The 54,855-nt window shown below is 45.3% G+C and overlaps 2 protein-coding genes across 8 annotated transcripts; both read right to left on the bottom strand.

The window, feature by feature from the left end:
• Positions 1–1,209: 1,209 nt before the first annotated feature.
• On the bottom strand, positions 1,210–20,165 carry LOC130377324 (phosphatidate phosphatase LPIN2-like). The gene is made up of 20 exons (XM_056584394.1): positions 19,676–20,165; positions 13,723–13,911; positions 11,969–12,064; positions 11,430–11,704; positions 11,021–11,134; positions 10,624–10,747; positions 10,156–10,492; positions 9,665–9,764; positions 9,230–9,417; positions 8,858–8,951; positions 8,631–8,700; positions 8,382–8,465; positions 8,001–8,080; positions 7,442–7,598; positions 7,080–7,228; positions 6,535–6,621; positions 6,060–6,212; positions 5,797–5,911; positions 5,335–5,438; positions 1,210–5,205 (listed from the first exon to the last, which is right to left on the bottom strand). The coding sequence occupies exons 2-20, from the start codon at positions 13,900–13,902 to the stop codon at positions 5,061–5,063; spliced, it is 2,652 nt and encodes an 883-aa protein (XP_056440369.1). The 5' UTR covers positions 13,903–13,911; positions 19,676–20,165; the 3' UTR covers positions 1,210–5,060.
• A 1,481-nt stretch (positions 20,166–21,646) lies between these two features.
• On the bottom strand, positions 21,647–51,622 carry myom1b (myomesin 1b). 7 transcript variants are annotated; one of them, XM_056584387.1, is made up of 41 exons: positions 51,435–51,622; positions 50,555–50,830; positions 48,731–48,859; positions 47,913–48,087; positions 46,859–47,016; positions 46,545–46,637; positions 45,047–45,135; positions 44,537–44,578; positions 41,737–41,751; positions 40,786–40,947; positions 40,234–40,395; positions 38,562–38,703; positions 37,258–37,457; positions 37,041–37,094; positions 36,609–36,733; positions 36,196–36,379; positions 35,689–35,863; positions 35,238–35,359; positions 33,981–33,998; positions 32,033–32,229; positions 31,595–31,721; positions 31,266–31,450; positions 31,065–31,179; positions 30,218–30,374; positions 29,990–30,096; positions 29,701–29,745; positions 29,242–29,378; positions 28,910–29,054; positions 28,293–28,352; positions 28,124–28,191; positions 27,343–27,456; positions 26,363–26,450; positions 26,179–26,217; positions 25,992–26,097; positions 25,528–25,691; positions 24,926–24,962; positions 24,782–24,804; positions 24,523–24,578; positions 23,905–24,120; positions 22,215–22,356; positions 21,647–21,985 (listed from the first exon to the last, which is right to left on the bottom strand). In XM_056584387.1, the coding sequence occupies exons 2-41, from the start codon at positions 50,791–50,793 to the stop codon at positions 21,759–21,761; spliced, it is 4,839 nt and encodes a 1,612-aa protein (XP_056440362.1). In that variant the 5' UTR covers positions 50,794–50,830; positions 51,435–51,622; the 3' UTR covers positions 21,647–21,758. The 7 variants fall into 7 exon arrangements, with proteins under 7 accessions (XP_056440362.1, XP_056440364.1, XP_056440363.1 ...); XM_056584389.1 differs by lacking the exon at positions 33,981–33,998 and having other exon boundaries at positions 21,649–21,985; positions 51,435–51,621; XM_056584388.1 differs by lacking the exon at positions 41,737–41,751 and having other exon boundaries at positions 21,649–21,985; positions 51,435–51,621.
• Positions 51,623–54,855: the final 3,233 nt, after the last annotated feature.

The raw sequence follows: 54,855 nt of genomic DNA, 5'->3' as shown, positions 1-54,855 counted from the left end.
CGTCATGACAAAAAACATAAGGGGTAACACTGTTGTTTTTCTTTGGTCGTCATGAAAAAAACCATATGGGGTAACACTGTTGTTTTTAATTGGTCGTCATGAAAAAAAACATAAGGGGTAACACTGTTGTTTTTTATTGGTCGTCATGAAAAAAAACATAAGGGGTAACACTGTCGTTATTTATTGGTCGTCATGAAAAAAAACATAAGGGAAATAATAGAAATACACACATACATTTTAATGTCATGTATATCCTCTTTATTGATGATTGATTATTGTGTATTGTCATTGCCTCAGTGGTGCAGTAGAGTGCCCTGTGCCTAACCCCCTGGAGACTAGGGTTCAAGTCCGGTTGATGTCCTCTGTTGGAACACTCTTATTTCTATTTCATGCAAATTATAAAGTCAAGTATAACCATTGTGATGATTTAATTCAGTGTCGTGATGGTGCATTGATAAGTTCAGAGGTTAACACTCTAATCAGCTCAGGTTCGGATCCTGGCAAAAACGTTGACTGGGGTACATCTGTTTGTTTTTATTGGTCAACATGGAAAAAACATGAGGTGTAACTCGGTCGTTTTTTATCGGCCATCATGAAATAAACATAAGGGGTAACACTGTCGATCTTTATCAAATAAAACATAGGAGGTAACACTGTTGTTTTTCCTTGGTCATCATGAAAAAAAACACAAGGGGTAACACTGTCGTTTTTATCAAATGAAACATGAGGGGTAACTGTCGTTTTTATCAAATGAAACATGAGAGGTAACACTTTCGTTTTTCATCGGTCGTCATGAATAAAAAAAAAGGGGTAACACTGTCGATATTTATCTATTAAAACATAGGGAGTAACACTGTCGTTTTTATCAAATGAAACATCAGTGGTGACACTGTCATTTTTCTTTGGTCGTCATAAAAAAACCATAAGGGGTAACACTGTCGTTTTTTATTGGTCGTCATGAAAAAAAACATAAGGGGTAACACTGTCGATATTCATCTATTAAAACATAGGGGGTAACACTGTCGTTTTTATCAAATGAAACATGAGGGGTGACACTGTCGTTTTCCTTGGGTCGTCATGAAAAAAAACATAAGGGGTAACACTGTTTTTTTTTTTATTGGTCGTCATGAAAAAAAACATAAGGGCTAACACTGTTCCTTTTTTTATTGGTCGTCATGAAATTTTTTTTTTTTTTAAAAATGTGTCCTTGTCAAATAAAATATAAGTGGTAACACTGTTGTTTTTCATCAGTCATCACGGGAAAAAAACATAAGGGGTAACACTGTTGTTTTTATCAAATGAAACATAAAGGGTAACACTGTCGTGTTTTATCTGTCGTCATGAAAAACCCATAAGGGGTAACACTGTCGAAATGTATCGAATAAAACATAGGGGGTAACATGCGCCATCACTGCAGCGTCCAGTGTCGTCAACATGAGAAGTAGCTATCCATGGTAACCTCATTTAAAAAAATGAAATAAATTATAGAAATAGAAAAGATAAATTTGGTTCAACATTGCTGTCACTTCCACCGTTTTATACACTCTTTCTGCGTTAACTGCATGCCATTTGATACTGAACTTGCAATGCTTCTTCTAGACTGGTAAGAAAACAGCTTTTAATGCTTACGTTCGCTTATAAAGGCAGCAACTCACTCACGGTGCAAATGTTTGCTTAATAAGACTTTGTTGATGCACTGTTAAGACTGGTCCTACAACAGGGGCAGACACCACATCTTTCTGGTAATGTGCTGCCCCCTATTTGTAGTGTTGAGGAATAACTTGCCCAAATCTTACACGTTGCACAGTTAGGGTGCACTCACACTAGGCCATCTGGCCGTGTGGCCGTTTTCACACCTAACCGTGCTCAACTGGCCCCATTGTTCTCCGGCCTGCACTCACACTAGGCCATCTGGCCGTGGCCGTTGGCCGTCGCAACTGTGGCCTAGCCACGGTAGGCTCTTGTACATACGTCATCACGTCGTAACACGTCATCACCAAGCGTCCGCTGCATGGAACTTCTGCCGTAGCAGCACACCTTTCCCAAGTGGCCAAATTGGCCCGGCCTGGCCAGACTGGCCACACTCACACTGGCAGATTTGAGCACGGTTAGGTGCTAAAACGGCCACGGCCAGATGGCCTAGTGTGAGTGCACCTAAGTGTATGGCGACAACATGACCGTAATGCTGCGTTCGAGTATTCTCTGCGAACCGACTCGGATCTCGGATCTGACGCCACGCCCACACTTCAAGCGTTTTTTTTTTCGCTCGGTCGTTGGAGGAAAACATGGACGCCACCCGGAAAGCTGTTATCGCGGTAGCATTGGCAGAGGACCAGGCGATCCAAGTAGGCTATAGGCCATAGTCAAGTCAAGTCAAGTTTATTTATATAGCACATTTGTTGACCAAAGTGCTGTACACAAATACAATATATTTGTGTACATAGGCAGAGATACGGACGCAGTAAGGTATTGCAGCAATACGAGTCATTGAAATTACCATTTAAACCACCAAAGAGGTCTAAGCACAATGAAAACAGTTCATACTTCAAGCCACAACGGGCGCAGCCATCTTGAATTCTGTCTCGGAATTTCGCTCGGTCACCACTGAGTTCAACCGAGATGGCGAGATCGCCGTCCGAGGAAAAGGGGCGTGTTTGTGCGTGTCGCTAGGCAACGTCCTCGGACCTCCGAGACGGATGGATATTAAAACGCACTTACTTTTAATGAAACACAATGATATCTGTTCTTTGTCACTAGAAGTCATAGCTGGTTCCATTCTTAGACTTACTACAAAAAATATGATTTATTCATTGAAATTTAACACATTTTGTATTCAATGATTGTCAAAAACCACATTATTTTTTATTAATAAAATAGATGTTTACAACAATTACAATCTATACATTTGAAATGATTTACTTCATAAAACCACACCTTTTAAATGTCATCTGTGTTTTTAAATCAAAAGCAAAACTAGATTATATCTACATGTAAAGGACTACATGCTCTTTAACACTTCTTGTGTTGGAGCTGCAAAGGCATTCAGAAGTGAAAAAATTACTACAACATGGGTTTGTAAAGAGGTGTGTTGTGGTCACACAAAGTTTAGCACTTTCATAGAAAGAATACGGACATTCATACTGTATCGATAGGAGCAACAACAGATCAAGACTTAATCAAACCTTGCAGAATACAACATCATTTTAGATCATCTTAATACGATCAACCATGTGCCTTGATTTAATTTGTGCTGAGACACAAGCGCATAAGACAAACTGTGTGTGTGTGTGTGTGTGTGTGTGTGTGTGTGTGTGTGTGTGTGTGTGTGTGTGTGTGTGTGTGTGTGTGTGTGTGTGTGTGTGTGTGTGTGTGTGTGTGTGTGTGTGTGTGTGTGTGTGTGTGAGCAGCAGAGTTGTGATAAAAAGTGCTTTCTTCTCATCAGAAGTTACAGACTGCAGTCTAAAATCCTCACCAGAAGGATCAGCCCGCTCATACTAACTTCACTCTCCTTTAGCTTACATACATCCTGAAGTTCTGGATACATACAAGCATACATATAAGTACTTGTAAGTATAAGTACTTACAAAGTGTTAAATATAGCATTACTTTACAGAAGGTCCTAAAGATGCAGTGTGTAGAATTATGTGGTATTTAGTGGACCAGACTTTCATATTCATGAGAATGTTTAAATTTGTGTTATTTTTTAGTTAGACGGCACTATTTATAGCTACATTGGGAAGGGGTCTTTTACGAGAGAGCCCACTATGTTGCACCACCACGATTTTGCATAGCCAAGAACGGAAAACATCTCTAGAGAGAATGTGTTCAATTAACAATCATAATCACTATCTAAGTTATAAGCTACGAAATATATATATACATAGAGAGAGAGAGAGAGAGAGAGAGAGAGAGAGAGAGAGAGAGAGAGAGAGAGAGAGAGAGAGAGAGAGAGAGAGAGAGAGACTAAATAACTAAACGCAATTTATAACTATCAAGGCACCTCATCACTTGACACTTGGCTACTCGATGCAGTCGTAGAGGATGACATCATTTCGGAGGTATTCTGGCCCCTTACAGCACAGGAGTTGTTGAAAGGGGGGGGGGGGTTATTCAATTGGTTGCCACCCAGTCAACCTCACCACAAGATGGCACAAAATCCGACACACTACATCTTTAAACAGCAGTTGGTTGTGAATATTGACTAGCAGGATGTCAATATAAACCAGTATATTGTGAATATTAACAAGCAGGTGGTGAATATATATACTAGCATGCTCTGATTATTAACGAGCAGTTTGTTATGTTTAAAAAAAACGAACAGCTTATTAATATAAACTAGCAGGTTGTGAACATTAACTAGAATGTTGTGAATGTTAACTAGCATGCTTGGAACATGGAATAGCAGGTTGTGAATATTAACTAGCAGTCTGTAAATATTAACTAGCTGGTTTTGAACATTAAGAAGCAGGTTTTGAATATAATATCTGAAAGCTCCAATGTTTGTTCTTCACAGTTGGTTACGTTGGTTTCTGTGCTACTGGAACCCTACCAGTATTAATCCGTCATATACAGACAGGAACAGGAATTACGCAAGCGAGAGTCCCATATTTGGATGTTCTGCATGGGACACAACCAGAGGGAATGGCTGAGCCTCACCCTATGTGAACCACTGTGTTGATCATAGTACCTTCCCCTCTAGGTCAGTAGCATAACAGGGTTTATCCAACAGTCATCAGAGGTGTGCTTTCTCAGGTGTTTCAGAACACTCTAGAAGGTTCTACCTGGAGATCCTGGTCCCATGACATTTGAGTTTATTTCACAGTTATCCTTTCTTCTATTTATCTTATGTTAACAGTGTTTTCTCACCAGGGCAATAGGAAATATAAATAACAGCCCTAAGTGTTGCCACTAGACTATAAATCGGTGCTAATAACTCTTTTATAAACTTGTTTTTCTTACATTATTTTTAAGACCATCAAACAAGACCATCAAACCATCAAACCTGGATGCGTTATGAAAACTAACCTCCCAGCATGCAGTGCAACATTTACTCTGGACAATCACAGTATGTCTTCCAGACACACCTCTGCGATTGGCTGTCTCCAGAAGCAGAAATAGCTGAATTCTGGGTAAGTAAAAGTGGCATTCTGCTCCCGGGTGCGTAACGGGAACAGGTGCTCCACTAACTCACTCAGCCGGCCGTACCTGCAAGTCCAGAGAGGTCAAAAGGTCAAAATGTTGCCGATTTAAAAGTTTCAAGTTAAGGTCTGTTTGCAGAACTCAGTGTCAGTGAGAGCTAATGTGATTAAGAAGCAGAAGGACTAAGTTACTCACGAGGTCTTGTTTCCCCTGGCCTGCTCCAGGATCAGCTCTCCTTTGGGGTTGACGGTGAAGATGCGACACACAGGAACGCCCACCTGCTTGTAGGCGAACACATCCTACATCCAAAACACACAGGAGAGAGAGGATGAGTATCTTTCTACTCTAGGACCCAGAACTCTCTAATGAAAGACAGGGGCAGGATAGTCTAGCAGATAGGGTTTGATAACTTTCAACAGCAATGGGTTCCATCCTCAATGTCCACCGTCTGTAGTCAACCTAGAGCAAGATGCCCCTAACCCCCAGCTAGTCCTTAATGACCTATCTCTGTACTGTCTAACCTGTACCTGCTCCTTAACGACCTGTCTCTGTACTGTCTAACCCCTACCTGCTCATTAATGACATGTATCTTAATTCATTCTCAGTTGTTCACTGAGGATGAAAGCGTAGTGGCCGTAATAGTAAACCGAGGCGTACGTTTTCTCTGTTGCCGAAGGCTGCGTAGAAGGGCTGCTGGCTGGCGGGGAACAGGTTCCTGATGTCCGTCAGACACTCGATCTTGAACTTCTCAGGCTTCTTCTCGATCACCTCCCTGTGGATCACACAGGACGAGGAGGAGGCTTGACCTAGGACCCGACCTCTGGTCTCCATGAATCAAACTGTGACGGTAAAGAGCTACTCTCATGTAGATGCTTGATGAGGCTCCAGTGTTGAGCTAGCACTCAGGGTTTGGGTCTCACCGGTGGAAGGCGGAGAAGAGGCTGCTGGGGGCCAGCATCAGGGGGCCCCTTGGCAGGATGGCCCCCCCGTCGTTCACCCACTGCAGATAGCCGCGCGTCATGTCCGCCATGCCGATGGCCCGCGCCGAGCAGTACAGGAACTTGTAGCCGTTCCTGAGGGCGAGGGTGAGACACGTTGTCACGGTGACGGTACATACAGATGTCCTTCCATAACCGTGAGCAGCAGCTATCAATCGTTACGACCAGAATGAATCGGAATCGATCCGACTAGATTTGAATAGATGATATTATATGAGATTGGAATAGAAATGAAAAAAACAACAGGTCGAATAAATCACATTACATTTAGAATACAACTAAATATAATCCATTTCATTCATTGTGAGTAAGAGGACAGTTAAATCTGACCAGGTGAAGGGAAGAGTAACATAAAGTGCAGGTAAAAGTCCAAGAGGGATCGGGAGGCGAGACTCACTCATGCACGAGGTGGTAAAGTTTAGCGATGCCGCGGTGCGTCCAGTCCTTCCCCAGCTGGGGCAGAATCTGACCAAACACATCGGACCTGGGGACAGGAAAGAACAGGGACAACATGAAAAACCCTCACTCCTGGATGGATTCATATGATCAATAGCATCAAAAGCTTCAGAAGAAACTTTGAAGAGTTGCTTGATACCAACAGAAGAGAAAAATTAGAAAAAGGCAAAAAGTTATGCTAAACAAGAAACAAAAATTGGTCCCTCTGTCATGATAAACAAACCCAAAGGCTCTCACGCCCAGATTCTATAACCCACAGAAGATTATTTAATACAATGGACAATTCTAGTACCAACAGGAAGATTTTAGAACCAACAGAAGATTCTAGAGCCTAAAGATTAGATAACAAAATGGACGATTATAGAACCAACAGAAGATTGTGGAACCAAAAGAAGATTCTAGAACAGACAGAAGATTCTAGAACCAAATTGATGCAGCAGTATATTATTGTAGAACAGAGGCTGGAGGTTCCATAAGGCTTGTTACTTGGTGATGGTGCCATCGATGTCTGAGATGATGACGTTGTCGTCCCAGTTCCAGAGGTAGATGGTGCCCTGGCAGCGACACGTTCCCTGGTACTGGGTGGTGATGCTGAAGGTCACGTCGTTAGGCCCCTCCCTCAGTTTCAGGCTGGCCTATCAGGACGCATCAAAGCATTTTCGATTTAAAGTTACTCGCCAGATAAGCCAAACAAGAGATTCTGCTGGGAAAAAGTTAAGAGAAGAGTGTGACAGAGTTACATTTGTTACAATACAAACCTAAAGAATATGGAAAACACTTTCTATATTTTGTACTCAAACACATATATTCCATGTTGTTGAATAACAAGATATCATCAAGTCTCCTACTATCTGTTGAGACGAAAGGCGGAGTGACTTCCTGTAGGAAAGACCAGGGGCGGGGCCTCCGGTCTGCACGCGCTCAGTGAGCGGTGTTGCTGTCTCTGGGGGAGGAGCCACAGAGTTCAGTTCCTTGGAGTCGTCTTCGCTGGAGCTCTCTTCCAGTCTGTGAACGAGGGAATGCAGTCAGATTCCCAATATCCCCAGTCTACCAGACCTGTTTTCACTGCCCAACCCCTGCTGTTAGCTACTATGTCTAACTTGGGATGAAATGATGACAGGAGAAATTGTTTGTCAAAACTCTTCATTGCCACAAGAGGACAGTGTTGGACAATGGTAGAATTGAGCTCATGGACCTAAAGCATAGGATTACATTAACCTTACAACTTTACTAACTTCCACTTTACTAAAACATAACAATCTCATGTAAACATAACCATTTAAAAAATGTTACCCAAAACATTTCACCTAAACCAAACCATTGTTAGCCATTTTTACCAAAACATAGCAATTCTTTACCAAAATGTACACATTAGTGATGCATTATGGGTAATAAGTGCTGACTCACTGTGCAGCAGGAGTCGGTAGCGGGGTGGAGGGGCTCTCCGGGTTCTGAGAGTCTAGACTGGACTGCTTGAACTCCACCGACTGCAGAGAGAAGAGTCTGTATCAGGGTCGCCCCGCTAAGAGACCCTGCTTCAACACCAGCTGTGCTGTTGAGCCACCACAAGCCATCTCGAAATCCACCTATTTGTGACTTCACAAATGGGAGTGTCAACCCAGATGTAGGATGGATGATTCAGCCTTCCAGTAAGTACGGTCCACCGAGTAGGAGGCTGGTAGAATGATCCATCTATCACACATCTGGGTGGACAGGGCGCATAGAGGGTTGATTGGGGTTTATCAACATCTAACGGGGCGCTCCACTGAGGTGTGGGGCGGGGTCTACCTGTTTGACGCTGCTCTTCCTCCAGAACCACCAGCGACCAGACTTCTTGGGCATCTTCTCCTTCACCCAGGCCTCCTCCGTAGCCTGGAGGTCACCAAATAACCCCGTTAACCCCCCACACACACTGACTACAGTGTGTGTGGGGTGCTTGGACTACATTCAAGATTTATCAAGGTTCTAACACCTCTATCTATTTCTAGAGCATACCTTGGGTAGATGCTAACACCTCTTTCTAGTTCTAGAACTTACCTTGGGCAGGTTCTGCTGGAACGCCTGCATGCAGAGGATCAACGGTGCAGCCAGAGTCCAGTTGTAGTATCTACGGAAACAAACGTTTGTGGATCACGTTTAGACTAAGATCCATTTCAATGATGATTTTTGTTCAATTATCACTATCTTTATGTGTGTGGAATATATCTATGTGGAACAGGGTGTGTGGCTTTTTCAACCCGAGTCCGTGAGAGTCAATTACTCACCGGTTTCCGATCTTCACCACGAGATTGGGATTGTCGACGATCGCCGGATTCTCCGAGAAATCCTGGTAAGAGATGATGTGCTCCAGAAACCTCTCTGGAATCAAATGATTATCCAATGAATGAGTGCAGCGGGTAATCTAAACCCCGTAATCAATTGAAGTTGAATTGTGCTTATAACATAAAACATGCATCGTTTCTCTTTATGTGATTAATTCATACTAAATCCACAATCAATGCTTAATTCATGTATAATGCTTGAAAGTTGTGTATCATTACTGGATGACAAGCATCAGTCATACATAATTGAAGTGTCATTGATGACGAAAGTACTAGAACTGCACGGGGCGATGGGGGGGGGGGGGGGGGGGGTACCTTTGGGGATCTCTGCGTCCTCGGCCACCCCCCCGCAGAGCGACAGGGTGACGTCAGGTAGGTCCAGCCCCCCCACCGAGTCTGACAGGCAGTCGGTCCCGCTGTCCGCTGCCCCACTCCCTACTGACTGGGGAGACTGGGAGCTGGAGCGCCGTCCCACCTCCTCCCAGTGCCTGGACGCCTGACCACTGCACATATAGATAGATATAAATATATACCTCCTCCCAGTGCCTGGATACATGACATCTATACATGCATATCTATAAATGTATATGGAGGAGGATGGAGGAGCATGTGGGGGTTAGACATCTAGCTCAAGGAGGCCTAAGAGAGACCGTGGACAATGGAGGTTTGAACCAAGGAACCATTCGGTTTCATCACCCCCACCCACTTCCCCATCCTAGCCCCGCCCCCCCTCTCTGCAGGGGGCTTTACCTCTTGGGGAAGTAGCGCGCGGCTACGTCGGGCTCCAGGGCAGTGAGGTCATCCAGGTAGATGTCCTCAGGTCCCTGGTGCTGGCTCCTCTTCCTCACATCTATACACAGCAGAGGAAGAGGATGGTTCTGCTGACACAGCATTGTGTGCATGTGTGCGTGTTTGAGTTTGAGTGAATGTTTTCACTTCCTTGTTAAACGTGTGAAAGGGAGTTCCCACTTCCCTTGTGGTTACTAACATCTGACAAGACTTTTTAAAACCATCGAACAACAGATATCCCCTAAAACTCAACATCCTCCTTTCTTCTTCTCTATCCATCACGTCTGTTCAATAGAGAAACTGCATCATGCATCATAACAACACTGCACAAATATTGGAATGACATAATAAAAATAACAGCTAAGGTTACCATGAGCGCTAGAGTTAGCATGGGCAGTAGAGTTAGCATGAGTATTAGCATTAGAGCTAGCATTAGCATGGGTCTTACATACCTCTCCTCTTGTCCTGCGAGTCGCTGGTTTTGCCGCAGGGTTCTGAATCGAGGCTGACGTTGATGCGTGCAGGCGGGCTGGACTTCCATTTGGCGGTGTGCTGCCCGGATGAGGCGGCGCCGTTGTCGTTGGACCGGCCCGGCTCCAGGTTGGCGGCCCGGGGCCGGGGTTTGATAAGACCGCAGGGGGAGCAGGGGGAGCAGAAGGAGGGCGAGTCCCGGGGGTCAAGGGACTCCACCTCCATGGCCTCCGAGCTGAGGATGACCCGGAAGTGTGTGCTCTGGGACGGGGTGATGGTCAGGTCCCTCCGTTCTGTCTCTCTCTCCTTCTTACTGACCTGGAAGGACAACAACATATCAAATATGTCAGCACAAGGCTTCCTTACCTGCACAAACGTTCAACACCGAAGCCAGACTTGAAGACGTATGATATTTCTGTTATTTGAATGGGTTCCATTCCATTCCTTACCCTGGTGCATTCTGGGAACTCTCCCCAGGACCACTGCATGTGTGCGTCGGCTCTGAGCATGCTCTCTGAGGACTTCACCGTAAGTTCAGAGTCACTTTTAGGTGAGGCGTCTTCAGACGGATCCCTGTTGAGGAGAGAGCGTCACTCCTTATTAAACTCTGAGAAAAAGGAACATGCAATGACTAACCTAAAAAACTCATCCTCTCTGCTGCCAAGGAATGTTGGGATGGACCATTAGATGCAGCCCATTGGCCAAAACATTTAGCAGACAAATGTTGGTCAATGGTATTCACTCAAGGGAGATTTCAACAATCCAAAGCAGAAAATTGAATAGGTAAAATAATCAAAACGACAACATGTTAGGAGGGGTTAGCTGCAGTTATAGAGGGAGCCTTGCCTGTTGGTTGGACCCCAGTCTCCGTCAGAGAAGGGGTAGCTGTCCCACTCCAGGCCATTCCATGAGGGGTGAGACTTGTGTCCCGCGGGGTCCTTCACCGACGCACAGGCCGGCCTGGGAACAGGGTCAAAACAGTAGCAGCACAGCATCAAAACACTAAAGTCACATTTTGGTTTTGTTTCTAAAAATGTACAATAGCATATATATATATATATATATACATGATGAGCAATAGAATAATAAAAAAGTGAGTGCACTGTTTAACTTTACTGACAAAGTAGATGCTCCTAGATGTTCCTTGATTTGAAGTGTTTCTTGTAATGTACAAATACTGAGTGCAGCTCAGCCGCACAGGACTCCTCTTGGTGTGTCTTGACAGTCCTGAGTTGTGGGTCAGGTGGAGGTTTACCTTCCGTTGTGGACGGTCTTCTCTTCCTCAGAGCTCCTGCCTCCCCCCGCCAGCTCCGCTCCCTCGGCACCCGGCTGGTCCTCGCGCCGCGGCTCGGCCTTATGCTTCCTCTTCCTCCTCTTCTTCTTCTTGTGATTGGTCTGGGCGGGGCCTGGCGACACCTGGTCGTCGGGGAGGGAGGGAGGCTGGGGGGGGCGGAGCTCCGCAGTTTCCCGCCACAACAGACTCTCCTCTGTCGGGATGGGCGATGTCACCAGGTGGGAGGGAACCGCCTCCTGATTGGGTGGGAGATCACGACAACTGAGGAGGGCTTTTAAGGAATAATTAAAAGGACATGTATTTTATGAAATCTGAAGTTTATACGATTTCTGTACTTTATCTTTCATAGTCATAAGTATTTTATTTCAGAACCAGCTGGAACTTCTTTGTTTCAAAGTAAGAGTCCTCAATATTTGTTAATGAACATCTGGCCTGCTAACCATCAATGACTTTGATAACATTCATCTTAATTTCTTTGCAGGTTCCTCTAGGATACTTACATTGCATTTCTCCGTTTCCTGGACGAAGAAGGCTTCTCCGTTGTCGCCTAGTTTCATGTGCAGGTCCACAGCTTCTCCATTGATCTCAATATCGATCTAGGAGGATCAGTTAGGTAGAGGTTGGTTGTACATCTGGAGATATCGAGCACAGCTAAGTTAAGGTTAAGATGGCTATGTCGTTCTTCAAACTAGCACTGAACAGCCATGGCTGTTTTGTCTTATTTTCTTATAACATCTTACCCAACCTTTGTTCCGCTTTGTGTTACTATAATACATCTTCCCATCCCACAGAAACATTATAATCCTAACTGTCCCAGGAAGGAGGGATCCCTCTTCTATGTTCCTTCTCACGGTTCAATCCTTCAGAAGACAAAAGGTATTTCATTTTTTTTGTTTTATTTTTTAGATTTATTATACAGGAAAGTATTAAAAGTAACAAAGTTACAATTTAAAACGGGCCTGTCTCAATAAAATAGCTGATTTCCAGCAGGTTCCTGTTCTGCAGCACATATAACATGTAACAGGGACAAGGCACATCACACGTCACATTTACATGCAACACATAACAGGGACATAGCACGTCAGACATCATTAGTACAATCATATAGACAGCAGACTGAGCACAGACAGTGATCTATATAAGTCAGTGTTTGCAAGTGTATGTGTTGAGGAGTAACAGTTTACCCCTCAACACATATGTTTGTTTCATGAGACGTGGCTTCTAGCAGGTGGGGCTGGTAGCTGCCTGGCTTCACAGGCTTGTCACCTCCTTGCTTAGCAAGGACTTGTTTCCACAGTGATGCGTAAATGTGTCCTAGTGTATTCGCTGAAGTGTTAACCTCAGCATGAAGGTCACAAAGTTCAAGGCTTGCATTCACAAACAAACACACACACACACACACACACACACACACACACACACACACACACACACACACACACACACACACACACACACACACACACACACACACACACACACACACACACACACACACACACTCTACATGTTTTTTGAAGTCCTTGTTGCTATTTTGATTGAATATGTTTATCACTGGTCCAATGGTCCAACCTTATAAAACAATCATATTTTACGACATGTGGTTATATTGACCCGCTGCCTCCCTTTGGCTGTACTTTAAACATAAGAAAGATATTAACAGTGTTATGAAGAGATAAGTTGAATCAGAGGGGAGTAGAGGCTGAGAATATGCCCACAGCCTCTCTAGTCTTACCCTGTCCATAAATAGACCATAGCTACAAGCTTCTGTTGTCACTATCAAGAAGGCCCCCATTAGCACTCTGTCTTCCCTAGTGCAACAGAGCGCAAATGATACAGAGCTTAGGTCTGGTCAGGAGTTCTTAATATACATGCGGTTCAAAACGTTTGCAATGGTAGCAACAACAAACCACTACTGCTTTACCTCATTCTCTGTGCTAGCACAAGTGCCAAGTAGAGAAAAATATAGATTGTTTCAAATGGAATCCATAAACAACAGAATTGTAAATGTATTCAGACCTATACAAAAAATATAATATGATAATTAGACTCCAACCTAAAAAACACTAACTTCTAGCTAAAACGTACTTAACCTAATAAGGTAACCATCTGCCAACTAACACCTAACCAGCCACATGCTTAAACATAGGTAACTAACGGCTAACGAACCATTAGCTAAAAATGTTCCTAACTGCCAACTAATGGGTAATTTAGCACTAGCTAACTGTAGGTAGGTCTTCATAGCCAAACCCACCACTTTCTCCCGGGAGCGGAGTACGCCCAGCTTCCCGAAGCGCACGTGGAATGGCGAGCACTGGAAGGTCCCGTCGGGCTGCTGGACCACGATCACGTCGATGGAGCCTGAGAGCGTGGCCTGGTTGATGCCCTTGTACAGTTCCTTCACCGTCACCAGAAGCTGGCCCACGTAGTTCATGGTTTACACCTAGAAGAACGGCCAGGAAACAACGGCAAAGGCAAGTTAGACCCAGTTGCTCACTATCGCTGGTTCCATCCTCGGTGCCTCCTCCACAAGGGTCCTTGAGAAAGGCATCGAGCAACCTTACCTTAGACTCAAAGGGCCCCTCTTTTACCATCAGGTGTGAGGTTGATTGGCAATTTCAAGCCATTTTAAACTCCAAATTTTGTGAAATCCCTAGCGGGAGTAGATGGATCAACCTACCGACTTTGTAGGTGGATCTATCTATCATACAGATGCATATAGGGCCCTATTTTAACGATCTGAAACGCAAGTGAGAAGCGCCAAGCGCAAGTAGCTTTGTGGGCGGTTCTATGGCGATGTTGCTATTTTACCGGCGCATAAATGACTCTTGCGCCCGGCGCAAATCTAAAAAGGGTTGGTCTGAAGTAGCCTAATTACCCATAGGTGTGGTTTGGGCGTAACGTGCAATAAACCAATGAGAGGGCCATCTCCCATCCCCTTTAAGACCCATTAGCGCATTTGAATCTGCCAAGTTGATATTTTGACAGCTCGTTTGCAGTCTCCGATGAGACAGATGCATGACCACATGAATTTCAAACTTCAAATGGCTTAGTTTATTCCCAAATAATATGACCTAATTCACATAGGAATAGCGTTTTCTTCCACAACTTCTTTTTAGCACTCACTCGCGGTAAAATAATGTTTTCTCACGATCAAATACTCATCAATCCTAAAAGTTATGGTCTTGTACACGATGTCTGTCAAGAAAATATGGGTTTGCTGTATGGTGTTTGCAGATGCATTGATTTCAAAGTACAACTTATTACCGCTGTATCAGCTGTTCTTTCCCAAATAATTTACCAAGAATGTGTGGTAGATGAGAGAAGCAAAGTGTATGCGCAAGCTGCACAAGCAACATTATGCATGCGCCCTTAAGATAGCATCTGAACAACGCGCCACTGACTTTAAACCAGGTATTTCCTGGTTTGTGGCGCAATTGTTTTCTGAAACTGCAAATTAGCACCAGGGAACGTTTTCGCTGAACCGCCCCTTGGGGCGCAAGATCATTCCCTAATTTACCGACGCGTGGCGGTGGAGGGAAAAGGACGCTCTGCGCCAGTTGCCAACTAGCAACGACACATGCATCAGTGTAGTAAGTAAATTGCGCCGGATGCAATTTACTTTCTAGGGTCCATTTTGAAGTGGTTTTAAAGGGCAAAACATCATCACACCTGGTGGTAAAATAGGTGCCCTTTAACTGGTTATGGCCTGGCATAAATATGTGATTCTGGGAAAGAGGTTGATCATCAGGTCGATGCATTTCTTTTCAGAGATGTTCTGCACAAAGAGAGTGGGTGCTCGAGTTTTTGAGTCCTATAGAGTTTCACTGAAGTGGACCACAGTATGTAAGTCGGAGACAGTCCTTGGTTAGAGATCCTGTTGTTGAAAATAGTGTCCCTGGCCTGAACACACTGGCTCTGCCCCATTTACCCAGGAACAAACAGGTCACAACTTCCAAACCAAACCAGACGATACTAGAATAGACCAGAACATATCAGACTAGGCCAGAACAGTCCAGAGCGAGCAGACAAAGGTCACACTCACATCATACCAGTAGTAGCTGTTTCTCAGAACAACATGCATTGCATTGTGCTTGTGATGAATGGTTGTTTGATTGTTCTGCGTGGCATTTCTAAGAGAGAAAGGATTCAGTATTAAACAATACACCCATTGGTGCACCTCACATTCAGGTCTTTTATACTGTACACATACTATCCCACGCTCCCAATGTTGGACTCGAGTTAAAGTTGTAATTCATGCGATAATGTGTCTTTCTGTACGGACTGAGTGAGATAAAGCCCTACCTAACCCAGGAAAAAATAGTCCCATGTAGGGGACCATGGGACTGCCTTCCAGGCCCACTGAGGGAAACAGCAGGTCTTAGAGGAGGTCCTACATTGGCTGACCATCCCCATGACGATAATACCAATGTTTGTTTTATAGAACAGAAGGAGCTTCGGTTAGTACTAGTAGTTTCATGGAACAGAGGAGTAGAGAGAACTGAAACCAAATGTGGTTTCTGATTGTAGACTCAAGTCTAGGGGAGATCGGAAGTTGAGGTTTGGTTCTTAAGTACGAGGTTCGATGTTTGCCTTTTCACATAAACTCAAACATTTCTAGTAAACTACTAAATATCCCCAAGACTTACTTCTCAACAGTAACTCAATCTGTAGCCCACATGAATCAAACCCGTGCCACTAAATCAATGAATTACCACAGGCTGATAGACAATGGCGGTTCTACACAGGGGCCTACAGGGGCCAGTGCCCCTGTAGACATGTCCCTGGCCCCCCCTGTGGCCCCCCCGGGCTGACCAAATAAAATAACTATGATTTTACTGATTTTACGGAACTAATGTGACGCATCGTTCTACACGGGTAAATTAGAGCCGCGCACCCAAACAACCCGCTGCTGTTGCTCGGTAAATGAGAGCTCAGCGACTACACTTGGAGAAAGGAGCCACGATTTCTCCTGTTGCAAGAGTCAAAGCTAAGCAAAACGATTTCATTTCGTAAGTGACTTGTTGTTCTTGCACATAACCGTGCTACTGTAGTTCCTCACACTGATGATCAAATTAAGTTTATACATTTCTGGTCTCGATATATTTAGAAATGTAATCATATCAAAGCAAACTCATCGAAGCACAAGCGAATATCCAAATGTTAGTATCCTTGATAGGTCTAGGCTACACAATGTTGTGATGTTAACCACGTATTTCCATCCGTTTTGGCTGCTGCATTGGGATAACAAATACATTTGAGTAAAGAGTAGTAGGCTATCTGCCCGTGTGAAATCGGGAGGGATGGTTATGCAACGAAATCTAATGCATGCCCCTACGTTTTGTTTTCTTCTAATAGCAGCTATCATTAAATGAGGAAAGAACCCTAGAACAGGGAAGTTTCCTTTGTGCTCTTTAGACTGTGCAAGATTGATATAACCCTTCCTTTAAGCTCAGCCTCTTGGGAACCCTGATTCTCCACACTAAAAAATAAATAGGAAATGGCACATTGTTTTGCACTTCGTTATAACCTGGAGATTTTTTTTCCACATTGACACACTGTATGTTGTACCCTGTACTATATTTTTTATTTGTCATTTTTTATGGCCCTACTTCTCTTGCACGCTTGTGCAAAATAAATGTTTATATGATTTTGATGATTTAGGGCATAAGCTCCATCAATTTAAGATAGTTTGACAGAAAAATACAGACTGGTGAAGTTATAAACTCTCGTACAAATTAAATGTTTGATGATTTTAAAGTAAAATAAGGTTTATAATCTTTCCATATAATTTTTTTTTGTGCCCCTCTGGTTAAACAATGGCCCCTCCATGGCCCCCCTGTGTCTAGAACCGCCACTGCTGATAGAGGTAACCTTCTTGACTGATGCTCCTCCCTGCTGTGTAGCACATTAACAGACCTCATTCTGTCATAAGAAGACCTACTTCTATGGGACCTCTGTTGTCAACCAGCCATCATATCAAAATATAATATAAGGATAAATATATGTATATCTCCATATCGCCCTGATGTGTGTATCTTGATCTAACTTTCTAGTAGTGGTTTGAGAGTGACGTCCCCGGCATCTAACACACAACAACTCCACCATCTAATCAATGCTTCTGATCAATTACAATTACAATTACAATTAGGACATTTAGCAGACGCTTTTATCCAAAGCGACTTACATCGGTGAATACACGCAATGACACACCGACGGCAGAGTCAAACATGCAAGGCGACAGCCAGCTCGTCAGGAGCAGTTAGGGTGTCTTGCTCAGGGAAGAGTTAGAACTAACTGTTCGAAAAAGCAGACTGACAGCCAGACATCTTCAGATCGGCAGCCGGGCTGTCTCTCTGGGACCCTGTTGAGCAACCCCACTGCAGGCTCGCTGGCTCGCTGGCTCGCTGGCTCAACCAGTTTGGACGGTTCAGCCTCAGCTGACAAAGCAGTGAATAAGGAGGTCCATTATCAAATATTTGTTGAACATGTTCAGATAATGCATCCAATACAATAGATCCCACTGAATAACTACATGGGAAATGTAGTGAATGTAGTGTTGTGTTTGTTTTTTAATAAGGATTTTAATTGTTGATAATGTGTCTATAAAGTGGACATGGTGAGGCTCCAAGTTGTCAGACACAAAACAGGAAGTCTTGGTTTGCCAGTGGGGTTTGACGTCCGACATTCGGCAATAGACCAACAGTAGGTCAGTGGGTGACTCACAGTGTGTGAACTCAGTGCCAGTCAGTATGAAAAAGCAAGTTTAAACACGGTGACCGGATAGTTGGTGGTAGCTGTTTACAAAGTCGTCTATGTCTGACCCCAATGCCGTTTAAACCCAGCATCAGATGACAGTTTATATACAAAAAGACAATCACAAGACCATCAAATCCGATTACCGTCTGTTTTGAGGACAGGATAAGTAAAACCATGAGTTGATGTATGCGTGACCGATATTATGTGCTCCTAAAATAATCAAAATAGAGTTTGGCATATAGAAAGCAAAAGTTGTTTTAGTATATTAATTAGGCCTTCCTTACCTTTAAATGTCTATATACTTCAATGTAATGACCCTATTTAGAGTAGACTGTTTAGAATGTTAGTTTGAACTCCCATGATTATCATGATAAATAACGTTTACAAATCACCCAGCCCATGAAGATTACATAAGATTACGCATTACACCAGATTTAGTAAAGAACACTCTTACACCAACTGAGCTCTGAAAAGGCTTCTGATAATCTTGTTGTGTTTTTGTTGCAATGCAACCCTTTATAATCTGTGTTGTAATGATTGGCCATTCTGCACTCTTTATCTCATGAGTAACATGATAATGTTGCTGTTATAATATAGCCGTAAAGTAAATTAAAGTAAGTAAATTAAATAAATTGCATGCATCGTCATGGAGGAAGGTACATTTAATAATGCGAGCACGGCAATCCGAAACTAGAAAATAACTATTCCACGTGAATGCTTGTATTACCCATTTTGCTGACAAATGTGTGCAGAAAACCACACTCATGATGACAGCTGCAAGACAAGAATCTGCGTGGACAGATAAGCCCGTCTCGCATGCTCGTGTTGTGTAGTGGCAGCCCGCAGGAGTCTGACAGGTAAACATCTCATCATGTGACGCCTGGACTTCACACCTTAAGCACCTTGAGACGGTTAATCCTGTTTACGGCTAATGTGTAAAGCCATGTTCCCCTTGGCAGCTATAGCTGTCCGGCCCGGCCCACTGGTTCTGGTAGGCTACAGGTTGACTGGCGTCCTCGGTGTTTTAAAACCCACCCCAGTCTCTATGGTCCAAGTTGTATGTCTGTCTTTCCGTCGTCTGTCAGTCTGGCTGTCTGTCTGTCCCGCCACCTTAGATCCTACTGGACCTCGATGGGACGGAGACATTTAAGCATACCGTTTGCTGCGACTAAAATATGATCAAATATTGATGAGCAATTTCTAAGTGAATATAAAACGAAATATTCATCAATCACACGCCTTGCCTGCTGCGTTTACATATGCACCGTCTCTATGTCTGACCCCCCTAGGTAAAAGAGAGTCAAGTCTGTCTGCGTCGCTTGGTGGACAGGTAGGCGACGCACCGGCAGCAAATACCGTGGGTCGCGATAATCTCACGATCGGATATCCTCCTCACCTCCTGTCATGCCGTGCTTCTATGAGCCCTACACTCTTGACGGTACACTTACCTTCTCAAGCGGAACCTCGTCCGCTGTAGTTGTTGTCTGTACTAGCTGTGAGCCAAGCATCACTCAGGTCTGGCTGTCACCGGCAGTAACATCGTCTCCAGGCATTTTTGATTTCACGACGGAACGCCTGGAACGGGATCCTCCGAATGGGCGTTATTGGCGAGAGGTAGAGATAGCGGGGCTTTCAGTAGAGCGGGTCTAGCCCCGAGAGCGAGAGAGAGGGATGGACTTCCGATAAGAATGTCCGTTTCCGTTAAGATTGTCGCATGTTTCTTAGTCAATGTTTCCAAGTTTCAATATGCATATAATTGTCTTTAATGTTGTTGTTGTTGTTGTTCTGGTCATTTCTTATTCGTCTCGCGCTGGTCCTCCTGGGGACTGTTAACTGGCGTGCACAGCTCATAGGAAGTAAGAGACCGGTAGACCGGTAAAACGCTATAAATCAGGTACCTCTCTCTACACCGGCAGGTTCAATTCAGCTCAGGGGCCGCTCTGCCGGACACGTGATCTGAAGCGCTCCACTGCGTAACTCTCGTGTTGTCATAATAAATATTACCAGAACCGCACATCAGCAGAAGTGACGGCCAGCAACAAGTGAAAGTAGAAACAACCCCGTTTCCAATTTAATGTAAGCGAAATCTTTCTGGAAAGCAGAATTAGCTGGGTTGTCTTTACAAACATTATTTAGACACACAACCATAGTGTGATGAAATTGTGTTTTTGTTCTTCATATCAAATATAGCCAGTAGGAATAAAAGGAATACACCCAATTGTTGTGTGAAAATTTGAACACGCTCATTTCAGTCCAGGAAGTGGACTGTGGAAACAAACCTAGCCGTGTCTAAGTAGAGCTCCTAAAATATTCATAAACCCCTCAGTACAAGAATCAAGGGCAGAGCAGCCCCATTGAGAACAGGGCCACCTCATTAGTAAACAACATCAAGCTTTCTTCAAACTGAAAAAGCTCAGGACTTCTTGGCCTCAATACCACTTGCCTAGTTTTAGATATTAAATTAAAACTCTAGTCGGTTAAGCAGGGTTTGAACTGTGTTCATGGGTTATTGTATCATAGTTTATGGATTATAAAAGTTGGGATATAGGTTAAACAACTGTAGGCTAGATGTGAACTTCTTCTTCCTCACCTGTTTTTTCACCCCCTGTTCTGTTCCAGTTGCATACTTAATCCTTGCTGGGAATTAATTCTGCCCTACTTCACAGCAACTATTTCCAGTTTGTTAAGTCACCGGAAACATGCGTCTCCAGGCCCACCTTGTCCCAATCAACACTCAGTGTGGCCCTGTCACGTCCTGACGTAGATCACTGTCCAGAAGAACGCCGTTACACCCTCTTTATTGAAGCAACTGAAACTATTAAACAGGCATCGAGGCAACCACACCCATACAAACACACCAGCAGGCCGGTTTAAAAACACAAGTTACATTATGGCTTGATGATACGTGATACCTGAACGCTAACATAGTTGACATGAGGTGATGCATGCGTTGCATTAGGGCAGATGTTTGAGCAATCGTTAATATTTAAAGTGTTAATGTGAACGAGTTTCCAGGGATCCCACTGATGTAATAATACAATAATACGTAATGTTACATCCACACGCGCACTTCAAGCCTTATGATATAATACTGGTTTTAATTAGTAACAGCATTAGTGGAGAGATGAAACAGACCCACCTGGTAGCCCACACAGCCTGACCTTAACCACAACCCTTCAAACAAACCTCTCTTACCTAATGAAACATAACCATCTCTACCCGTGATATCTAGCAATATACCTAACCCTCCATCTTACCATCCCAACCCTTCAACATGACCATTTCCAACAGCACACATAACCATAACAACCCCTGATCCTAGATGTAACCATTTATCATTACAAACTAACCAGCCTTCATGTTGTACCTGAACCAGTTCCACCTGTATACACATTTTCAACCGAAAATATTGCATGAAAAGCATCCCTGTTCAGGGACAATAAAGACGATTGAACCACGGAAACTGAAGACATGTGTAAACGCTGCCAACTGTGTGGTTTCAGTCTCTCCGTGACATTAGGCAACACCGTGTCACTGTGCCGTGGTTTCCTCGGGTGACCCGGAGGGCGAGGCAGCCTCATCGCAGAGCTCTGCGTCTGGGTGTTGCGGCGTCTCCGGCGTGGTCCCGGTTGCGGTCGGAGCGGGCGGTGTTTCAGCGGTGTCCTCCGTCACCGTTCTCCCCGTCTCCTTTACCTGCTCCACATTCTCTCTGCCGTCGACTTGTTTTCCGGGCGGAGGGGTCTTTGGTACTGGCGAGGCTACGGTGAGCGACGGTAATGGATATGAATAGAAACAACAGTTAATGGCCCACAGATTTAAGTGGCTTTTAGATTGAAGTTCTGTATCTCTAAAGTGTTTCCACATATCTCTTTACTAATTCCTCTATTCATTATTAATAGCGAGCAGGGTATTTTCCACGGTGTCCATTTCCTTCTCATGAGCCTCCTGATGTTCTGCCCTAGCCTGACCTCTGACCTATGACCTCACCGCTTGGCTTCTGCTTGGTTCCCGCTGTAGCGGGCGTCCTTTTCTTTGGCGGCGTCGTGTTTGGGCCCACCATCACGTTCCCGTCCTGGTCGGTCAGGTAGGAGGTCACGCCCAGGTCTACGGGCCCCTGCGTCACTTGCAGCTGAGGAGAAGGGGTTCTTCAAGTCAAAGACAAGGGCTGGTTCTGAAGCCTGAGGTCCCCGGGTCGGCCAGGTCGTATCCTCTCTATAGAGGAGCTATGGACTTACCGACTGGTGGCCCACTGGGGGAAGGCAACACCAATGATGAACCAATGTTCTTGTCAGTAAAGAAACTCTGGTTACAGTATGGAGATATGAGGAGTGGAGGAGCAGTTGTAACTATAAGAGGTGGAGGAGGTGTAAGCTATACGGAGAGACTAGGAGTTGGTGGAGGAAGAATGCAGTATGGAGATGTGAGGAGTGGGATGTGTAAACTCTACAGAGACTAGGAGTAGGAGAAAGAAAACAGTGGAGTTATGAGGAGTAGCAGGTCTAAACCCTAAACACTATGGAATGGGTATAAGAAGGAGCAGGAGGAGGTGTAAACTCTATAGACTCTGAGGAGGAAGAATACACTGGAGTAATGAGGAGCAGGTCAAAACCCTTCAGAGGAGAAGGAGGTTTGAACTGTGCAGGCTGTGACAAAGTGAAGGATGAAGATAATAGCACAGAGAGAATAGGAGACGGAGGAGGTGGAGCTGGTGGTGGAGTGAAGAAGGAAGACTTAGCAACAGAGAGGAGGAGTTGTAAACTCCATGACAAGACTAGGAGGGTGAGGAGGACTAAGGGAGGAGATGGGGAAGTGTATAGGGAGGGCGGAGGAGTAATGAGGGATCCAAACACAGTGAGGCGAGAGAGGAGGAGGAGGTGCAGAAACATGCTCTTTTATTAGGTGGAGAACAGGGGAACACAGGAAGTGATACGAAATCACAACAGTGCGGTCACAGTGAGGTGAGTTGGGTACATTGGATGTTTGACAAAACGACGAAAAACCACTTAACAACGGGATCTTGTGGACAGTGAAGAGAGTTATTGAGCGTGCCGTTGATGTCACAATGATGTCATATTTGAACCGTACTTTAAAGATTCGACTTTCATAAATAATGTAAAGGAAAGGGGGAGGGGACATATTCACAAAGGCTAAATGACAGGGAAGATGATGAGACGAAGAGAGGAAACAAACATGTACAAACAGGAAGTAGAAACTTCAAAACTAACACCCAGTCCACCGTCGGGTTATAATTCTGCTTCCTCTCTCTTCTCTGCCTCAGCATTTTCTAGTAATAATAACAACCTTGTTCTTCCTCTGGATAATTAGTTATGCTTCCTTCACTGCAGCAAATTCAAACAAATACATTCACCATCCAAAGGTCACACAAATAAAAACTACAACTGTTATTATTTATCTTTGGCATGCTTTCTTATTCTGTAAGATATGAATCAAACTAACTGGTATAAGACTAATCTTGCACCAAATGAGATTTCCGGATCGTGTATCAACACAAAGATAGCGAGCCTCTGTTATCTAACCCCAGAATCTGCATAACACATCCTCAACAGCCTAGTTTCCCTGTTTCTTTCTCGTCTGTTTCTCGCTATCTTCTATACAGATTCCCTTCAGACGTCTACTTCTTGCCGCCCAGCTCCTCCGGGTGATTGAAGACACTTACGGTGAATTCCCCGCTCTCCGTCCCGAACTTGTTCTTCACCAGGATGCTGTACTTGCCCGAGTCATCCGAGTTCACCTTCGTGATGATGAAGCTGGCGAACTTCCCTGACTCAAACTTGAGGAGTAAGTGGTCGTCGGACACGATCTCCCGTTCGTTCTTCAGCCAGGTCACCTCGGGCACGGGGTCACCGGAGATGTTGCAGGTCAGGTTCAGATCCTGAGAGAGAGAGAGAGAGAGGGTAGGAGGATTGAGGAAGAAAATATACCTACTGAGATAACACACGGTGGTCGGATAGTGCAGAGGAGATGGGTTTCGGAGGAAGCGGTGAAGTTTAGAACAGAGTAGGTTTACAGAAGAGTTTAATAAATATCTGCGTAGAGTTCACAGAATAGTTATAGAATAGAGAAGATTTGCATTGAGGCGCCTGTCTGTTGTCATGATTTAATTGGTCAGCCTGTGTTACAGTTACGTGATGAAGCGTGCCTGTCTGTTGTGATGATTTGACTGGTCAGTGTGTGTTAGAGTTACTTTATGAAGCGTGCCTGTCTGTTGTGATGATTTGACTGGTCAGTGTGTGTTAGAGTTATGGGATGAGGCAGGCCTGTCTTGGTGACCTACCTTCCCCTCCTGGATGGTGACCACATCAGGCAGACCTCCTTTCACCCGGGCCCTGTCTGGAAGAAACACATAGGAACTAGGAACACACACCCACGAGGAACACAACTCCACTAGGAACACATATTCACTAGGGACACATTTTTACTAGGAACACATGTTTACTGTGTTTACATGGGAAAGAACATGAGCACCAATATCCACAGAACTATAGGACGGTTCGGGTCAGGTTGAATCTGAAAGGATTGATGAACAGACTTACTTCTTTCAGCGATAGCAGCAGCCCTGAGGAGAAAAAAAGGTGGAAGAAGTGATTAATGACAAAATGACTTCATGTCATAGTTAATGTCCTGCTGAATGCTAAACAAATGACATCATCATTACGATCAAATCAAACAACACTTACTTCAGCCTTTTGAATTCTGCGACGGCATCGTCGAACGCTGGAAGACAAAACAGAGAATATGTGAGCAAGCGGTCACTGGGATCCAGTCCAGATTCGGGGACCAGTATTCAAGATGCCTGAAGAGTTATTTTGTCCCATGAACCAATTTTTTGGTGTGAACAATCTTGGCGTCCCCAACATTTCTAAATTAATGCTGCCCAACCATTTAAACCGTTTAAAATTATTTTGAAACGTTTCATTAAATATCTATCGCTTATAACTCGCTTATAACCGTAAAGTACAAGCACAGACTCTAGAACCAGCCCAGACTCTAGAACCAGCCCAGACTCTAGAACCAGCACAGACTCTAGAACCAGCACAGACTCTAGAACCAGCACAGACTCTAGAACCAGCACAGACTCTAGAACCAGCACAGACTCTAGAACCAGCACAGACTCTAGAACCAGCCCAGACTCTAGAACCAGCACAGACTCTAGAACCAGCAGACTCTAGAACCAGCACAGACTCTAGAACCAGCACAGACTCTAGAACCAGCACAGACTCTAGAACCAGCACAGACTCTAGAACCAGCACAGCCTCAAGCGCGTCTGGGGGCAGCTGACCTTGTCCGGACAGCTCCACGGTGCGGCGCAGGCCTCCCTTGCCGTCGTTGAACTCGATAGCGTACTTCCCCGTGTCCTTCTCCGTGGGCTCCTTGATCTGCAGCCACAGCTGCTCGCCCACCACTCCGCTCTTAATGCGGTCCGAGAAGGAGATGGCCGAGTCTCTGTCAGAGGACACACAGAGCAGGAGTGGAGTCGGGATTGAACCAGGAATAACCTCGGACCAGCGGGCCTACTATGTTATAGCAGAACTTCTCGGGTTGTGTGTGTGTGTGTGTGTGTGTGGGGGGGGGGGGTTCAGCCTTATTCCTGGTCGAGCTGTTATTCCTGATAGAACTTTGCGTCTGAACTCCATACTGATAGGTGTCTAGGGGTTAGGGTGTTCGACGGCTCCCAGCGAAACGGTTGGTATTGGAAACAGCTTTGGAGCTACATGGATCCACCAAATGGCTTAAAGGACTCACTTGTAGTGCCATGTGACTTGGAGCAGGTCGTTGTAATAGCTGACGAAGGTGTAGAGGCGGATGCCCTCGTCTGTGCTCGTGATCTTCAGGGCAGTGGAGGAGTTAGCTGGAAAAACACAGCCGAGAGGTGAGTTCATACGAGAAAACTAAAGGGACACACAATTTTATGGCAAAAAATGGTTCTTACCAATTACACTGAACACTTCATTCATCATATCCCTGAAGCCTGTAAAAGAGACAGTTTAAATTGAATACATTATACAAATGAATACAATTTTAGACATGATTTAGACATGTGTTCGCCGCCTTTTGATGGCGTCAAACTCACAAAAGTGCTCTGGTGTTATTCTTTATTGCAGAGGTGTATATACCTTGATCCGTCAGATTCAACGTAGACGTGTCCTTCCCTCTGTCGTCCTTAAGAACGATGTTGTACACACCGGCGTCCTTCTTGGAGATCTGGTGGAAGAGGTGACAACATGAGCTCCTCACAAGGACGTGAGATTCAGGCCTAAAACACAGGACCAGTTTACAGGAAAGCCGGGCTTGTCCCTTCCTGCTGTGGATGCTGCAGGACTCAGATAAAGGACGTGGATGCAAAAAAGCCAACAAACAGAACAAACAGAACAAACAGAACCAACAGACAGATGAACTGGTGGATGAACAGATGAACACAAAACCAATGCCAACTTTAAGTTGTCTCCAGGTAACGTCGTCGACTGTGTCGACTGTGTCCGCTGTACCAGCGACTGCACGGGCGCCGCGCTGAAACAGCACACAGGTGAGAGGTTTATATATGCTACCGCTAGTAGCATTAGCCTGACGCTCTCTCATCAGATAGCTAGCAGGAAACTCAATGCCATGTTTACCATGGGATTTTTCTAGGGCTAAGGAGGCATTCCCTTATAAGCACATCTTATCTTACCGGGCCTTGTTGAACGAGTGTGAATGTATATCGAGACTACATAGAACAACACAATGGCCATGTAGACACATACCGAAACAACGGGATGAAGATAAAGACAGTGATTGACACCAAATTAAAAACAAATGCCTTTATAATGAGTACCTTAGTAGAGCAGTCGTAGAAGGATAGAAACGAGGTCAGAACAGTAGCATAGTACTGTATCAAATATGCTGACCTTTGCATATTTTGTACTTTTTAACAACCTGATCTGAACATGTTTTAAACATATCTCTATCACAAGGGTTAGGATTTATGCATAGGTAAATATATAAGTGTCTTCCGTCTACCGTAGGCAGACAAAGATATCTACCTACGGTATCTTTGTACGGTTCCTCCCATGGATATCAGGGCTGCATGGTAACTGGTGTCCCCTGGTTTCCTTACCTGAGCGATCTCCAGCTTCAGCACTCCCTCTGTGAAGCTGAGCTGCTGGTCAGACTTGATCTCTTGGCCGTCCTTCTGCCACAACGCCACTGTGTCCTTCTTGATGTTCCCCACCTTCAAGAGCACAAAGCAGGGAATCCTTTATGATATGAACACAGACCTAGGTGAAGGTGTGTCAATCACTACCAACTTAAACCTTTTAAAGGGCCCATATTTTATCACCAGGTGTGATGTTGTTTAGACCTTATTCACCTATCGGCCAAATTTGTTAGTGTGCTTTGTGGGGAAACCATGAATGTGTCATGAAAAATGCCCTCTCCATGCTACCTAGGTGAGGAAAAAATATGGATAAATAACAACGTTTATTTTGTTTTTAGAAGGTTTACCCACCCAACTACACACACCCGCTAGATGAATAATATTAATATCTTCAATGTCCCTGATGTTCCAATTGTCGTATGCTCGACAGCAAGCTGAATTAACAACCGAATCATCTTTTCAGCGATTGTATTGAAGTGTTTTAACGATACTTCAACAAAGTCATCAGACATTCAACTGCGATTGTCTGAAGGTTGTAATTGGTCAGACCATCAACAGTCGAAATTGCCTTTAATGACGCAAAAGCAGCTAAGCTCTCCCAATCGGCCCTGATTCAACATTGCTCCTTTATCGTTGAACGGCTGGTGCTCAAAGCTTGAGGTCAAGGAAAAGGTTTTGGAATGCAGCCCTGATGGTAAAATAGTGGACCTTCAACCCTACGCCATTTGAGCCTCCTCCTTACCTTACACTTGAGGATCACACAGCATTCTGGAGTCACCTCGAATCCAAGGTACTCCACAAAGTGAGGACCTGTGAGAACCCCAGAGAAACTTTAAAACATCCATCTACTAGATGTAATAAACTGATATATTGTCATCGGTAGTGTACACATGTAATAAAGTAATATTTACCTTGTTTCCTGACCCACTCCTTCATCTGGAACTCAGACTCCTTCTGGAGAGCCTTGAACACTAAACAAGTCAAAAACAACTTTAGCATTTAGCGTAGGATGAGATGTTTACACAACAGATCTAACTCTCTTCCTTATCTAGTGTTGTAGTTTATCCACCTAGTGAGGCACCAAGTTTGTTTTATTTTAGTTACTTGTGGCGGAAAAGTCTGACCATTGCTTTAATTGGTCTCGGATTTGCCTTCCGAGTATCCTGTTCGTTGGCTGGTCGGATATGGAAAAATAACGTAAATTGTCAAACTTGGGAATGTTACCCAGAAGCAGAGTTTATGTTGCAGACCGCACCTATGAAGCAGAACTCTCTTAAATTACCAGATTGCGAGCATGTCCGGCCCTTTTAATAATGTGCTGTACTTTGACACCCACATTTCCAATCGGGGTTAAATAAAGTACAATCTTATTTTAATCTTCTAACATGCCAAGTTCCCCTGACAACCATGGCAGTGTTCTTCAACAGATTCCAGCCCAGAAGAGAGGATAATGTCAACATACTGTCTCATAGTGAGGAACACTTCCAGGTAACTCTCAGGTCCTCCCCCCAGCAGGGGGCAGACATACCATCTCCTATCAGCACCAGACTGGACTGGTTGGTGGCCTTGCCGTCCTGCAGCTGGAAGGTGAAGGTCCCCTCATCCTTCGGCGTCAGGGACTCCATGATCATCTCGATCACGCCCGTGTTCTTGTCAAAGTTCATCTTGTACTTCTGCAAGATGGGGAAGCATAGACAATACATAGCCAATGATACATACTCAATGATGCACACTCAATGATGTACACTTAATTAGGCAAATATCATGGGGTTGCAATGAACTCAAGTTGCCACGAAGAACAAACGTTACTATGAATACAATTGGTGGTAGTACTGTTGACTGTCTGCGTTGTACACTGACCTCTCCTGCAGACAGACTGTTGTCATTGAACACATAATCCACTTTTCCATTGGCGGATATCTTCTCTGCCTGCAGCCAGAAACGAACACGTCCCTTCTCCTGTAGCTCCACCGCCAACTCCGACTTCAGGGGAATAACTGAACGAAAAAAACAGAAAACAATACCTGAGGACAGGTCGGACGAACTCTCTAAGCTCAGACTAAAGGAAGCAGAATAATCAAGAGTGTTTCGACACAGTGCCAATAAGTCTTAGCTCCCATGTCTGCAGATAACCTGTAGGCATCCTGGAGCATGATGCCTCCTCACCCATACCTGCTACCCAAAAACCTTTATCTGAACTCACTGTAACTTAGGTCACTTTGTGTTAAAGCATCTGATCAATGACTAAACAATAATATAGTATTGTGAAACGTCCAATGAAGTATCTTTGAAGACAGGGGCCATGCAATGGACACTCACTGGGGAACTTGTGGTCGTGGCTGGTCTCCAGAAGCTTCTTGAGCTCTGTAGGGCAGGAAGAAGAACATAATTAATGATGTGTCAAAGTAAAAGCTCAGGAAGAAATCGAACATGCACTACAATTGTTGTTTCAGGTTTAAACTGCTGCCAATTTCCTCAATCAATTGATTGAGCTCTATTGAGGTATGTTAAATAATTGATTGGGACATTAGTTGATTAAAATATCAGGTCAGTTGATTTGTTAATTGATTGGATAATTTGTTAATTGACTGTAGTCCTCTGTGCTCACCTTCTGCTGTTAGGTCGTAGCTGGCAGAGGCTCCGTCAGTGTGCGTGACAGAACAGGAGTATATACCAATGTCTTCCTCTCCAGGGGCGAGGAAAGAGGCTTTGGCCCTGCAGGTAAGGAGGGAGTAGGGAGAAAGGAGGAACAGGCTCAGGATCGCGGAGAACGTGCACATATTGAGATGTTATAGTACCACACATCACGGAACCGGAAGTTCAGAAACAGCCTCACTTGCTTCCCTTGGTTTCTACGGCGATGCGTTCGGTGTCTGAGATCTCCTCGTAGTTCTTGGACCAGACAAATTTAGATTCGGCGCTCATCGCAGAGCACTCGAAGTTCAGGGAGATGACGCCATCGTCGTCAACATCCACCATGATCTCCTTGGTACCTGAAGCACAGACACGTAACCTCAAACATTCATAACTCCTGAGTTCATGTTTTACACCTTCTGCTCAGGACTGCTCTACCTATTGTCATGACGAGTGTGAATACGACCATATTACAAATAGTACATATTACTATAACTGCTCCCACTACCTCTATTACAACAGATGTTACCACTATTAAAATAAGAGTATCGTACTTTTACTGCTATAGTACTACTATAAGTAGTACTGCTAATACTACTGATACTTGGGTAAGACTGGTTTCTATCTGGTAAGTCTGGGACAGGGTTAGTTCCTCCCTGGTGTGGTACCAGGCTTAGTATCTACCTGGTTTGGTACCAGGGTTAGTACCTACCTGGTCTTGTACCAGGGTTAATTCTTACCTGGTTTAGTACCAGGGTTAAGTTCCTATCTGTTTTGGTACCAGGGTTAGTTCCTACCTGGTGGGATACAAGGTTAAATTCCTACCTGGTGGGATACCAGGTTAAGTTCCCACCTGGTTTGGTACCAGGTTAAGTTCCCACCTGGTTTGGTACCAGGTAAAGTTCCTACCTGGTTTGGTACCAGGGTTAGTTCCTACCTGGTGTGATACCAGGTTAAGTTCCTACCTTGTGTGGTACCAGGGTTAGTATCTACCTGGTTGGGTACAAGGGTTAGTAACCACCTGGTCTGGTACCAGGGTTACTACCTACCTGCTTTGGTCTCGGCCAGGGTGGGCTCGGTAACCTCAGAAGCGTTTCCTACACCAGCGTTGTTCTGAGCTCGCACACGGAACACGTATTTCTCCCCTTCCTGCAGGTTCTCGATCTGCACATCAGAACACGCATCATGTTATAGGCTCCATTCCGAGGCCCCGGTGGCTGATGGGTATTTGCTCGAGGATGTCGACTCACCTTGATGAACTTGCTGTCGGTTGCCTTCTTGTTGATGCCTCGCCACGCCTCCTCAGACGCCCCCGCCTCCTTGATGTCCACGTAGAAGCCGTTGACCGCGTCGCGACCCTGATAAACCGGCGGCTTCCATAGCAACACCAGGGAGCTGCTGCGTACCTCGGTCACCTGGAGATCGTGAGGGGGTCCTGGGAACCAGTCGGGAGGAAGCTCAAGGTCAGACCCTACACTGAATTACTCGAAAAAAATGGCCAGCTGTTTTATTCTTGATGAAAACCATTCCTCATCTACTGAGAGATGGGAGAACGTTTGGGTAGCATAGAACTCCTCACCTGGCACAGCAATGGTCCACTCCTCACATAGGAAGGTGTTGCTAGGCAATGAGGGGATGCCGACCCCAGCCATGTTGGCCGCACGCACCTGGAACTGGTACTTCTTGTTTTCCTTCAGGTCGCACACCTGCAGAGGAAAGACAGCAGACCCTTCACAATAAAGGTTCTTCCCAAGCTCCATGTATAGATAAACATGGGTTGGTATGTCTGGTATGCTGGTTCCTATACCTACTCTGCACTCAGTCCAGATGTCTCTCAGCAACTAGGTTGCTCTGCACTATAACTTGCTTTGGGTAAAAGCCTCAGCTAAATGACTAAATGTTAAACAATCCTATTGCTTGAGAAAGGATCGACAAGTTCTAATTTCTCAAGGGAGGGGACCTTTACTTTGAAGTGGGGTGTTTTCTGAGCGGATGATTGGTTGAGACCGGGACTCACCCTGTAGGCTCTGTCGCTGACCGACTGAATGTTGGCCTCGTGCCACTGGCCCTCCAAGCCGTCAATGACCTCGCGATAGTCCACAAAGTAGCCGGTGATATCTGAACCGCCCACAAAGGCGGGCTGCTTCCACCCCAGCACCATGGAGTCCCGGACACACTCCAGGACGCTGATGCCAAACGGGGGCGCAGGGGAGGCTGAGGGGGGGGGACATCACATGACAGCATGTCAAACCCGAGTGTTACTGGTGTGGCCGATCAGTAGAAACTGAAGCTTTGGAATTGAACTGTCGTCCCTATGTTGTTTCTAGTTTGGGAGCAGGGTCCCTTAGTGGTCTGGGTGGGATACTGGATACTGGGTTTGAACACCAATGTCCATAGTTTATCTGTATCTTTGAGGTGCTCTTTTAAGATATCACTGTAAGACACCTTGGATAACCTTGGTGACATTGAGGGAACTAATGATGGAGGAGCAAGACCTCCCAGAAACTAACAGCACATCAAACATTACACATATTTATACACATGGATGATGATGAGATGCATGATTAGATAGGACTTGCACTCTATTCTAACCAACCAGATCATTCCAGATCAGTCCGGTTGGTCTGTTCTTATATAGTAGCGTTTTTAAGCTTCAGTTTCAAGCTCCAATTTCAAAGCACATGTATCCACAGCCAAAATCATACCACATATATTACTGCAGAATAATGGCATAATACCTCATTAAAGGTAATCAAATTACTCTTTAATTTATAGTCATTAAATGTGATATCACATTTGAGTAATTTAAATCTATTTTATATGTCCAACAAAAAAGTATATTGCTACATATATATATATTAAAAGTGTGTTATTTTAGTAGATTAATATATTGTATATAGTGTATGCATTGGTTAGCTATATCTTTTTTATATGAATGATTTATCACTAGTGTCCAGTTCTAGTTGTGATTGGTTGAGCCATTCTTCCAGGGAAAGGCAGTGATTGGCTAGTTCCTGTAATGACATAGACCTACTTGCTATGGCATCACCACTATGTTATTGTGTGACCACCCATAGGGGGCGATTTTCTACACAGGAACCAGCCCTTAGTGGGAAAGTGACTAAAGGTTTAATTTGCTGTGACAGAGGGCTATCTACTATGCGGTGGTGTTTAACCTCAGTTAGCTTCACAGTGACTTACCTTTGGGAGAACCTTCTCACCTGAAGATACTTTTAGACATATTATTATTCAGCATTTTGTGATTGAGAATTCTTTCTTAAAATGGTTCAATGAGAAGCAACCTTTTCTGCAATTGTCTAAAGAAATGACAGAAAATTTTACTAAAAACACCTTGGTTCGAGGGGGGGGAGGGGGATAAAAGAAGAAACGTTTTTTGTGTGTGTGCTGTGTGGGATGTCTCTCCATCTCTGACCAGTCCTCACCTGTCGAGTCTCTCCTGGGTCTTTGTGCCGTGGCGTCTACAGAGAACTTACGCTTTTCTAACGGCTCTCTGCTGCCCCCTATGGCCTCTTCCTCACCATTGCAGGCTGGGGCTAGGGGCGGGGTTATGAGCGCCGTTATTGGCGGCGTTATGGGCGCCGTTATTGGAGCCGTTATGGGCGCCGTTATGGGCGCCGCTAGGGGCGTGTTTGAGACCACGTCTGATACTGAACCTGATCCCGACTCCAGTTCGGGGGCCCAAGAGACGCTGCCTCGCTTTGCGCCTTTGTTTGGACTCTTAGTGGCGGGATATTGGGACTCAACTGAGTTAGCATTAGCCTTAGCATTAGCTGCGACGCTCGCCTCGGCTTTAGCCGTGGGCGTGGGCGTGTCAGTCAGAGCGTTGCCCCTTAGCATGGTAGTGTCAGCGGGGGGCTGGACAGTGTCATGCGTGTCCGTCCAGCGTGGCCCGTGCTGGGTTAGTCCGCCCCTGTTCCCTCCCGGCCCCATTTCCGGCAACACACCGTGAGGAATGCCGCCCCCTACAGGAGTTAGCGGAGAAGAGCAGAAGAGCCGATTTTAGTTGAGCACAGGGTCCGTTCTGACCCCACACATTTGAACAGACACGGAAACAGAACAGACAGGAAGATATTGACAGAAACAGAAACAGGCAGATAGAACAGACAGAACATACTCTTGGCTACAAAACCTTTGTCTCTATATTAACATTAACAACAATATTAACAACATTTACGTTTAGATACAGTATTTGTTGTCTTCATCTGACTGACAGTTGGTCAATGAAGACAAGATGGCCGACAGGTGACATCTGTGAGTTAGGAGGAGGAGGAGGACGGTAGCGTGTTAGGTAACATACGCGTGCACGTGAGCTATGGCAGGGATGTGGAATATGTGCACAGGCCTTGTGTGGCTTTGTGTGCCTCGTAATTAGGAGATACATATTTTGTCATCACGGGAAAAAAGGCCAATACATTTTCCCTCAATAATGTCATACGCTTCTCCGTATAAATCAATGAATTTGTCGGATTTAGAAATGAATCAAGTAGCCTTCAAATAAATGATGCCGAAAAGTGTCCATATGTGTTTATCTTTTCTTAAATAATGTTGTGTTGCGGAACAAGAAACAATACTACAGCAAGAGGAGACAGGGTTTGAGACACCATGCAGATGCTGGTTGCGGTGGGGGTGATGGGAGTGTGTGTGTGCAGGGTGAGTGGAGGGTACCTGTAGCACCAGGTCAGGGGGTGGTCGACACATGTCGTGCCCAGGAGAGGTGGAGGAAAGTGGGGTGGAGGAGAGGGAGGTGGATGGTGGATACAAAGGTGGGTGGGAGGGGATGGGTATTGAGGTGGTTGTAACCATGGGAACGAGAGACGGCCTGGTTTGCAACACCTGCTGAGTTGGATCTCGATGACCCAATTTAGAGGACGTGTACAAGACTCGAGCAGCGGTGGGGTTGGGGGTGGAGCGGGGGGGTGGAGGGAGCATGTGACCGGGCCTCGCAGTGTGATTGGATGACGCAGTGGAATCATGGGAAACAGAGTAGGTGATGTAGACGCAGATGGGAAGAGGAACACATACTAGCCTCTCTTCTAGCTCTACATGAAATCCATCTAATTAACAGTCCTCATCTACTTAGTATTCACTGATAATGTATGCACTGCATGACAACAAGATGAATCCTCAAACATCCTGGACAGTGATTGGTCTATGAAGTAAAAAAAAATGAAAGAAGGGAGGGCCTTATCTCTTCCACCCACCAATAGCGGCCTTGACCAGGACTGGCTCAGACTCCTGAGAGCTCACGCTAATACCAGCAGCGTTCACCGCTCTCACTTTGAACACGTAGGTCTCGCCGGTCACCAGGCCATGGCACACGAACCTGGAGAAAAAATGAAAGCATGGTGAGGAGCCAACAGAAACCTGGAGAGGGGGCAAAGGGGAGGAGCCAGCAGGAACCCGGAGACAGAGAGGGAAATCAAGGGGAGGAGCCAAAAGGAAACTGGAGAGAAAGAGGCAAAACAAGGGGAGGAGCCAACAGGAACCTGGAGAGAGAAAGCGAAAACAAGAGGAGGAGCTAATAGGAACCTGGAGAGAGAGAAACAAAGTTGAGGATCCTGGAGAGAGCGGGAAAACATAGTGAGGTACCCGTGGAAGGACACAATGAAAACAAGATGATGAACCTGGAGAGATAGCAAACATGTAGTTTACCTGGACCCTGGTACAGGCTTGTTGTTGCAGGGTCCCCAGGTGTCGCTGCCCACCACGCTGGTCTCTATGTAGTAGCCCACCAGGTCCTTGGCATGGCGGGACTTCTCCCAGGAGACCACCACCGATGTGTCTGTGTTCCTGGTCGCCACCACACGCTCTGGGGCTGCTGGGACATCTGGAGACCACCACGGACACGGTCAGCTGACTTTAGACTAAAAACAGCCTTCAAACTACGGTCGGTACACTTACATGACTTAAATGATCTTAATCAGTCACAAATCAGTAATCTTACTTTAAGAGATGACCGTAGTCTGATCATTCCTTAATTCAATGTATGTGTGTATGTGTGTGTGTGTGTGTGTGTGTGTGTTCATGCGTGTATGTGTGCTTATGATTGTATGTCTATAAGTGTGTTTGTGTGTGTGTGTGTGTGTGCAGTGTGCAGTGTGTGTGTGTGTGTGTGTGCAGTGTGCAGTGTGTGTGTGTATATTGTGTGAGTACCCTCACCCAGCTTGTCTCCCACGGTGGTGGCCTCGGTGGGGGGGGACGGCTCCCCCACCCCGGCTGAGTTGCAGCAGCGAACCCTGAAGCTGTAGGACTTCCCCTCGGCCAGGTCGAACAGCGCGAAGCGGGGGGACTTCACCGGGATCTCTGTGTTCACCCTCTGCCAGCTGTCAGTACCGGACACACACTGAGACACACACACACACACACACACACACACACACACACACACACACACACACACACACACACACACACACACACACACACACACACACACACACACACACACACACACACACACACACACAAAGGCTTTAGAAGGGCATGCAAACCAGAACCCAGAGGGTTCTGGTTTAGCAGGTAAGTAAGTAAGAAGGTTGTGCAGGTAAGTAAGTAAGAAGGTTGTGGCTCACCTTCTCCACGTAGTACATGATTCCCTCGTGACCTCTCTCTCCAGGGGGCTTCCAGCTCAGGACCACGTAGTTCTTGGTCGCCTCGGTCACCTCCAGCTCAAGGGGTTTCCCGGGAACCACGCCCTCTGATAGGGGGTCATAGGTCAGAGGATTATTGGCCAACATTGAACACAAGGAGGATGATGTTAGCATGATGCTAGTGCAATGTAAGGTGAGGGCGGGGCAATATTTCAGGAACATTGTTGTATCGTCTTTCAATCAAGTTATCGTTATATAATGAAAATAATAAATTAGGAGTCATTAGTCAGAAGGAAAGCTCTCTGGACATTTATCAATATTGTGTAAACTCCCCAATGGTTATCGTGATAATATTTTTTCCCATATCCCAGACCAGCTGGATTCCGCTGTGATGCTAACAGGACGCTAGGCTACCTGCTGGCTCCTCCTCCGTCACGATGATCTGACCAGTCACGGGGGCCGAGGTTCCTACGATAACCACAAACACAGGATGTCATCACTTGTTCACACGATCGAGAGCTAATGATGCATGCAAACCTGCTATAATACTGACATTAACTTATTTACAGTATCCAAATGTCCCTGCATCGATATCTTCATATCCTCCGGACCCCTCATCACGTGTTCCTACCTCTCATGCGGGTGCGGTCGGCGGCGTCCACGGCGGCCACGGGTTCAGAGGTGCGTGACGGGTGGCTCATGCCGCTCTTGTTGACGGCCCGCACGCGGAAGGCGTAGGACCGCCCCTCCACCAGCCCGGTGACGGGGAGGCGGGCGAACTTGACGGGGGTGTCGTTGCACTGGATCCAGTGGTTGGTTCCAACCTCACACCTGGAGAGCGACCAACAGGTACATGGTCAGACCCAGAAAACGGTCACGTTGCTATGGTGATAGAACACCCTGGATTCCTAATACAGTCGAGGACCGCAGGGCGTGCTCTGTAGGTTGGTTTAGATTTCATCCGTAACACGTTAAGTATCACGGATAGCCCTAAAGGGCTGTCTCACCTCTCCATTGTATTGAATTTGTTGTATGCATTAAACTAGCCAGTTAAATAGTATTTATTATGAAATCTAATTCTCAGTTTGTCTGTTCGTACCCTCAGGCCCCTCAGTGCCTTCCAGTGGCAAGTGGGGCCTAAACTGTTCCAGACAAATGTCTTATGGATTCCAGTTGGTAGGTGTCAGTGAGTGATGAACTGTCCAGACAAAGGCCTTGTGTATTCCAGATGGTAGGTGTAAGTGAGTGATGACCTGTAGCCATGGGGTCACAGCTGTTGTTTTGAGTCCGTAAATCCTCCCCTAAGATACAATTTCTTAAAACAAACACAGGATATGTCTCTCAGGTTCCAGGATGGTTGGATTAAAATAACTTTTTTTGCCTGATTTGGGCAGTTCTTGTGAGGGCAGGCAATGTCCATTCATATATAAAACATTGCTATCTCCAACTTACTAGCTCAAGATAATGACTTACCCGTCTGCATGCAAATGAGCGGCTCACTTGTACACTAACGAGCGACTCACCTGTATCACGCTAACGAGCGACTAACTTGTACGCTAACGAGAGACTCACCTGTATCACGCTAACGAGCGACTAACTTGTACGCTAACGAGAGACTCACCTGTATCACGCTAACGAGCGACTCACTTGTACGCTAACGAGCGACTAACTTGTACGCTAACGAGAGACTCACCTGTATCACGCTAACGAGCGACTAACTTGTACGCTAACGAGAGACTCACCTGTATCACGCTAACGAGCGACTCACTTGTACGCTAACGAGAGACTCACCTGTATCACGCTAACAAGCGACTAACTTGTACGCTAACGAGAGACTCACCTGTATCACGCTAACGAGCGACTAACTTGTACGCTAACGAGCGACTCACTTGTACACTTACAAGCAACTCCCCTGTATGCTAATGAGCGACTCACCTGTCCACAAAGTATCCCAGGATGGAGTTCCCTCCGTCCACCGCCGGCTGCTTCCAGGAGACAATGACGTAATCTTTGTTGGCGTCCAGACAGCGCACGTCCAGGGGGGCCCCAGGGGCCCCTTCCACCTCCGCATCCGCATCTGGCCGGTCGTATACAAAGTATTGTTAAGTAATGTACGGGATAATGTACAGCGAGCCGGCCTTTATTAAAAAACACACCCTGAAAGGGTGAAGCAGGACCCCGACAAGAAGCGGAGGTGTCCTGAAATACCCTGAAGGTACATAGTCCTGGTAATTACATGGCTACTTACTAAAATATACAGTTGGAAATAGCCCCCATAGCAACGGCCAGTTATTCATAGAAGCGCCCTGCTATGAAGAAATAACAGACTGTAGAATGCCCTAATTGACTCATCGGAATTGAGTTTTAAAAAAGGCTGTGTAACCAAATGTAATATTACTTCAATACTGCAAAATACGCAGCACCCCTCAGCATCCCAATCTATCAGGCAGCATAAGGGTTAAATTAAACTACTGTATTATGGTTTTGTATTGTATATTCAATACAGGACAGCATTATTACACTGCTGCACTGCTATTTTAAAACACTTGAAGCTAAGTAGTTAAAACACTGGCTATTTCAAAACAATAGCTGGCTGATTTAAACAACCAATTAAAAAAGGACAACTTTACAACGTTTGCTAACTACTTTAAAACATTGTCTAGTTTAAAAGGCCAGCTGACTCATGGCTAAACTATGCCCATAGGTGATGGAGACTATATTGAGCTACAGTATCTCCACTCTAATCAGAGATACGAGTGGAATCCTGCTTTGTTTACCGCAAGGCCCCGGCTGAGCCCTCTGGGAATAGCCCCATCTCTTTCTACACCACTTCTACTGGCTGACCCTAAACTCTGCAGCAGGGGCAGGGGCTTTGTGTCGCTCCAACCTTCAATACTATTCACACAACACATGGTCCATGTGCCTGGTCCAAAGCAGTAACATATCAGGTCATCAGCATACAATAGCAGCAGTAGGCCGGAAGACAGACGACAGAGGGACGGTTGCATCAACCATATTAATGTCAACCTGTGGCAGCTGAGTGTGGCTTTCCAAAGACTTTGTTGGCATCCATTTTAAGGCCCTCGCCCATTCAAACATGTTCGCATTTATTATTATAGTTATCTGGTGGCACAGGAGGTGTTTGGTTGACACTGGGTGTTTGATCAAAGTCACCAAGTATTTATCGGGGGAATGAAAAACTTTGGCCAACACTATATTTAACAATGCACATATTTAACACATATTTAACAATGGACAATTCCGGAGATACAATACATAAAGATGTTTGGGACATATCTGTAAGAGTAGGTCAAATTTTCCATTTGACAGCACAATGTGGCTTCGTACGATTCATTCAGTCATTTTTCAGATACTGGAGAGTTAATTAACAAGTTACTGAACAGTCATATCTTTCAACCTGTCTTTATCTTGTGACACCGGGTCTGAGAGGAATCCATCATCCCAAATGGGTCATGAGACGACAGATGGTTGCTTCTCTTTAGCGTAAATCAATACTGAATGCCTTGTTCCCCGCCAGTGTCTGCTGCTCCGAGTGGGGGAGGGCATGACGGGGGATTCGTTTTTGGAGGCGGCCGCGACTGCTCACCTCTGACAAAGACGTAGGCAGAGTAGGTCTCGTATCCGGACTTGGTGGTGACGCGGAGGGTGTACAGGCCCTCGTCCTCCTTGTTGAGGTGCGTGAGGGTCAGGGTGGCGCGGTCGCCGCTCCAGTGCATCTGATGCCACTTGCTGGGCGCCAGCAGCACGTCTGGCCGCCGGGACGGAGATCAACGGGATGTCAGCAGACTCAATGACAACGTGATGACGTAAACACACTCAATGTCAATATAACGATGTCATCAATGTGATGATGTCAGCTAATTCAATCAACAATATGTGGATGTCATCGGTTATAATGACGCCAAATGCAATGAGACTATCAATATGATCACTTGTTTATGGAAATTGTTTGACTAGTTTGATCTAATGTAACAGTAACAGGAACCAGCAACCCCAAGAATAAGAGGCCAAGCCAAATGACCGCAGGGCCGCAGGTCACAGTGCTCTTACATTGGGAGTGCTTTGTCAGGACTACAGCCGGTCCCTTTGTTACGCTCCTAACCTAAGCACCCATGGGCAAGGCGTGCAGCCTCCTCACCGTCGCGGTACCACTCCACGCCGGGCTGGTAGCGCTCCAGGTTGGGGTGGATGATGACCGTGCAGCCCAGGCTCATTGTCTCGCCCTCCCGGCCGAAGGAGACGCCAAACGTGTCCACGATGTGGGTCTTGAAGGTGATGCCGTACTCAGACACCTGGCCCACTGGGGGGACGGAGATGTTTGGATCAGTGGAGGCATGGGGAGGAGGTGGAGGGACGCATGCATGCTTTTGGATCGTTAAAGGGGAGGAGTCACACTCTGGAACACTGCTTCATCCGCGTGTTGTGAAACGCAGACTGCCACATGAACTCTGTTTTTGCGAGAAAATAAATCACAGAGATGTTGGACCGTTGACGTCAGTGGTCGACCTTTTCTCGTTCCCGTTTTCACGGAAAGGGAGCTGATGTGGCAGACCGCAGAGACAACAGTACTCGTGTGATGGTCCCCCTTTAAACAGCAAACGCTTTAGCGTCTTTAGCTTGTGAACGGGCTGTCTAGCTTAATGGACAACAGGGTAAGTTCTAGTGATTTATCACACTAACCAATAATCAATTATCACACTTTCACTTTCATTAGTTCTTTAATGAAAACCATTATCGCCGGAGACAGACCCTAGAGACTGAGAGATGGGCAAAGGAGGGAAGTGGTGAACGAGAACAACACAGATGTGTGTTGCACTGAGGGTAGGAGAGGGACAGCTGACACACACACATCACACCCAAACCCCAACAGGAGAAATCCTTTCTCCCATACAGCCAAACATGAAAATGAAGACGACATGAAGTGAAGGAATCAGAAAGTACTCTAGTAGAGGAGAGACCGAGGTAGGTAACAGAGACTCAAGGTATGATGATGATGAAGATGATGATGATTGTGAGCATGCGGTGCCACACATGCAGTGACTGCACCAACAACATCTAACTAGGAGAGGAGACCTCGGGGTCTCGTTACCTCGTGGATAGGACCCTGGGTCGCCCGCCGCAACAAGAGGAACAGAACTGGTGTTAGAGCAGAAGCACAAGTAGACCCTCACCCAACACTGTCATACAAACACCTAACACCATCCCACCATCAAACCACCACAAAACACCATCACACCACCACCAGCACCACCACCATCACACTAGAACACCATAATCACCACACAAACACCCTCACACCACCACCTCCACCACCACCATCACACTAGAACACAATAATCACCACACAAACACCTACACACCACCACCCAACACCAACACACCACCACCACCACCACCAACACACCACTACCACCACCATCACACCACCACCACCACCATCACACCACCACCCAACACCAGCATACCACCATCACCACACTATAACACCATAATCACCACACCCCACCATCATACCACCACCCAACACCAGCACACCACCATCACCACACTATAATCACCACACCACCACCAACACACCACCAGCCAACACCAGCACACTACCACCATCACATCACAATCATCACACTAACACACCACCACCCCCAAACACCACGTTCACACTATAGCACCATCACCCTCAACACCCCACTCACACCATCACTACACCATCAACACCACACCACCACACTCACACCATTACTCCACCATCAACACCATCACACCATGACCCGCACATCATCAACACTACTACCTCCACCTCCACCATCAACGCCCCCAACACACCATCACAACATTACCCTTACACCACCATTATCACATCATAATCACACCCACCACTCTATCAAAAACACCATCATATCACTCATACCTCCATCAACACCAACACCAACACCCCCTAAATCTTCACCAACATAATATAAATCCCCACCAACGTATGCATCACCACCGTCATCTGCACCACCAGACTATCAACAGCGCCAACATCTGCGTCACATCACTACCCCTCAACACCATAACTTCACCATTACCACAATCACATCACTACCCCTCAACACCATAACATACCACAATCACATCACTACCCCTCAACACCATAACATTACCACAATCACATCACTACCCCTCAACACCATAACATTACCACAATCACAATCACTACCCCTCAACACCATAACATTACCACAATCACAATCACATCACTACCCCTCAACACCATAACTTCACCATTACCACAATCACATCACTACCCCTCAAACACCATAACATTACCACAATCACATCACTACCCCTCAACACCATAACATTACCACAATCACATCACTACCCCTCAACACCATAACATTACCACAATCACAATCACTACCCCTCAACACCATAACATTACCACAATCACAATCACATCACTACCCCTCAACACCATAACTTCACCATTACCACAATCACATCACTACCCCTCAACACCATAACATTACCACAATCACATCACTACCCCTCAACACCATAACATAACCACAATCACATCACTACCCCTCAACACCATAACATTACCACAATCACAATCACTACCCCTCAACACCATAACATTACCATTACCACAATCACATCACTACCCCTCAACACCATAACATTACCATTACCACAATCACATCACTACCCCTCAACACCATAACATTACCATTACCACAATCACATCACTACCCCTCAACACCATAACTTCACCATTACCACAATCACATCACTACCCCTCAACACCATAACTTCACCATTACCACAATCACATCACTACCCCTCAACACCATAACATTACCACAAACACAATCACATCACTACCCCTCAACACCATAACTTCACCATTACCACAATCACATCACTACCCCTCAACACCATAACATTACCACAATCACATCACTACCCCTCAACACCATAACATTACCACAATCACATCACTACCCCTCAACACCATAACTTCACCATTACCACAATCACTACCCCTCAACACCATAACATTACCATTACCACAATCAGCATCACTACCCTCAACACCATAACATTACCACAATCACATCACTACCCCTCAACACCATAACTTCACCATTACCACAATCACAATCACTACCCCTCACACCATAACTTCACCATTACCACAATCACATCACTACCCCTCAACACCATAACATTACCACAAACACAATCACAATCACTACCCCTCAACACCATAACTTCACCATTACCACAATCACATCACTACCCCTCAACACCATAACATTACCACAATCACATCACTACCCCTCAACACCATAACATTACCACAATCACATCACTACCCCTCAACACCATAACTTCACCATTACCACAATCACTACCCCTCAACACCATAACATTACCATTACCACAATCACATCACTACCCCTCAACACCATAACATTACCACAATCACATCACTACCCCTCAACACCATAACTTCACCATTACCACAATCACATCATTATCACCATCTCCACCACAAACTCCTTCATCATCCCCACCCCACCAACCCAAACCAAACACACATCCCATCTCCATCACGACAATAATAGCCCCACCAACCTGACCACACCACCAGCACCACCAACACTACCAGCACCCTCACACACTCCCAAAAATCTACACCTTCACCACCATCCCGAGTAGTCCAACATGGATGTATTTATGAGTCATCCATGGCCCACAGAGGGTCCAGGCATTAAAGTGCTAGTATGTGTAAAAATAACAGATAAAAAAAAACAATCGATAAACAATGCATGTTAAAACACATTACAAAATAGACCTTTCAGATTTATGTTTAATACACATTTCATATTTCCTCTTACGTCTGGGTGAAGGTGCTGACGTGTCCATTTCTCCTTTAAATCCTGAAATAAAGGAAAATAATTTGGTTATCAATTAATAATTAATTTTAAAAAAGTTAGTCGTTATGACACTCACTGACATACAAAAGCAATGTTTTCAATTACTTTCTCCGATATTTAGCACTCTTGATATTGGCAACTGCTTCAGTACAATGTGACTGTATTATAATTTTACACTTTAGCAACCCTTTGAAACATAATTACAGATAAACGTAACTTCGTTTTGTATTTATTCATAAAATACACATTTTAATTCCATTTGTATAGCATTTTATATTAAGATGGTGCACTACTACACTTTCTTAGAAGCTACTCCAATTTTGATTGCATGCAATCGTTAAATTGCGCTAAATGCTTGGATGAAATGTCTAAATTATAAGCATAAAAGCCACTGCTAAATGACTCAATGTGTACTGAACGTGTCTATGTGCTAGCTAGCCATCTAGCTGTACATCTTGTGGTGAAACGTACTCTTGACCACAACCGAGGCGTAAGCTGACTGCTCCCCCTTTGCGTTCATGGCAGACACGTGGTACTGCGCCGTGTCGTCGAAATCACATCTGGAAGAACAACATGCGCCATGTTTAAACTTTAACTGAACTTTAGTTTGAACACTACCTGTAGCTAAGGGGTCAGATCTCATTACAAATAAGGTGGGGACTACAGACATGGCATTTTTTATTTTCTGGAGGGCAATTCAGTAATATCACCAATGTATATCATATGATCCGCTCAGACATGGCATTAAGAAATTAATGGTTTCTTAAAATATTAATGAAGCGCTTTGAGGTCTTCACTATACATATTTATCTCTATAACAGTGCCACACATCCACAAATACAGCACTATTAATTCTATGTAAATTACGCTTAGAGGTCGAATGCACCAATCATATTTCCAACTGTTCAGACCACTGAGCAGGATACATAGGAGGGACCTAAAACAAAACCTTTAAAACGTGTATGTGCAAATTAATTCGAAGGTGGGGTCGTTTCTATCAAATATATCTTGACCAATTATTGAATTATCAACTCAGAAATTAATCTATGCCCATGCCTGTAACTCAACACTAAATATCCACTATGTTTATATAAGAAAATATGTACTTTATTAATCGCAGATGGGAAATTCGGGAATGCTGAACTCAACTAAACCTGTAACTGTAACGTCCACCATGTCCAAACCGAATCAGCAACTGAGACACGCGTCTCCCACCCCCCATCCTCCTCTACCCCCTCCCCCCTATGAACCGGTAAACCGAACCAGCTATGCCCCCCCCCCCCCCCCCCCCCCCCCCCCCACCCCCCCCCCCCCTCCCGGTAGAACGTTCCATTACCCTGGGTCAGGAATACCAGGAGATTAAATAGACAGCCCTCATGATGTCATGAGTGCCAGGTGCTGAAGGTCTCTTCACATTAAAAGCCCCCCTGGCGTCTACCACCAGCTCATTATGTGTGTGTGTTTGAGTTAGCAGCAGCATCAGAAGCCCAGTGAGACCCTCAGCTCGGGTCGGAGATCTAAAATAACCCGCAGGGGCGACTGGCTGAGGCCAGCGGACTCCTGCGCTGCATTCTAGACTATTCCTGTTGTTATCTGGGGTGTCCGATTGAGCCGGGCCAAGAACAGAGCCGTCCCTGGGGTGTTGGTTCTCAACAGCCCGGGTCTGGGAGGGAGTACCTCTCACACTCTGTTGACACATGCACACTAAACACACTGTGTTGAATGCAAACACACACGTGTTCATGTTTATCATAGTGTGTGTTCATTATGCTAACGTATAATTTAAACAAAAGCCATGTTTTTTTGACTTTTTTTCAATCATGAAATAGTTCTCATGATCAAAACTATCCGAACAAACATGAAAATTAGGAGCTACTCTAAAGTCCAGGAAAAGACATCATAATTCAAACTCAGATGATTCTGATCATCTGATCATCTATTGGGTCTAAGGTGGACTAGGAAGACCTACCTGTCAATCTCCAGGGAGTGGACACTGTAGCTGCTCTCTATCTTATATTTGCCCGGGTGGGCAATGGGGTCGATGGTCACATTGTTTTTGTACCTTGTAGTGGAAAGCAGAGGAAGGCAGACAGGCAGACAGACAGATAGCCGACAGGACAAAGAGAGGAATTGAAGTATACTACTAAAAGCTTGGCCAAAGAAAACATAAGGACAATGAAAGGTGGGTAAAGGACAGAAAGCAAGGAGCACTGAAAGAAGATGGATTCAAGTGTGTGTGTGTGTTTGTGTTGGTACGTGTGCACGTGTGTGGGGCAGACCTACCACACCACATGTGGGTTTGGCCATCCGCTTAGGGTGCAGTGTAGGCGTACACTCTGGTTCTCCCACACCGTGTGTGAGCGTGGTTTGATCACAAACTCCGGCGCGTGCATCAGGCTGTCCTTGTTCATTCTCTTGCTGTGTTCCTCGTTTTCATAGATCTGTCGGCATCGCAGACACCTCCCGTTAGCATCTCGGTTAGCATCAGCATCCCCCGTTAGCATTAGCCAAACCATTGGAATTTACATTCAGAATTAGCGTTAGCATAACCTCACATAAACAGATGCTATCATGTGCTTCATGCACAAGCAAATGACCAGGCCATAAAAAAAATATCCCCCGTTTAGTTTATTTAAAAATAACAGTGAACGATTTACGATACTTGATGGATAACCAGATACTGGGCACGTGGGTGTGTGGGTTATGTTCTGAGTCCCGGGCGCTCATCTGACAAGGTACTGGGGTGGACTGGGGCCAGGGGTGAGGACTGAGGGGGAATGGATCACTGGTGGCCTGGGGACTGTGGTCAGGAGTTTGGACTAGGGGCAGGGTCTTATAAGATTTTCCTGTGATTCCCAGAAACAGGATATGGTGTGGTATGTCTCGCCCTGTATGGTGGATTACTTGGCATAGTGGAGACAGCATCTTAGTATAACTAGGTTTTTATAAGCCTTGGTGGTGAACCTAACTCATGGTGGTGGATCTGTTAAAGATAAATACTCCCTCAGAAGCAGTTAAGCTAACCCCTTGTCATATCGACTTTCATGTTCTTGGCTCTGAGAACCAAACCCTAGAGTATCCAAATCTAACCGGCTTCGTCTAATGGTATATGGTTGGACTGCACACTCACACACAACTTTAATTTTTCATGGATTCTAAAACAAATAGGTTGTAAATGTTGAACAAACCACAAAAATGTGTATTCAATAAACAACATTATTATCTCTCTATTTACGTGAAAACCTTCTAGGTGGAACTCCACCATGAAATCACGGTGTTGTGATGTCATCACAGTGTTGTGATGTCATCACCGGGTTGCGATGTCACCACCACTGACCGTTTTGCTGAGGGAGATGCGTTCAGCTGATTCGCGTATGGTCACCTTCCTGGAGCTGACCTCTGACCTCTCCATCTCCAGCCCGCTCGTGAAATGATCCTGACCCCACATGGAGGCAGACGTCGCCTTCAAGCGTGAATCTTCTACACCCGAATAACCACCAGCAAACTCCAGACTAGGAGGTCCAGTAGGAGGGGGAGCAGAGAGGAGAGCATGGGCAGGGGGTATGATACAGTATGACTATTAACTGTTATACCGCTATTTAGATCCAGGAGACGCCTTCTACTTTTTAGATATGTCCTTAAGGACCAGGTTGGGTTAGAGGGCACTTTGCTCAAGAATGCCTACAATTAGTCTGTGGACATTGTGGTTAAGACATATAACTGTTTGGCATGGGGGTCAAACCACTAGATTATCCTACTTTATATTAGGACATGGTTTGGAGACAGGCAAAAGTGCCATTAATAGTCGCGGTGATGGACCGGCCACACACGGTGGTGGCATTTCAAGCTGCCGATTCGCCATAACATTGCTGTTGACGCGCAGTTTGTACACTCTGCTTTCGGAGCTTCAATACTGCAGAGGTGCGGACACGTGACAAATATGAACATATGAATGACATATGAACCGTGCAGCCACTATAAATGAGGTTTAAGAGGCTGAGGTTTGGAGGCACCCTTTGCATCACTGTCCAGGTGCCATGTTAAGAGAAGTTGCATGTATGCTGGGTATTACCAGCACATTCCCCCCCAAATTCTACGGATCTGCCCAGATCTTACACACATGGTGGGAGATGTTTGAAGCTGTTGTTTTGATACCTGCCCCTGAAGATCGGCACTACGTAGCCGATGATGTGGTGTTCCCTGTCCACCGCAAGATGTGTGGCCTTGGCTCTCTTGGTCAGCTGGCTGCTCTGCTCCAACCCAGTGTAGGAAGACGCTGTGAGGCTGAGGTGCACAGAACACCTGTCAGTCTGTCTGTCAGTCTGTCTGTGGTTCAATCAGAGGCAGGTGGCCTACTGGACCAACCAGACAAGGTAAGTATCTTTTTGGAGATGAGGGAGGTTAGGCCAGGATTAGATGAAGTGTGGGTTTAGGTTTATGGAGTCACCAGGTGAAGGGAGTTGTTTTTTTAGTTGTGGACGCATGTTAGATATATTCGAGTACAGTGGAAATTTTGTCTGCAACACAGGAAAGATTTGCCTTTCCGATTCTACCCTACTTTGATTGAGATGCCACTGCCAGCAACATATCTCCTACTGCAGACTACATAACCTGATGCATTAAAGCAGCAGATAGAGTGACACCAAACGTTCCTCCTGCTCCGCTCAGTTCATTCAAGCAACCTTTCCAGATTTTTACATTTGACTGAAGAAGTTCTGTCCAACCCTCCAAATCCCGGTGTGGTTCTCTGTTTGCACACGCATGTTTGCACATGTGTGTCATTTGAGAGAGCTGGGTGCAGCTTGGTTGAATGTAGGTTCTAATGTCAGGAGGACCTGGTTCTAAGGATAGGGGGGCAGGAGAGGTGAGAGCGGATTGGACGATAGGGAGGAAGAGAGGAAGAGATCAGAATCTCTATCTCGATCCAGCTCAAGTCCTGTTGGTCATCGTATGGATGTACAAGATGTATAGCCGAGTGTCAAGTCAACAATATTGCACCTTAGCCTTCAGATATTCCTCTTATAAAATATAAGTCACAGCCTGAAGTAAAGTATCATTCATCCAGTGCTGTTCTATCCACTTGGCCCAGGTTTGCACTGGGACTCACAGTTACCCATTTCCACTGCCATCCACACCTGCACTGTACCAGCAAGCTAGCTAACCACCACCACCACCTTGTCAGGAACAGATAGGAGTCTGATTATTTGCTTAAAGAAATGTGTATGCATACAGGTTCCCCCTAAACCAACAGACTAACCTAATCGGCTCCCCCCAAACTAACAAACTAACCCCACCGGTCCCATCAAACTAATGACTTAACACAACCCTTGACCCATGAAGCCAAAAAACTCAGTAGCTTCATGGAGCTCTGGCCAAGCGGGGCCATCATGACGTTGGCTACGCCATGCGGAATGCACAGCACAATCTCCTGTTTCAGTCCCACTGTACAGAGTGGCATGTCATCACATAGTGGCCCTCTTCAGCTCCTCAGAACACAAGACACAACCCTAGGTTAGCGACGCACCTCAAACCCGACGAGACAGAGATGTTAGAGACAGCAGGCAGAAGACTTGCACGCAGGGTTCAACGACGTTTAGAAGGGTTTCAGGGGCCGGTCAAGAAAGATAGGTTTCTGGTCTCTAAGAAGGATATGAATATGAAATGAAGCAGGAGTGTTGGGGGGTGTAGGTGGGGGGTTGGGGGTGGTGTTACTTGATAAGGGATGCCAAGGGGGAGGTGAACCAGCCAAGGATCCGATGGAGTGACTTAATGAAGGGGGAGGGGGTGCTGGATCCAGAAACCAGGGGGCGGCAGTCTGGTGATCAGGGTATAGCAGCGTGGAGGTCAGGGGGTTAAGAGGGGCTTCAGGATTGGGTTCCGGCAGCCTTGAAGAGGGAGTTGAGAGGGGCTTCTGGCCTGGAGGAGGGGGTTAAGATGATCTTGGATGGAGGGATGAAAGGATGGAGCACTCCTCCTTACCCCCTGCTGGTGCTGGTTCTGGCGCTGGTCAGGCCGTGGCCCGTACAGATGTGGGGTGCGTAGCCACTGTTACATGTGTGGGCAGGATAGCCACCACTGGTGCAGGTGTGGGCAGGATAGCCGCTACTGCTTCTGCTGCTAGCGCGGTACTTGCTAACCAGCGCCTGGGTCTCGGAGCTGCGGTAGTCGTGGTCGTAGTGGCGCTGGTGCTTCTGGTAGAATGGAAGGGACCCCGGCATCCTGGAGCCGGATCTGTCTCCTGCTCACCGTGTCAGTCTACCCAGCGGTCAACAGCAGGCGTAAGGGGGTGTTAAGAGGTCAGGCTGCTACTGGCTCATGAAAGGTAAAACTTTGGGCCAGGTTTTGGAGTCAAACGTTGTGTTTATGAGCTCCGACCCAGAGGTCCAGCTGAGGAGGGATGTCAGCTGGGGCAGTGGGAGGAGCTGAAACATGGCAGGACTTTTACTTTGTGAACCTGATCCTTTGCGAGTGAAAGCTTGGAGATGGACTTTCTGCCCTTTGAGAAGGAAAAGCTCAGTATTTGGGGGCATTAATAAACCTAAATGTCGGCCAACTATACATATTGCTTTAATACCAAAGTTGATATTAAAGTTTCCTTTTAAAATTCTTGCATGTTTAGTAAAGACAAACACAAGAATTAAAAAGATCAAATAATATAATAAAATATTATTACACCTGTATGCTTAGGTGATATAGTCTTAACATTCAAGTAGCCTAACTATAGTTTAATTAACATAAACAACTGCAATAGATACACAAATAATACTCAACCGAGCACTTTGTCAACATGCACGTCCAGCACAACAGAATGCAACAAATAACAATCAGCCATATAGTTTAGTTTAAACGACACACTTACCCTGGCAAAAAAGTTAAGTCACAAACTCCGATTTTTACAGCAAATGACGACAACGTCCGTCCTCACTACTTCACACTACGTTGGTTATTCCGGTGACGCGTCAGGTGGGTGCCGTGGCGGAAAACAGGCAGCGGCCTGCACATCAGAAATAATACCGGCGCTCGGCGGAATGCTGAGCGGACGGCCGCGTCCTTTTATGGCGAGGGCGCGGATAAATATAGCAACGCGGATGGAGGGCCAGTCGCTGCGCCCCATTGGTCAGGTGGTATAGGGGCCGCTGCCAAAGCTATTGCCATATTGACAATCGATACCATTGATAAACATGGGAATCATTTCAGTTTTTTTATGTTGATCGTCCGTTGTCCCATCATTGCAGTTTGAAACAGTTGTCTGTCGCATCATAGGGCGACTACGTCATGACCAGAGGTAGGCCTACAGCGTTCCAACTTTTTCAGTTCATTTATTAGAATATTTTTGTATTTCTATATTGGACTATATAAGGTGTACTGGCTTATTCATTCATCGTGACCTATAGCCTGGCTGGAGTTCAACTTGTGCTTTATCTCCAGTCCAGTTTCGACTTAGAAAAATATGGATGGATGTAGGCCTATAGATATTATTCAGGATATTGATATTATGTTTGGCAAACAAGTTTATATAGCACCCTTCAAACAGAAAGCATGTCAAAATGCTTTTAATTGACATAAAATCCTATTGATCAAAATAGTATTTTTTTTAAAGACAATTACTAAAATACATATAATACGATAATTTAAAAGGTAGAGGTAACATAAAATGGCTCAAATATACGAATCCAATTAAGCCAGTCAGTAAGTAAATGTTTGACTTCAGTTTAATCTATAACAGGGTATATATGCGAGAACGTGAGTCTGATGCGCTATTTTTACATAACATGACTTCTAAGTTTAGCTCTATTGTTATCTCAGTCACAATGCTATTTCACAACCAGTACACACTCACTCACTCTCTCTCTCTCTCTCTCTCTCTCTCTCTCTCTCTCTCTCTCTCTCTCTCTCTCTCTCTCTCTCTCTCTCTCTCTCTCTCTCTCTCTCTCTCTCTCTCTCTCTCTCTCTCTCTCTCTCTCTCTCTCTCTCTCTCTCTCTCTCTCTCTCTCTCTCTCTCTCTCTCTCTCTCTCTCTCTCTCTCTCTCTCTCTCTCTCTCTCTCTCTCTCTCTCTCTCTCTCTCTCTCTCTCTCTCTCTCTCTCTCTCTCTCTGCATACCATGTTTCATGGTGAACATAAACTATTTTATTACCATGGATGGAAGGGCAAAATTCTAGAGAAAGTTTTAAACAAACACCATGAGTGCCCTCTGGCGGTTTTCTTCAACACTGCATCCCGTTGCATCCAAACATTGGGCTTATCGACCTCCAAATGATGCTATATTAATGAAAAATATGTAGAGATAATTATAACCATAGTAATTAAGTAGTAATTATGATACGAAATATGTTTTTGTTTACAGACAGAACATAGGAAATTGATCATGTATTTTTGGATAAACGTCGCATCTGTTCCCTGTGTCGCACTATGGAACAAACCGTTTATCAAGACTCCCTGGGGGTGTACGTATAGCCTACATATATATAGTCCCGTTGGAGTCCCAGGAGCGATGTCCCATATCCGTGGCGGCTGGTGGAATTTATTTGAGGGGGGGCTGAACGTTTGCATTCCAAACCCAAAAAGGGGGGTCTGGGGGCATCCTCCCCCACAAGATTATTTTGTGATTTTCACAAACAAACAAAGCATTCTGGTGCATTCTGACAAAATAGTAAAGGCAAAAAAAGAACATTCTCTCTCTCTCTGTGTGTGTGAGTGAGAGAGAGAGATAGAGATAATGGGTGACTGTGTTACGGCCAAGCCATTGTGTTGGTAAACGTCACTCATAAATATATCTACAGTCTGCATTAGTAAGCATTTAGACAAATACAATGAAATATGAATTCCACAAAATGCATGTAAATGTGCAAACTTTTGTGTGTGGTTGTTGAAGACACACTTAAGGCATGATACCAACATAGGTTTGCAGAGGACTACATACAGTACAATATGCACACTGAAGGCCTGATGCCACCATAGGTTTGCAGAGGACTATATACAGTATGTACACTGAATAGGTTTGCAAAGGACTATATACAATATGAACACTGAAGGCCTGAAGCAACCATAGGTTTGCCGAGAACTATATACAGTATACACTGAATAGGTTTACAAAGGACTGTATACAATATGCACACTGAAGGCCTGATGCCACCATGTTTGCAGAGAACTATATACTGTATGTACACTGAATAGGTTTGCAGAGGACTATATACACACAATGAAGGCCTGGTCCCACCATAGGTTTGCAGAGAACTATATACAGTACGGGGTGGACTGCGGTCAAGCCAGCCGACTCATCAAGATCGGCGGTCAAGCCAGCCGACTCATTTTTTTGCCGTACCTGTATATACTAGCCATTACGGTAATAGCGTCTCAGAACTAGTTTCAAATAAAAGCATTCGTCGGGTACATACAAAAAGACAGTCAATACAAGCAAATACTATCAAAGGAAGTGTACAGCCGTTGTGGCATTTACTTTCAAAATAAAAGCCCACCAATATGAGACATATTACAACGATTTAAAAGAAAATGCCCTGTTATTCCAGGCTCATTTCACTGCAGGGCGATAGTTCAAGACCCCACAGGGTCACCCAAGAAGTTTCAGGACATTCTGATGCGTAGTTTCAAAATAAAAGCCCACCAAATATGAGACATATTACATATGATTTTGGATTCAATTTAAAAGAAAATGCCCTGTTATTTCAGGCTCATTTTACTTCAGGGTTAATAATAATAATAATAATAAATTGTATTTATAATGCACTTTATATTCAAGAATCTCAAAGTGCTTCAGAGAAAAAAATACCAAAAAACTATTAAAAAGGGGGAACCTCAAAGAAAGTTTAGCTAAATGCTCTTTTAAAGAGATGGGTTTTGAGGTTCCGTTTAAAAAGAGCTGTAGTCTGTGGAGCCCTCAGGTGGTCAGGGAGGGCGTTCCATAGTCTAGGGGCAGCAGCAGAAAAGGCCCGATCACCCATGGTGCACAGCTTCGTATGTCGGGTTTGGAGGGTGTGAGTGGATCCTGAACGGAGTGTACGTGAGTTTGTCGGGGGGGTGAGGAGTTCCTGAAGGTAGAGGGGGGCAAGTCCGTGAAGGCACTGGTGGGTGAGGAGGGAGACCTTGTACTCAATTCTGAGTGAGACAGGGAGCCAGTGCAGTGATTTCAGGATGGGGGTGATGTGGTCATGCTTGCGCACCCTCATCAGGACCCTGGCAGCACTGTTTTGAATGTATTGGAGCCTCTGGATGCTCTTGCCAGGGATCCCAATGAGGAGTGCATTGCAGTAGTCCAACCTGG

The sequence above is a fragment of the Gadus chalcogrammus genome, chromosome 23, assembly GCF_026213295.1.
Source record: "Gadus chalcogrammus isolate NIFS_2021 chromosome 23, NIFS_Gcha_1.0, whole genome shotgun sequence".
Classification (NCBI taxonomy): domain Eukaryota; kingdom Metazoa; phylum Chordata; class Actinopteri; order Gadiformes; family Gadidae; genus Gadus; species Gadus chalcogrammus.
Note: the sequence above shows the minus strand (reverse complement) of the source record. Positions and strands in the feature narration are given on the sequence as shown.

Excerpts from the sequence above, each read along its gene's own strand:
- LOC130377324 (XM_056584394.1), bottom strand. The coding sequence starts at position 13,902 with ATGAACTACGTGGGCCAGCTTCTGGTGACGGTGAAGGAACTGTACAAG. Across the intron at positions 8,081-8,381 it reads GGAAGAGCAGCGTCAAACAG|TCGGTGGAGTTCAAGCAGTC; the intron begins GTAGACCCCGCC and ends TTCTCTCTGCAG. Across the intron at positions 6,622-7,079 it reads ATCGATGGCACCATCACCAA|GTCCGATGTGTTTGGTCAGA; the intron begins GTAACAAGCCTT and ends TCCTGTCCCCAG.
- myom1b (XM_056584387.1), bottom strand. The coding sequence starts at position 50,793 with ATGCCGGGGTCCCTTCCATTCTACCAGAAGCACCAGCGCCACTACGAC. Across the intron at positions 25,692-25,991 it reads CAAGTCACATGGCACTACAA|AGACTCGGCCATCTCCTTCT; the intron begins GTGAGTCCTTTA and ends GTCCTCTGACAG. Across the intron at positions 24,963-25,527 it reads CGTGGAGCTGTCCGGACAAG|CGTTCGACGATGCCGTCGCA; the intron begins GTCAGCTGCCCC and ends TTTGTCTTCCAG.